Source organism: Citrus sinensis, chromosome 7 (genome assembly GCF_022201045.2).
Source record: "Citrus sinensis cultivar Valencia sweet orange chromosome 7, DVS_A1.0, whole genome shotgun sequence".
Taxonomy (NCBI): domain Eukaryota; kingdom Viridiplantae; phylum Streptophyta; class Magnoliopsida; order Sapindales; family Rutaceae; genus Citrus; species Citrus sinensis.
In genome coordinates, this window is record NC_068562.1 from 6,270,663 (window position 1) to 6,327,344 (window position 56,682).

The 56,682-nt window shown below is 33.3% G+C and overlaps 6 protein-coding genes across 11 annotated transcripts; all 6 read right to left on the reverse strand.

Moving 5' to 3' along the window:
- Positions 1 to 517: 517 nt before the first annotated feature.
- LOC102626132 (oxysterol-binding protein-related protein 1C-like) lies at positions 518 to 7,518 on the reverse strand. Its single transcript, XM_006466119.4, has 10 exons — positions 6,624 to 7,518; positions 6,194 to 6,553; positions 5,501 to 5,600; positions 4,349 to 4,779; positions 3,535 to 3,690; positions 2,230 to 2,397; positions 2,018 to 2,158; positions 1,436 to 1,654; positions 1,137 to 1,250; positions 518 to 1,010 (listed from the first exon to the last, which is right to left on the reverse strand). Exons 1-10 carry the CDS (start codon positions 7,182 to 7,184, stop codon positions 843 to 845), a joined length of 2,418 nt encoding a protein of 805 aa, XP_006466182.2. The 5' UTR covers positions 7,185 to 7,518; the 3' UTR covers positions 518 to 842.
- A 3,496-nt stretch (positions 7,519 to 11,014) lies between these two features.
- On the reverse strand, positions 11,015 to 13,394 carry LOC102626432 (flavonol synthase/flavanone 3-hydroxylase). Its single transcript, XM_052445011.1, has 3 exons — positions 12,775 to 13,394; positions 12,347 to 12,674; positions 11,015 to 11,379 (listed from the first exon to the last, which is right to left on the reverse strand). Exons 1-3 carry the CDS (start codon positions 13,239 to 13,241, stop codon positions 11,167 to 11,169), a joined length of 1,008 nt encoding a protein of 335 aa, XP_052300971.1. The 5' UTR covers positions 13,242 to 13,394; the 3' UTR covers positions 11,015 to 11,166.
- A 5,786-nt stretch (positions 13,395 to 19,180) lies between these two features.
- Positions 19,181 to 22,008, reverse strand: LOC102626733 (G-type lectin S-receptor-like serine/threonine-protein kinase At5g35370). Its single transcript, XM_052431538.1, has one exon. It carries the CDS (start codon positions 21,908 to 21,910, stop codon positions 19,310 to 19,312), a length of 2,601 nt encoding a protein of 866 aa, XP_052287498.1. The 5' UTR covers positions 21,911 to 22,008; the 3' UTR covers positions 19,181 to 19,309.
- A 4,897-nt stretch (positions 22,009 to 26,905) lies between these two features.
- LOC127903745 (uncharacterized) lies at positions 26,906 to 28,284 on the reverse strand. Its single transcript, XM_052444436.1, has 3 exons — positions 28,116 to 28,284; positions 27,241 to 28,026; positions 26,906 to 27,093 (listed from the first exon to the last, which is right to left on the reverse strand). Exons 1-3 carry the CDS (start codon positions 28,282 to 28,284, stop codon positions 26,906 to 26,908), a joined length of 1,143 nt encoding a protein of 380 aa, XP_052300396.1.
- An 18,530-nt stretch (positions 28,285 to 46,814) lies between these two features.
- On the reverse strand, positions 46,815 to 48,640 carry LOC102623581 (aspartic proteinase nepenthesin-1). Its single transcript, XM_006466109.4, has one exon. It carries the CDS (start codon positions 48,389 to 48,391, stop codon positions 47,075 to 47,077), a length of 1,317 nt encoding a protein of 438 aa, XP_006466172.2. The 5' UTR covers positions 48,392 to 48,640; the 3' UTR covers positions 46,815 to 47,074.
- An 878-nt stretch (positions 48,641 to 49,518) lies between these two features.
- Positions 49,519 to 55,980, reverse strand: LOC102622700 (probable LRR receptor-like serine/threonine-protein kinase At5g63710). 6 transcript variants are annotated; one of them, XM_025092420.2, is made up of 12 exons: positions 55,678 to 55,979; positions 55,519 to 55,580; positions 55,070 to 55,266; positions 54,277 to 54,409; positions 53,958 to 54,029; positions 53,739 to 53,885; positions 53,442 to 53,507; positions 52,480 to 52,550; positions 51,949 to 52,092; positions 51,055 to 51,396; positions 50,202 to 50,596; positions 49,519 to 50,073 (listed from the first exon to the last, which is right to left on the reverse strand). In XM_025092420.2, exons 3-12 carry the CDS (start codon positions 55,176 to 55,178, stop codon positions 49,762 to 49,764), a joined length of 1,791 nt encoding a protein of 596 aa, XP_024948188.2. In that variant the 5' UTR covers positions 55,179 to 55,266; positions 55,519 to 55,580; positions 55,678 to 55,979; the 3' UTR covers positions 49,519 to 49,761. The 6 variants fall into 6 exon arrangements, with proteins under 6 accessions (XP_024948188.2, XP_015389172.2, XP_015389167.2 ...); XM_015533686.3 differs by lacking the exon at positions 55,519 to 55,580 and having other exon boundaries at positions 55,070 to 55,228; positions 55,678 to 55,980; XM_015533681.3 differs by lacking the exon at positions 55,519 to 55,580.
- Between the last annotated feature and the right edge of the window lie 702 nt (positions 55,981 to 56,682).

Sequence of the window (56,682 nt, forward strand, 5' to 3'; positions counted from 1 at the left end):
GGAGTTGATTTCCGAATTATACTCATATAAAATTTTGAATTGTACCATAAATACACGTACGTAGGTTCTCGGTAGAATATTGTACTATGCTTAGGTTGTATCAATTAGAAAAAAACATTTGTTTGGCTATCTGTGCTAAAGTTATTTATTGATTTTTTTTTCTCTCTCTCTCTCTTTCTGAGATTGAAACAAGGCAGTACGGACACGGGTATTTTGCTGTCCAAGTTTAAGAAGTAAAAACTCAAATCATACATAAGAATCAGCTATCATCAACAGACTCGTGCTCAGAATAAAAAGCTAGGAACAAAGTCCTCTCTTGACTTAATTAAAACTTGAAAATCAAGGATATTCAGATTAAAAAGAATAGCACACACAAGGTTTTCTCGAAATTAGAATAGAATGGAAAAACTGTGCACCATTGTTAGCTTTCAAGGCTATAAACATAACTTAACAGGGGAAAAAGGAAAAAAAGATACAAATATAAGAACCTAAAATGAAAGCGCCGTGGACACAGGAATTTCAACTACGAACAGAAAGTATATATTATTGTCATTTCCTACATTGTTTATGGACTTCAGGTCAGGTGGCTGCCTGGCCCTGGCAGAATCCAACTATAATGAATGAACAAATGGTATTGAGAGAACAGGGGGTCATTTCTTGTGCCTTTCAAGCTGCTAACACTATGGCAAGCATGGCAACCATTCTTTCTGGTATATAACTAAAATAAATTTCACGTTATAAACAAACAAAAAAAAAATACAAGAATAAAAATAGGACTCTTTTGAGACAAAGGTGAAAAAAGAATGGAGTAAAAAGAATAAAAAGAAATGGGACTTGATGGGTTAGTCAAAAGTTTGCTCAGTGGGGACTTTGCCAAAGATATCGGGACATGATTCCCAGCTTCCCTTTTCTCTGGCCTCCCAATACCCACCAGTATAGCGGTATGTGCCGCTACCTTTGTCCTTGGTGAACCACCTTGGTTTCCAACCCCTCTCTTGCATTGTCCGTGCCTGAATAATCACATCAAAACAATCACTACTACCCATTGCTTTTTTAACTGGAGTCATCATCTCATCTGTATTCAAAAAACAAACACAGGATGTATCAAGATCAATGGCAGATAAAAGAATATTTACCTGCCGCTGCCTCTGTTCTAGTCGCAACTTCTCTGCATTGGCCATATCATACTCTCCATTTTCTAAGCATCTCTGGTCAGGTCTCAGTCTAGAATCAGTAGGTGGCAATTTCTCCTGTTTACAATATCTAACATCAGCTTTAAGAAGTGGAACACTATATTCTGTACTAACAACAAATAGAAGATGGAGGTGCAAATCTTCTCAGGTTTGTGCGAGTAATTTAAAAAAAAAGTAAAAAATAATACTAAAAAAAAGAATATGACAACATAGGAAAATGATATTAATTTTCTGACCACAACCTTAAGTTCAGGAGAAAGTTCATTTAGTGTGATGGCAAAGCGTGAAAAATTATATCTGGTCTGATATTTAGGCGGTTTGCTCCTCTTCCAAAGCAATTGTAGCTCTGATCCTTTTCCTTTCCCAGAACCATCACCATTCATAAAATGCATGCTCTCATCCCATTTCCCAAATAAAGTCGCCACCGTTTTACCATTTTTATCTTGGACTACACCTTGCACCTGCAGCACAACGTAGATCAGAACGACAGTTTGTGGCAAAGCTCATATTATGTTCCATAAAATGGAACTATGCAATGGAGACCCTAAACATTTCTCTCAGATGCAATATCATGAAGTTAACAGCCATAAGACCATGTAAAGCATTTACATCATCTATCCAAAAAAAAATTAACTTAACACTAACATATCCAAAATAAATTAACCATTAAAGAACCAAGAACATTCGAATAGACAGAACTTGCAACAAATGACTTTAAAAAGTTAATTACACAGAAAAAAGTGCATTAAAAAACTAATACTGTTGGCCATACGCAAAATTATTTACATCCACATATTTTCGAGAAACGAAATAAAAAGGCAAACCTGGTGTGGATTTCTATCTATGATCGACTGCTCCTTGAATTTTAGCTTACATGAGTATTCTCGGTTTCCGTCTATACGCATTGTGCCATAGTGATCGCAGTAGAGTTTTCCTAGAATAAGGTTGTAAATGGACGTAGTTACCTGGCAGTAGAAGGCCAGCAAATTAGCATACGCATAGAGGAAAGATAAATTTATCAAATTCACAAACATACCTTGCTCCACTGAAAAATTTCTCCATCATCAAATTCCAATGTCAACGCACCAACAGGATCAAGCTGGATGGAACGACCCCAAAATTTGCTTTTCAGGTTGCTGTCAGCCCAAAATTTCCAGCCCCGACCCTCACAATGGCATGCAACAACCATTGGATGATGACTAACCTATCCCAAGAGAACAGTGTAAATATGATCAATATCAGAAAAGGGATAAAAAGAAATCAGTGGATTAAAACTCTACACACAAAAAATGAAAGACACCTAACATTATATATGAACTGTCAAACAAAAATGTTTTACTTATTTTACTGCCAAATAAGGTACAATATTATATGCAATATATTTTCCAAAAGCTCCTCCATACAAAATGCTAACTCAATTTCAAGATGCTTAAAATACATTCATAAATAGTCAAGAGATTAAAAACTGCACCTAGACAAAGTTTCAGTTAACAGGAATACCACATTACAAAGAAGAACAAAGAAATATCACACCGCGTTACACGTCCAAACACAGAAAACTATTCATCTACTACAAACTCAGAAATAACTGGATTGAGAAACTTTATCCCATCAACATTAAGAATTCTTCTTTTTCATCATCACCAGTTGCCACCGCTCAATATCTCATTTAGACCAAACTCCGTCCATTTGTTCAACATATTACCAAAGAGAAGACCATTTTTATACAGGTATGAATGTTACCATTTGTGTGGATGTTCTCTTTCTTTTTTCAATAAATAAGCAAAGTTTTGTTTCCACTTTCCTGAGCACTAAACAAAAAGTATAAATTTGATATTAGCTCTCTCTCTTTTCCTGTGAAAAGTGGTGCATCTCTAGTATAGTTCATCATGCAAACAGATTCTACTGAGATTTAGATTGATTCTACAATATCTTAAGAAAATCTTTTTACAGTTATTTAACAAAGCAGAACCATAATTGAGCGGTTGGAAATTGAAATTATATTTAGATTTTGAGAGCTTCAAACTTTGATTTACCAATACACAAATATGTGATCAAATATCACAATAATTGTAATAAATTTAGAATATATGATCCCCATGGCAACAATAATTGCTTCATAAACCATGGGAAACCAAGTGGAGGACTTCCAAAAGCTGTGAAATCTAATCCTAGAGTGAATATTATTTAATAGATGCACAACTTAAAACAAAACTGAACTCTGATGAGTCATAAAATCTCATCGACTATATGCATGAAGAAGTATAGTTTACTGTGCCAGAAATATGAAGCAGATTTGGCATCTTTCTTAAGATGCTTTTCTTGAAAAAAAAAAAAAAACCTTCTCAGAGAAGAAACGAAGGCCTTTATCTGGATAATCTGCCTCATATGTCTCACCCAACAATGGATTGAATGGCTTGCAGTGTCTTCCATCTGTAGAAGCATACCCCGATACTGCAAATGCTGCTATATTTAGTATCCTCATGAGACTATTCCCCTACAAATTTTAACCAAGAATGTCATTATACAGCTCAAGAAGTGAAAAAAACAAATGTAGAGCTTTAAAAACATTTATAGAAAGGTAGAAAACCAACTTCAAGCACTGGCACAATCTTCAAAAATTATGTGTGTCAACCATAACAATTTCTTCAAGCATAAAACAAATAGCAGGACGAACAAACTATGAAAGATGCAGCAACTGTTGATTGTTGATTTTTTTAAGTCCATTTCAAATAGAGTGCAACAGGAAATGGAGTTGACGACAGTGTGTCACAGAAGTTCTTCTATGATAGACACGAAGTTATCCTATGACGGGTATCAGATAAGTCCAGACCAAAAAGAAAAAAGTGAGCAAATGCGGCTTCAGCATTCAAAATGTGCAACCACTAGCACCAAGTCGTCAAGTTAAATTTAAGGATGATGATAGGAATACTAGATTTTTCCAATAATAATTGACCAGTTTAAATGCCTGCCATGCTTCAGTCACTGACAATGAACTCAATGTCCCATATGCACTGGGTGGGCAATGAATGAGTGCACTGAGCAGCTATCTATATCAGTGAATAAATTATAGAAATAAATGCATGGTTTGTTTGCAATTAACTACTTTTGCATGGGAGGAAGAGAACAACATGTCTGCTTGAATATGAGTTTACCTGTTTACCCCATTCATAGGCTCGATCTAGAAGGTAAGAATACTCCAGCTCTTCAAAACATTTCTGTAAGGAAGATATGGGCTCATTGAAATAAACTGGAAGACAAACTTTTGTAAGATCCTTCCCAATATTATCTTTGATCATTGACCAAAGACTGATTCCCTTTTCTTTTTCAACTGGATCAGGCAATTTCTTTCGCCGCCTAACATAAGGATGGTTAGATCCAACATGTCTAATTAAAGGATCAATGTCCTCTGAATCAACACTCTCTTCATCATCAGAATCTAATGGAGATTGATGATGATCAGATCCGTTACTTCTAAAAGAACTTGATGAAAGAAAATCTCGAGTATCAAAGAATGCATTATCATCTTCATCTGTCTCTGCAGCATCATATCTATCATGCTCATCAGAGTTACTTGCACTTCCTTCTGAAATGAAGTCAAAAAATGGAAAATTAGTGCTAAATGTACACCGTAGGATAGAAAATATAAAATATCTTGAGCAAAAACTTTAACTAATTGCAAAGCATACCATGCAAAGATGATTCTTGCACACAAATGGTTTATGTTACACTAACTGCGATTTTGAAAGACGTAGGAAGAAACCCAACTGAAAAGATTTTAACTAAAATAAGAGCTCTAGTCAGGGGCAGAGCTAGAAATTTTATTTAAAGGGAACGACTTAAATAATAATAATAATAATAATAATTCTAAAAACAAATAGCTGATTAAGAAAATTAACAAATACATAAACTTGAGCTAGATGGCTATTAATACACATGTACATAATTGTTTCAATGCAATTTTATGATTTAAAAAATGATGTATGACATCTTCAACTTCATCCATACAGGACCCTAATAAAATGTATAGCACATATGCTATCTATTTTATAGTGAAAGAGCAAATATCAAACTGCAGATACAGGCATCATGCAATCAAATTTAAGAAGATGCATCATGTCAAGCAATAGTTCTGTATATTAAGTACAACTGAATCAACATAATGGAGACGTAAAAATGGATGCAATGCATGCATTTTCCAAGCACCCCACACATCTTTGTAAAATGAAAATTCTGGGGTCCTAGTTAGACAACCAAACAAGCTTTCATCATAGAAAAATAGAGAGCTAAGTTTTAGCACATCATACCACTGCACTTGTCTTGTCTTAACCTAGGAGAAGCTCCTTGCTCTTTCCATTGTCTTTGGCTTTCATTAACAACCGTGTTCTCCAAGTCCACTTTTTCTGTCTGAAAGATGCGGTAAATAGAAGTAAAATAAGCACACCAGCCAGCTTAAAAATGTATCATAATTGAAAATTTTATTTTGAAAAAGGAAAAAAAAAGATATAATTTCTTAAGAGATATGGGGGTAAAACATGGAAAATAATGAAGCGTGGACTCATTTTTGTAGCAATTTCCAAAACTCCAGTTGAGACAGGACATTTGATTTCTTAGTTTCCATGTGATTCTTTGAACATAAACAAAATTGAGTTTTAGCAAATAAACAGAACAGCAGCTTATATGAAAATTCACAGATCCCTTCTTATTCGAATTTAAATCCCATGTTGATCCTCTCACATAAACTAGGATAAAAGGGAGGCCATTAACCATAATGAAGTAATAGGTAGTTGACATTTGTTACGAAAACAAACATAAAAGCCTCAGCTGGGTAAATGAACAATGAATGGTCCATGAGAATATCAACTACTCAACCTGAACTAGCCCAGTAAAAATCACCAAGAAAGCAAATTTAAGAATATAAAAAATATGAAAAGGAAAAGGAAAGTCGGTAGCAAAAACGGCTGTTTGTTTGTTTGTATGCCGTGGGATAAACATAATACCTCCAATTGACGCAAGGTGTCAATAAGCAACAGCTGCCTCTGCTTGAGGACCACAAGATGTTTATGAAGCGCCGAAAACTCATCCCTCATAATATCCTCACTCTCCTGAATTGCATCCTCACTCACCCCTTCGTCTAACAACCTCTGTCTCAATTTCTCAGTAGAAACAGCAACTTCATTGTCCATTGGAACGAAATAATCACTATTTGAAATTCTCGGAAACATCTCCTTCACAGCCTGCAATGCTTCCATCCATTTCACCCTATCCTCTCTAGTCTCCGCCCTCAAATGCACCCTTTTCGTCCCCGTGTATATCGAAAACTTCTTGTCGTCAGATTTACTCTCTCTTATCGACGCCACCTAATTATTCATAATTAATTGAAAATCTGATTCATAAACAAACACGAATTACAACGATTAAAACATTTACCTTGAGATGAATTTCTCCGACGGGAATGCGTTGACGCGACTGGCTATTGCCATTGCGAGACATTCGTCTCATGGAAACTTCACCGATCACCTTTGATCCTTTCTCGGTTTCTTCATTCACTATGATCTTATGAGGACCGTGGATCTTGTAATACGATAACACTCCCTCTTTCAATACGAACCATCTAGGACGCCATCCTCTTCCGTAATTAACCCATTTGAACAGTATCCCAGAGATCCCATGCTGATCGGCGAACAGCATTTGACTCTCTCTAAACGACGACAGTCCACACAACGACTCCAATGTAGCCGATCTCCTCATCGACCGCCGCCCGTTCTCCGCTGTCGCATTGTTACTGGGCGACGACGAAGAAGACAACGGTTGCGGAGGCGATCCACGGCTGCGATTGCACGACGTTGATGCGGAGAGGGATCGATACGGTGTCGTTGTTTTCGACGACGGCATGCTAAGGACTTCTCGTCGTGGTCCTGGATGAGGTTGAAGACGAGGATTCGTCGGGTTCTGATCCAGTACGGTGGAGGCACAGCAAAACGCACGCATGCGATCCAATGATCAATCGCTTTACGAAGGACTGTGGCCGCCGGTATAATCGCCAAATTATAACTTTTCTGTTTTTTTTTTTTAAATTTTCTAAAACAAAAATCTTATTATTTTTGTTTCAAATCAATGAATCAATGTGTCTTGTGAGTCAGCAAACGGTTCATTTCAAAGAATCGTATTGGTCAATTTTGTTGTTCAGATTTAATTATTTTATTAAAAAAAGAACGAATAAATGTTTAATTTTTCTTCTTGTTTAAAAAAAAAGATAATAAAAATAGAGAAATGAGTTGTCGGTGATTAGAATTTGGAAAATTCCTCCGCCAGGGGATGAGACTGACGAGTCAAAGGAGAGGCGAGCAAGTTTGACCGCCGATGAGACGAGCAAATCGGCGCCGCAATCAAGCGGAACGACAAAAGGATCAGAGATGCTTTAAATAGGAAGAAGCGGTTGGCGCTGTACATTCGGAAAATGTTACGATGCGAGCGTACTCAAAAATTTTGAATGCATCAACTGTTGATCTGGACGTACGTGCGCGACACGGTCGGTCAAACATACGACAACGAACGAGACCGAGTAGTTGTTTCCACGTCATTTGTGGTGGCCCGGTGGGGGAATTCGTGAGTTGACAAGTGGCTATAACGGTATTCTGTGATACGTGCGCGTCACTCTCACGTTTCACAAACTCTGTATCTGTATTTTCATTTTTCAATTTTATTTCTCGTGCTGTACTATAAACGTGGATGCAAGTCTTATTAACAACTTCATTTTTTTTCTTTTATGAAAATTTCATTTTTTTTTTCTTTTATGAAAAAATTCTCTCGCGCATCTTTTGAAATTTTTTTTTATTTTTTATTTTTAGGAAACTCTCGCACATATTTGACGGCCATTGGAAAGAAAAATTCAATATATGAGCTATATTCATTTTTTTATAAATAAAATTCTCCATTTATTTCGAAAATAAAGTCTCAATGTGGAAATTCCTTCATTCATTCATACATGGAGATCACTGCAACGAAGAGCAAGATGCCATAAAATATTTGTAGCTCGATTATAAATTCTCGAGACACGTTGAGTCTAAAAATCCTATTTTGGTGCAAATAAATATTAAACATTATAAATAATTTAAAATAACTAAGTACGAGTATTACGAGATTGCTCGACAATAACTCAACACGTAAAGAATCCGAATTAATAATTAACAAAGATAGATCAATCTCTCTATTAAGTTGGATAACAAAAAGCTGTTATAACGAAACAATATTGTTTTTATAATATTATCCTTTTATAATTAAATTATCAATTTAACCTAAAAAATAAAAAAAATTATATTAATTTTTTTGTAAGCACCATTTGCATACTTGATAGTTTGCATACAATTTTTGATAATTAAAAATTAATATAATTTTTTAGAGTTAAATTAGTAATTTAATTATTTTCTTTTTTATTAATGTCCAAACAAAAAATTATCATAAAATGTTAATATTATAAAAGTAAGCGAAAAGAAACAAAAAGTAACAGTAGGGGTATTAATATTTTAAGAGTAATGATACAACCGCAAACTCTTGTACAAACTGATGTGGCATGATAAGATTGGTTGAATTAAATATTACTTAGCCCACATGATTTGTTTTTATTAATTTATATTTTCATTCAACCAATGAATTAATGCCACATCAGTTTGTACAAAATAAGTTTGTACAAGAGTTTGTGGTTGTACCATTACTCATACTTTAATGGTAGGGATGTTTCAAGACATTTTTAAAAATATAAGGACTAAATAGATACTAATCTTAAAATACGTGGACTAAATGAGCTTTTACCCTTAAGAAAACTTTGGATTGTTAGTGTAATTTTAATTCGGGTGCTTATATTTGACCTCCTTAAATTTCTCAACAACCTCCATTGTTTAATTAATCCCATTTAAAATAAATTATTCTTAATATAAATTTAATTGAACAGTAAAAAAAAATCTACAAATTTGAGCTTACCCTTACCCCCATTATCATCACCTCAAGCTACCGTTCTTTATCATTCATTCCAATCTTAACCACTTTTATTACTAATCTATTTTTATTATTTATTATTCATTCAAATAAATTTATAATTTCTTAATTCTTATACTTGAATTACTCTTTGCCTCTTTTTTATTTGATATTATTTTGATTTTGATACTATCATATGAATATGCTAAAATCAATTTAAATAAAATGAAGGGTTTTGGCCAGTAGCTAGTGGAAAATTTATTAGTTGGGTCTATCGGCAACTAAGGCATAATGATATGGTCTTGAGGAGGTGATAGTGGTGGTAGAAGGTGACTAGAGCTTCTGAAATTGTATTTATTTTTTTATTATTTAACAAGGATGGTTACGAAAATAAGTGAGATTAATTAAAAAGTAGGAGTTGGTAAGAGAAATTGAAAGGGTCAAATATGACTGCTCTTTTAATTCTCATGACCTTGTCCGAGATTTAAAATTTTTCTTTGGAGAGCATTGACTAATATCCTTTCTTTCATCTATGGTTAATTTATTTTAAATAAGAATATCTGTGAACGTAAAGAGTGTGTAAGGCATCTGCCTCAACAATATCAATAGCATTAGATAACACCCCTTGGTCAATCCCGGCAGCCATTACCAACCAACCCATCATGATGAGAATGTGAGTTTAGTGATTGGCATATTATGTAAACCAATCCAATACCCTCCGGCATGAGCAAAAACACTAGAAGCAGACATAACATCTTTTGCATATAAAGAACATTCCAACAGTGATATTGAATAGCCTCAATAAATGGTGTTAAGAGCCAAACATATAAATTTGGGTAAAAGCTCATTTAGTTCATGTATTTTAAGATTAGTGTCCATTTAGTTTTTATATTTTTAAAAATGTCTTGAAACATTTATACCGTTAAAGTATTGATACCCCTACCGTTATTTTTTTTTTTTTGACTTACTTTTACAATATTACCCTTTATAATTTTTTTTGTTTGGACATTAATAAAAAAGAAAATAATTAAATTATCAATTTAACCCTAAAAAAATTATATTAATTTTTAATTGTCAAAAATTATATGCAAACTATCAAGTGTGCAAATGGTGTTTACAAAAAAATTAATATAATTTTTTTAATTTTCTAGGATTAAATTGGTAATTTAATTATTTTATTTTTATTAATGTCCAAACAAAAAAATTATTATAAAAGGGTAATATTGTAAAAGTAAGTCAAAAAAAATAAAGAGTAACGGTAGGAGTATCAATACTTTAACGGCAGGAATGTTTTGAGACATTTTTAAAAATATAAGAACTAAATGGATACTAATTTTAAAATACATGGACTAAATGAGCTTTTACTCTTTTTTTAATGCCGCAAGCAAGTGTCACTCAATTTTTGTTTCAGGCAACGAAGCAAAATTACACATCTAAATCTAAAAGGACGGAAACCAAAATTCTACCCCCACACATTTCTTGGCGTAAAATAACACAATTCTGTCTTAAAGAGAGATCCTCGTGACTGAAAATGCACAAGATGTAGGTTGGTTTTGGCGAGAGAAGAATGAGAGAAAAGGGTCTTAAGAAAATTATGCGGTAGACAGTTTCATCTTCTTTTCAATACTAATTTGTAATTAGTAAAATTTTATTTTTACCTTATTTTTGTTTATCACAAGCCAAATGAGCTCTGTGGATAAAATTTTGGTGCGCAATTTTTCATATTAAAAGATCATTAGTTTACCTCTCACAATATTTGTTGTCATTAAATAATATTTTCAACAATCCAACAATCATAGATGTATCATGCAGAATGTATCTTCTCCGTCTGCAGATTGCAAAATAAATAAAATGAAAGGATTATTTATTATTGCTAACACCCGCGATTACATTTCAGAAACAAGATCGCAACAACAAACAAGCATCGCTAACGTACAGTGACGAGATCAAACATGAGCGGCCAGCGGATACTGGTGTTATTTTTCTCATAATGAAAAATCTACTGAGGAAGTTTGTTAAGTTTACAGTAACTGTAATCCTTGAACTTCTTGGCCTTGTACTTTGGAGGATTTTCATCGTCAACCAGCTGAGGAAGGGGACCCACCACCGTATCCGCAGGTGGCTCCAAGAAAACTGGCCACGACATTCTCGTCTTGTCCTTGTTAACAGTGGTTCTATGCAGCACGGCTTTGTACTTGCCATTGCTCAGAATCTGCACATCAAACACCAATGGATCAATCATGTCCGTAGCGGACCCGATTGCCAAAAAAAAACAAAAAAAATGGATTAATAATACGGGGTCCTAATATTTGAGTTTCAACCTAAAATCTTAATAACCATATGTCACTTGTATATTCAATATTCAATGATAGATTTTATGATTTATAAAAATTACTTATTTTTTACTTGATAGATAAATATCAATATCGACTCATACTTAAATTAAAATTTAAATATTGAGATGCCTAATAAAATACTTATTCTTAGCTAAAATATGCCAACTTAAAATGACTTCTCCTCCGTGGTTGGACAAACAAACCATGACGTGATTGATTCGATCAATCGACGACACGTAGGGAAGGCTAGCTTCGGAAAATGTAATCACATGAAAAAACAAAAAAAAAAAAAAACAAAAATTGTTGAAAACGATTTCTAAATTGATAATGACTTACGGGCCACATACTAAAAGTGACGCATCTTCGAAATGGATTGATTTTACTAATTACGAGTGCGCACCACGAGGGTTCACCACTTTTATGTCTCCGACTACTGTTTAGTAACGTTGCATTGGCTAGTCAAATATTTACACTAATGTTCTTGGCACTTGATCCCTAAAATTTCAAAAAATAACACCTTATTTACCTCTCGCTTCGCCCCTTCATTCACTAGAATTTACCTATTAAAATGTTATTTTCTAAATCACTTCAAAAGTCAGACTTAGGAGAATGGTAATATTATCTAGAATCATGCAAAATCATGAGCTTCACTCTTCGTGTTCATTATATTTTCATTGAAATAAAATAATAGATCCCAAATATTAATCTTATTTTTTCGGTTTTAATTAAAATTCATACATGAATAAAAACAATGAGTTTATTTGTAGTTGAGCCATTCCGTTCCGTTAAGATCGATAGATAAAAATAAATGAAGATAAGTAGGAAACATTAAGTGGAAAGTACCTCGATCTGGTCCCCGATGTGGATGATGAGAGCGTTCGGGATGTACTTGGCATCGATCCAACGGTCGTCCTTAAAGACTTGCAGACCAGGAACTTCATTGGGCACAAGAACGGTGAGGGCGGAAAGATCAGTGTGGGCCACCACTCCAAGAGCAAGATCAGGACGTGGGCATGGCGGATAGTAATTAATCTTGAGCATGTACTCAATGTCGTCTCCTCCCGCTGCTTCTTTCAAAACACCTCCTTCGACACCCAGTCCCAACGAAAGATACGTAAACAACTTATCCACCACCTCCCTCATGTACTTTGCATACTCCTCATTCACCGCTCTGCAGCGCACGCACCGTTTTCAAGGAATCCTTTGAAAATTAATTATTGATACATTTTGTTTAAAAGAATTGAAAAAGATAAGAGATGCATAACATTCACCGGTAAGAAGGAGGGTTGTTGGGCCAAAAGCGGTAGTTGATAGAAGACGGAGGCCAAACCCTGTGGAAGAGATGATCAACCCAAGATTTCTTTCCTTCGACTTCTTTCTGTAACTTTGTGCCGTATCCTTGCACGTCTTTTGCATCAGCCGGACGAGAATACACTTCTTTCTCTTCCTGAGGGAGCTCAAAAAATTCTTTGCCGACGGCTTGCAGTTTACCGATGAGGTCACTAGGTATCCCGTGGTTTGTAACCTGGAAAATCCCCCACTCCCGGCTGGCTTCCGCGATGGAACGTACGAGTCTGTCTTGAACGGGGTCGTCGAGATCGATCGTGGGGATTTCAGGAGCGGGGCCGTGGTACGTTGCGCTTGCTGGCTGTTCTTTTTCGGGTCTTACGAACTCTGCTGGAATTGTGCCATTTGAATGGGATAAGGAAGCAATGGCTTGGACCCTCTCCACCTCCATTAATTTTATTTTCCAGCAAAACCCCACCACTTTTCTTTTCCTTCTCTCCCTCTCTCTTTCTTGGCTTGCGCCTTTCCTGCGACTGTGACGCAGTAACGCTACGCACTTGCAAAAGGTTTGAAATAATCTACTAAACAATTTATAATGAATACGAAACTGTTGTGAGAATAGATTAAAATTTTTAATAAAACCACTGAGCGGGCCAGAAATTACGTGGAGCTGTGGAGTTCACTTGTTAGTGCTACCAACCCCCACGCCAAAGGCACGACTTACGAGAAGTACTTTGGTGGCGTTTGATTTAAGGAAAAAAGACATTCAATCCCACGTTTAAAAAAAGGATACCTCTAAGTTACATGCATGTACCTTATAATCCTCTCACATGAATAGTGAGTGGACCCATATTATTCACTATTCATGTGAGAGGAGTGTAAGGTACATGCATGTAACTTAGCATTAGCCTTAAAAAAAAGACAAAAAACACCTTTAATTTTTTTAAAAAAGACGTATACTCTCCCTTTCATTAATAAACATAGTTTGTTTTAATAATAAATTTATTTTTAAGTTTTAATTATTATTATATTTTTATAATAAATATAAATTAATATATCGATTTGAGACATGTCACAATTAATAATTTTTTTAAAACTAAAAATTGAGATACAATTATATTTTTGTCCAAATTATTTACTATAAATTATACCTTTTCAAAAAAAATGATCAAACCTTTCATATGTGATTATTACTAATAAAACGAAATTTGATTAAACCATTTTTCTTTGAGGAATCAAAACCATATTATTATTGTTAAAAATGTATAATTTATAGTAAATAATTTAGGCAAAAAAATAATTGTATCTCAATTTTAAGCTTTTAAAAAATTATTAATTGTGATATATCTCAAATTAATATATTAATTTTTTTATTATAAGGGTATAATAGTAATTAAAAATTAAAAATAAATTTATCGTTAAAACAAACGGTGTTCGTTAACGAAAATGGGGTTATAAGTCCTTTTTAAAACGTTGAGGGATTTTTTGTCTATTTTCCTAAACGTTGGGGGGTTGAATGTCCTTTTCTCTTAATTTAATGACTTAAAGTGACTTAACTTAATTAATTAAGTTAATTAGAAGTGTTTGTTTTTATAACTTAATGAGACTTTTTAGATAATTTTAACTTAATAAAATAAGCTAATGTTTTTGGTTTTTTACTTAATGGAGAAATCTGAATTAAGTAAATTACTTACTAATGTCAAAAATATACATGCTTTATAATTTATTTTTCATGTCTATCCTAAAAATCACCCATAGACATTTACCCTACATAAAAAGATCCTTATTTTTTCTTTCTTATATTATATATGATAAAATTTAAAATTTATGGTATTTTATATATTAAAATTCTAAAATAATTATGTGTTCACTTGAATATAGTTTTACTTATAAATGTTAAAATATTGTGGTATTTAATATATTATTTATTCGACATTTAAATTTAATAAGGATAAAAATGTAAAAGTATATATTTTCAGCTTTTTAAGTTGAAAAAAACAAATAACTTAATACTTATTTTCTGAGATTCAGACAAAAAAACAAACATATTATTCAAATTCAGACATTCAGATATATTCAGAATTTAAATTAATTCAGATCTATTCAAATTTCTGATAAAAAAACAAACGCTACCTTAGTGGTTTCATTTTATTTTTTATTTTCTTTTAGTGCTTTATATTTTGTTGAAGCACACTAAACAACAAGTTGTTTTTTGCAGGGGTCGGGATTACAATGGATTCTATAGAAATAAATATTTAATTATTATAATGACTCGACCTTCTAGATCAAAGGTAGTCGTTAGACGGTATGTAATCAATGTTCAATTATTGCAATCTACTGAGCCAATGGGCAAAGTGGTTAGTCCATCCATGACCAACGCCCCAAAAAATTTTAAGGGCATGTTTGGTGGGTGTATTATTACTCCAAGTTGGAGTAAGATAGTTCGATGTCATTAATCCCAATCCCCCGTTATACCAATGCTTCATATCATATCCCCCCATCGGATAATAGGATAAGCTGCCTTAGGATAATTTTGTTAAACTATATTATTGATTATTCATTCATTACATTAATTAATAATTACTTTAATTATTAGATAAATAAGAGAAAATTAAATACTATGATCTATAAGATAAATAATCTAAAAAATTATTTTATAAGTGAAGATTTTTTTGTGATAAATAAATAAAATTATTTATGATTTGAAAATAAAATTATCAAAAATAAGTAGGATCACGAGGTAGCCATATCTCCCACTAATGTGGGGTGAGGCATATTTTTCTCAAATATTTGTAAAGATAAAAATATGAATTGTGTCATAATAGACTTATCCATTAAATTTTTAACAATAAATATCAATAGATTTTTTTACTATAATATACATATCAATGTTCGAAAAAAAAAAAAACTTGTGTACTAGGTGTTAAGCAAATAAAAGCACCAGGTCGGCCATGCTACTATTTCCACCCCGGCATGAATCACCTCAGCCAGATGGTACGAGCAGAACAGGGGGCAACATGAGCCGATCAGAGACGAATACTGACCAGAGGTATATACCGAGCCGATACCCTTCCCCCAAAAAGCGGAAACACGATCTCACAGAATCACGGTAGTTGCGCTTTCCCAAAACCGTTGCGGGAGACGCGATATCCCACGTTTGCCCATAATGCAGCAGTTAGAGTCCCATGAGGGGCTGCCACTACCCGAAAAATGTGGGATGAAGGGCAAATGGGAACGTGGGGGCAGCGGCTATAAAAGAAGAAGAAATCGATGAAGAGAGAGAGAGAAAAAGGGAGAGAGGGGAAACGCTGCCAAATTGCAACCATACTATTTTCTTACAAACTTTGAGTAAAACATAAACCATTCTCGAATCCAAATTGCATTGTTTTCTCGTAAACACCTTGTGCTAACTTAGGCATCGGAGGGTTTACGCCGGCAAAACTACCGGCGTCTCTGATCCGTTTTTGGTGAACGCAGGTCTAGTAAGGAAAGGGAAGGCGATTCCAAACCCCGCGGTTCGAGCAACAGTTGATAAACATAACGTTGGTGAAAGAATCTGGTCGGTCCAAAAGCGAGCAGATTTCAGCATCAACAATAGGTATATTGTATCCCTCAAATTGGGCACTATCAAATTATTAGAAAAAGTACAAAAAATAAACTAAATTTTAACCATTTAATGCTGGGTATCGTACATCCACAGCATCAATAATGTTAGTTATTGATATTAACTATTTTTTAAAATTATAATTTCGCACCTCCATTATAAATATTAATAAATAACTAACATAACAATTCCTCCAAAGGTGCCTAATTGTTTTCGAGCACTTTTATTTAGTTAACCACCTGCATTTGAATCTTAAGAGAGGTAAGAGACTAAAATATATATATATATATATATATATATATATATATATATATATATATATATATATATATACTATAACCAACCCTCACCTTTTAAAGGAAAAGAAAAAAAAATAATATACCAATTAAATACAGAATGCAATGCATTACTCAAATAATAGGTAGCGCTCAAATAAATATGAAAATAGGCAAATGCTATGTTACAATTAATGTAACATACACACTCAACAATAACCACACAAATTGTGTGGGCCCATTATTTGTGTGGTTGTTGTTGAGTGTGTATGTTACATTAATTGTAACATAGGGGCTCCCATGAAAATATTGTTATCCTGAAAGTGACTTGTTTTGTTTCTAGAAGTTAGCAGTTGAGCAAAGCGTCGCCTTAAAATTTAGTAGAAACAACGGACAAAGAAGCCTTACTCTGGACATGGGCTCGTGGCAACGCAAGTAACCGCGAAAGCATACCAAATTCCACGTTGTCTTTGACATGAAATTTTAGTTGTCTTAAAAGGTGGGAGGGAGCGTTACACGTCTTTGTGAATAATCGGGGGGGCGGGGGCGGGTGCGCCCTTCAACCTTTGGTATTTGTTTGTGGTTTTTCTCTTCACCATACACTCCCAATTCGTAATTACACCTCACTGAGCTTTTCAAAAGGGTAGAGTTATTTAAATCCAAAATTTTATTCACTGAACCTATATTTTATTTATGTGGCATTACATAATTAATTGAATAAAAATATAAAATAACAAAACTAAATTATACAACCAAGTGATATCTTCATTCAATTACTTATATGATGTCGTATTAGTTTGTATAAAAAAAAAATTATAACTATATTATTACTCTGAAATTAATGCAATTACATATCTGTTCAAGTAAAGAACACTACCGGAGTTTAAAAGCTACTAATGAAGTTACTTTAAAGGTTAAAACTGTAGTTATAAAAATATTTAATAAATTGGAGTAATCACACAAATAGTAAGCCCCTTTTTGTTTTTAATAGATGAGTGCCGCCTAATTACTTTAGATGAAAATATAGAGATGATTCTTAGACAATCTACTACTATATGTGTGTGTGTGTGTGAAAAATATATTTTGTGTAATTATAACATCATTTAAATGTACATTGGCTTTTTTGACCAGTTATAAAAGTTATGAATATATTTGTTTTTCATAGGGAGGGACTATTTTAACTTGAATCTAGATAATTAAAGCCTAATAATCTAAAGGCGGAGACAATTGCTTATGTGGCACTAAAACTTTGTGAAAAACAGAACTCCAAAAAAATTTAAAAATTAGGTGGCTTATTAATTTAAAATGAGAGAGGGAATAGGCGACACTTTCAGTATACTTCCTTCTTTGTGTCACCAACTTCTTTTCTTATGCAATTCTTAAAAATCTTAAAAAATTTAGACTATTTATTATTTTCATGAAAAAAAAAATTAAGAGAGTTTGACTCTCTTTCATTTGATGCGTAATTAAAAAGTACTTTTAAGATGCAATTTTTCTGTCACGCCTAAAATGCGTGCTCTATTAGTTTGTTATTATTTTTTGGACCCGCAAATTAGGTGTTAAAGCAACCCATTACAAATAGAAAATCCAGTAATTTTGGAATTTGATGTGTGTATGGATGTTATATTATTAGATTGAAACTGATTGCTCGAATGGCGGAGTGGTTGGATTGAGACTCTCTTTATATTTGCTTTGTTTAGAAGGTGTTTGACAAAATGTCTTCACGAAAATGGAACCAGGAAAATACATATTAAGTTTTTTTTTTTGAAAAAAAATGTTCTTCTAGTTTCTTTTAAGATTTTCAAGAATTGCAGAAAAAAAGTTGTTGCTAGCATAATCTCATTGAAGAAGAAGGACGTATACCAAGACTTAATTGTTCTTTCTCTCATTTTGTTTTTAAGATTTAATAACTTTCATTTTTTCAGCCTTGTTTTTAACAAACTTTTAATGCAACATCAGCAATTGTCTCGGCTCTTGGGTTGCGTTAAATAGATGGGCAGATTACAATGTGGATGCAATTAAGTATATCTCTACTTATTTAAAAAATTATGTATTTTGTCATGATATAATACATTCTAGAATTTTTTAATAATATAAAATACAAAAATTTAAATACCATATTAAATATAGAAACAACAAATAAAAATAAAAATGAAAATAAAATATATCTTATTTTTATAACAAGAATAATAATGTTTATGAATAATTAGATTACATTAGTCAACAAGTTTAAGTCTATATTTTTTTTTTCTTATGTTATCATGTTCTTTTGAAAAATAAAAGTACATTTTTCAAAGTTAAATGATTAATCCAATTTCATCCCAAGTCTGCACCTGTAAAGAAAGAGTCTCCATGGGCTCTAAGATTGATCGTTTAAGTTTGTAATTTTAATCATGCAAGGTCTGGGGTCATAAGTCACAAAAAAAAAAAAAAAAAAAACCTTACATTTAAGTTTGTTATGAGTTGCCTTTCGTGACAGCAATTTTTTTTTTTTTTTTTGGGGGGGGGGGGGGGGGCAACCCATTATTTTATCATCATTATCGTGAAATTGAAAAGGATCTATCAAAGCTATTACTAAATACAAGGCCATAAATGTTAATTTACCGAAAAAGAATACACTGAAGCAGGGATCCAAAAGATCTATCTGGGACCAGAAACCTGTTGTGATGAGATGTAAGACAAGGAATTGTACGAACCAGTTGTATTAGTTCCGTTAGTTTCTGATTGTAAGATAAACTGAAGATTCAGCTCATTAGACTCTTCAATTGTTGATGCCTCATTGAATCTCTGGCCATAGAACCGCAAAAACCGCAATGACTCAATCCTTGGTTCACCCAAAGGCATTCCACCTTCCAGCATACTAACAACATTAGCCATGCTTGGTCTCAGCATTGGCTCTTCCTGCACACAACACAGGGCTATCCGCACAAGCTTCTCAACATCCTCGTCTGACACTTGACCCTCTATCCTCGAATCTGCCAGCTCCAAGTACCTTCTTTGCTCGTGCAATTCCAGTGCAAGTAGAGGGAAATATACCCTCTGGGATTCTCTTGGTGAAGAAGACGAAGAAGGGCCATTCCCATCACCACTGCTATCTTTTTCTGTGCTTCGACTTTGAATCTTAAGTGAGCTATTCTTTCTTCCACTTATAATTTCAAGTAATACCATTCCATAACTGTACACATCAGTTTTGTCCGAAATCGCGGAGCTAGTTAGCCACTCAGGAGCAAGATATCCTCTAGTACCCCTCATTGTTGTAAATAGACTGGACTGCTCAGGGGTTAGCAGCTTTGACAGCCCAAAATCTGAGATTTTCACTTGCAACTTGTCGTGCAAGAGAATGTTCTCTGGCTTCACATCACAATGAATGATCTTGTGATCGCAGCCGGTGTGCAAGTAAGCAAGTCCTCTTGCAGTTCCAAGAGCAATTTCAAATCTCTCTCGCCATTCTAAAACAGAACCATTACCGAACAACGTTCTGTCCAAAGAACCTTTGTTCATGTATTCATAAACCAAAAACCTTTGCCTGCCTTGTGCGCAAAATCCTTTCAATCTAACAAGATTGACATGGTGAATGTTTCCAATGATTGTAATCTCGGTACAGAATTCCTTCTTCCCCTGTATCCCAAAACTATTAATCTTCTTCACCGCCACAACACTTTTGTCCTGTAAAATACCTTTATAGACAGTGCCGAAGCCACCACTGCCAATTGGGGTATTAAAATTATCAGTGGCGGCTGCAAGCTCCTCATAACTAAACCTCCTTGGTAAGCCTGCAATACTGGTTAACTCAAGCTCTTCGGAGGATGAATTCCTACTGCCTAGCTTTATTACTTTAGCTCTAGCACGCTTACTATTTATTCTCCACCACAGAAATCCCACAACAATAGCAATAGCCAACAGCGATGAGGGTATTAGTACCAAACCTGCAACGGGGAATTTGCTGCCGTTCTCATCTTCAGCCTTCTTGCTTCCGTCGGAAGACAAAACCATAGCCTTAATGTAGCCCAAACGAACTCGCTCGTTGTCAGAGCTGGACATGAGTGTACCTAGATGGTTTTCAATGAAATAACAAGATTCAGAAGAATCATCATGGAAAATTCCCAAGCAAGAACAATTCCACGAGCATAGATCTTGACAATCCGATAATCCAACACCACGTTTCACAGGTTGAATAAAATCATTAGCAAAATAGTCCACGCCATTGCCTAGTTTCAAATATGTGATTGAAGAATTCAATCCGCTGGCATTCGTAGCACTGCAACCATTCGGCAAAGAAAGCGAAGAATTAATTGGCACGCAATCGCCATTTAGCTCAGCATGAAAGCCAGATGGACAAGAACAACTACCCCCAGAGCACAATCCAATTTCTTTGCAAAAGAAAGGAATCCGACAGTTTTCAACTGGGATAGCCAATTCTTGCACCAAATTATCACCCACAAGTTTGCTAACAATAAGCCTTCCACTAGGCTCCAGTTTAGCAATCCTAAAACCTGCTGCATCCAAGCTCACCTTGAGCACAAACCTTGATCCATCGCTGGCCAACAAATACAAACCAGTCCTGTTCACAGACAAAAACGACACTGGAGCGTCGGAGTCCTTGAAAGCATAGCTATACATTGACAACTTCCAATAAGTCATTTGATTCCACTGCAAAACACCATCACCATCTGTCACAACAAAGCTATATTCACCAACAGACAAATCATTCTCAGATACAGAAGCCGCCAATGATTTACCGACGCGTAACGTCTGTCCTGTGACAATTGCATCCGTCGGGGAATCGAAACTCTGCCAAAGCGAAACGTTCCGAGCGTCAAGTAAAACAAGATTCCCAGATTCTTGAAGCTGCATGGAAGAAACAGGGGAATCCAACATGGGAGTTGACCAAACAAAGCGATCATCATCATCACTGATAGCGAGACCGTCAGCCGACAGAGACAGCTTAGAGGAATCTGAAACGGGTTTGTTTCGGTTAGCGGTCCAGATGATTGAGTTTGAAAGTGAGTGGAGGATTGACAGGTAATACTGAGAGTTGTTTGATGTGGGTTTTGTAAAAGAAACCTTGAAAGTTCCATTTGTGGATTGCAAGAAAGCACCTCCTTGGTCAATGAATTGGTAATGAGAAGCCGTGAAATTTGGATAGATTGAGCCCGTCCTCAGAGGGCCGGAAGAGGTGAGTGGAAACAGAATGAGTAAAAATAAGAAGAAGAATGAGGTGGTGATGGTGAGGAAGCCCATGTAATATAGAGTAAGAGAAGATGATGGCGATGAGAATTGTTTTCGTCTTGAGGAAATGATTTCTTGAAACTGTTTCCATATTTGGCAGAAAGACGCTTGTTTGTGTGTTTGTCTGTTTGAGAAAGACGCGTTGACTTGGAAATATTGTGTCGGAGCCGACATGGATAGTGGGAAAAGGGTTGTGCGTGGATGCTGATTGATGCATTTGATGGTTATGTTGTGCTTGGTCAACGTTTGGCTGCATTTAATGTTGTGTACAGACTTACATCATTTCCTCTGGCGGTGGTATTTGAGCTTATTAAAATTTTTTCTATATTTATTTTTTAAAAATAAATTTATTATTAAATATTAAAAATTTAAAAATCTGAAAATTATCCTTCATTAATTTTTTTTCTACCTTGCAATTCTATTCTCTCTCTATATTCTCATATTCTAAAAGTTAAATACTCAATTTCACATTTCTTTGAATTTATTTTTTTAAGCCTTTCTTATTAGTATGTTATGATTTATATTCCAGACTTTCTATGTATAAGATTTTTTATTTAATTTTCATTAACTTTTGTATATGGTCAAAATTAATTTTATATTGATTAACTTTCAGAACTAATAAAATTTTGTTGATGTTCATTTTTAAACCGTGAGTTTTGTTATTCTTAGTTAATGATATTAATTATTTGTTGCTAAAATAATGTATATGAATGAATTAATGAGAATTTGTGAAATTGAAAAAATGAAGTGAAGAAAAGATTAATTAATTAACTTTATTAAAAATTATTTATGTAATAAAAATTTTAATTAAAAAGAGAGTGTAGATAGTGAATTTGAACCACTCAATTTCCTTCCTCAAAAATGTAAATAAATAAGATAAAATGTGTTTTGATCCCTATCAGACAATATCTTTACCATTTAGTTCCCTAATATAATTTTAATGCTCCAGGTATGTTAGAACTGTTACACGGTAGAGCATTGACAATGATCATACAATCATAAAAATAAATATTAAATCTATATTTATTATTATAATCTAACGGCTATCATCAATGCTTTTCGATGGAATAACTCCACCATAACCGTTAATTTTAGTTACTCATAAATTATCTCATACAGTCCTTAGTGTTAGTGTGAACACTTCCATAACACATGTATACAACATTTCATCTTGCTAGCATAGTCAGAGCATCAAACTCCATTAATTGACTCAATTAAATATATGATTAAAGTACTATTTCTATTATATAATTAAGTAGCTCTTCAACTGTACATTCTTATATACATAGTTATATATATGTATTGTAATTTAATTTCCTAGTAGTCCAAATTTGAAAAAAAAGAAAATGGAGAGCATAAATAATTTTACATCTTTGATAATGTTTTGACTTCTAATATTTTGTTTTTGATCATCTATGAAGTTGGTTGGAGGAGAAGAAAATTGTGATATTCTAGAAGTTACTTGCGGTTGACCACCAAACCACATATCCCCAAATGGAGAAATTTTACAATGCATCTCAGGTTTCATGTATAATCTAATGTGCAAACACCAACTAATTAATAATTATATTTAGATACGTGGTGCGATATATGTTGAAAAAAAAATTTAGAACATGAATTTTAAATTTCCCTCTTCTCATTATCCTTTAATATTTTTGAATATTTTGAAATTTCGAAAAAGCAAGAGACAAAACATTAATGTTGCTCTATCTCTTCGTTACCTTATCTCAAATTTAGTTCTTTTTCTCTCTTCCCAATCTTCATCTTCGCTTGGGGCTGCCATTTTTGAAACCCAGTGAAGAAGAATAAGATATTTTTCAGGATGAAGAGAATTTATTGCTAAAACCAATAAAATGAACTCTATTGTTTCAATCCCCAGCTTTCTCACCGAACTGCACCAATTGCTTTGCCGTGTTGCCAATATTAAACCGATATAACAGTCCACGTTGATGTTCCATTAGTGAAAAAGAAGATTTTTATATTGGTTTAAATTTTAAAAATATTAAAAGATAATAAAGAATTCGTGTTCTAAAATCTTTTAACATAATTACCATGTGTCTAACTATAATTACTCGGTGATTCTACATTAATTATGATATGAAATTTCAGATATATTGCAAAATTTCTCTCTCAAATGGGTGTATAATTACTTTTAAGGTTAAGTCCTCATAGCTTTGGTGTCGATTTCAAAGGTCTTGCCTGTTTGGTGCAAGCGGAAGTGCATAAAATTTTTTATTTAAGAACATAGTATTTTGCTGGAAATTTTTGAAACTTTATTGCTTAATTCATTTTTTCGTTTCTCTCTTACTTTTCATACAACCAGAGTTCTATATTTATATGCATTATAGACAACTCTAGAGATTACATTAATCATGCTTTACATTTCCAAAGCCACATTGCAAACATCAATTCTACCCTTTACTTCACGTTGAAAAACAAACCAAATAACCCTTCAAACTTCTTGCTCAATTTACTAGATTACTAATTATATCTCAACACCCCCTCTTAATTAGTAATCTTCAATTGCTTCTTGAATTTTTCAAACTTCTCAATGATGATTGCTTTGGTCAGAAAATCTGCTGGCTGCTCATTAGTGCTGATAAACTCCATATTAACTTCTCCTTTGCTTACTAAGTCACGGATGTAGTGATAACACAGCTCAATGTGCTTAGATTTAGCATGAAATACGGGGTTCTTTGTTAGAGCAATGGCTGACATGTTGTCACAATAAATTGTTATTGCAGCATCTTGATTGAACTGCAAATCCTTGAGAATTCTTCTAAGCCAAACGGCTTCACAAGCTGATTCAGTTGCTGCAATGTACTTTGCCTCGGCTGAGGATAAAGTTACTGACTTCTGCTTCCTTGAGCTCCATGAAATCACATTTGTACCAAGACAAAATAAATAACCTGCTGTGCTTTTTCTATCATCAAGGGAACCAGCCCAGTCACTGTCAGTAAAACCAACAAGCTTGCAATTGTCTTCTTTTTCATACATGATCCCCTGCTTTTTTGTTCCTTGAAGATACCTTAAGATTCTATTTGCTGCAATATAATGGGACTTCCTTGGATCATTCATAAATCTAGAAAGAACACTAACTGAGTGCAAAATGTCAGGTCTTGAGTTGGTTAGATAAATCAACGAACCAACCAAGCTTCTATAGATTCTTGCGTCAGCCTTTTCTTCTTTTTCATCATGTTTCAATTTTTCATTCAAACCCATAGGAGTAGGTGCTGGTTTGCATTTGAACACGTGGAATTTCTTCAACAAATCTTCTACATATTTTTCTTGACAAAAGAAGATTTTTCCTCTGGCTTGCTTCACTTGAATGCCAAGAAAATACTTCATTAAGCCCAAGTCAGTCATCTCAAATTCATCTAGCATGCTTTTTTTAAACTCTTCCACCATTTTCAAATTAGTGCCACAATAAATTAGATCATCAACATAAAGGCAAACAATAAGGAAATCAGTACCTTCCTTTTTGACATAAAAAGAAGGTTCACTTGAGCTTCTGTCAAATCAATTTTTAACGAAATATCTATCAATTCTGCTATTCCATGCTCGAGGGGCTTGCTTCAAGCCATACAAGGCTTTTTGGAGTCGATAAACTTTGTTTTCTTCACCTTTCACTTCATATCCTTTAGGCTGCTCAACATAAACCTCTTCTTCAATTTCACCATTTAGAAATGCCGATTTTACATCTAGTTGAAACACATTTAATTCTATTTGGGCTGCCAAGGCAAGAACAGTTCGAATAGTCTCCATTCGAGCTACGGGAGCAAACGTTTCTGTAAAATCAACTCCACGCAGCTGAGAGTATCCTTTGGCAACGAGCCACGCCTTATATTTTTGAACTGAACCATCTTCATTGTACTTGATTTTGAAGATCCATTTCAGCCCAATTGTTTCTTTTCCATTTGGCAAATTAACCATCTCCCAAGTTTTATTTTTCACAATGGTGGCCATTTCCTCGTTCATTGCTTTGATCCAATCTTCATTTCTTGAGGCCTCCTCAAAGTCTTGAGGCTCACAAGAAAATAAAGCAAGTTCACATGACTCATAAATTTCTCTCATTGACTTTATCTTCCTTGGAGGGCTTTCATCATCCGAAGAATTTTCTGCTGCTGAATTTGGAGAATTTGGTTCCAAATTATTTTGCTGTGAAGAATTTGGTGGAGATACAGGAGCTTCAAAAAAGCTAGATGCTTGAGATTGATCTTTTTCCCACTGCCAAGCTGATGCCTCATCAAATACAACATCTCTTGAGATAACAAGCTTATTTGTTGTAGGATTCAACAACCGATACCCATTAGACTCATCACTATAGCCAATAAACAAATATTTTTCACCTTTTTCATCAAACTTCTCCCTGTTTTGAGTTGGAATAAGAGCATAAGCAATACTCCCAAAAATCTTCAAGTGATCAACAGTTGGCTTTCGGTTGTGCCAAGCTTCAAATGGAGTTTTGTCTCTAACAGCTTTTGTAGGAGACCTGTTGAGAATGTACACAGCTGTATGACATGCTTCTACCCATAAGTTGTTAGGAATGCCTTTGCCTTTTAACATGCTTCTTGCCATCTCTATAATGGTACGGTTCTTCCGTTCTGCGACTCCGTTTTGTTGCGGACTTCAGCTGACAGTAAGTTGTCTTTGAATTCCATTATCCCTGCAATAATTCATGAATGGAGTGTAGATAAATTCACCACCACGATCAGTTCTCAAGGTTTTCATTTTGCATCCACTTTGCCTTTCTGCAAGAGCTTTAAACTAAAGAAAAGTTGAGAAAGCTTCTGATTTTTCATTCAAAAAATAAATCCACATCATCCTTGTATAGTCATCAACAAAAAAAATGAAATATCTCCTGTTATTGAGAGAGAGAGTCCTTGTAGGACCACAAATATCAGCATGCACCAACTCCAACGGAGCTTTGGCTCTCCATGAATTTTTAGGAAATGGAAGTCTATGCATTTTTCCATATATACAGCCCTCACAAACTTTTTCATATCTTCAAACATCAGGTAGGCCAATCACCATGTTCTTTTGCTTGAGCAAATTCAGCCCTTTATAGTTTAAATGGCCATATCTGAGATGCCATAAATTTGACAAATCTGAATTTTCTGTTTTGAGAGCAACATTCTCATCAAGTGGCATAACAAGAGGAAAAATTTTGTTCTTTGACATTTCAACAACGGCCACTGTGTGATTATTAGTTTTATCAATAATTTTGCATTTTTCATCATCAAAATAAATTGAAAAACCCTTTTGAATTAGCTGCCCCACACTCAAGAGGTTTTGAGTTAAATTTGGAACATAAAGAACGTCAGAAATGAGCTTTTTGTTACCTCTCTTTGTATGGACAGCAATAGTGCCTTTTCCCACAGCTTTCTGCATCTTTCCATCTCTAAGCTTCACTTGCGAATTAAAACTTTGGTCAAGGCTGATGAAAATGTCACGTTCTCCAGTCATGTGGTTGCTGCAGCCGCTATCCAAGTACCACAAATTATATGATTCACGTTCAGCACCTTTACTTGAATAAAACAAGTAATCTCCATCACCTTCTTTTGTAAAATTTGCCTCATTTTTTCCTTTCTTATTTTGATACCAGGAATCCCTTTGAGAATGGTTAGGAATGCGACACCTTGTGCATTTATAACGACAATCTTTTGATTCATGATTAGACCGATTACAAATGATGCACTGAGAATCTGAATTTTGTTGTGAATTCCCTCTGTCATTTTTCCACTTGTTGCGGTTGTCGTTCTGCTCTCTTTGCCCTTTGCCACGCTGTCCGTTTCTTTGAGACGAGCCTTCGTTCTTCTGGTCTTTCTTGCTGCTTTTATTTTGATCTGAATTATTAATCTTTGACTGAAAAGCTTGCTCTGTAGGCTGACTTGAAGGTCGATTGATTCTTTGTTCATGAGACGGTAATGATCCTGACAAATCTGAAAAAGTCATCTTGGACAAATCCCTTGATTCTTCAATGGCTGCTGCTAGATGATCAAACTTTGGAGGAAGACATCTCAGCACCTTTTCATTCACCTTCTCGTCTTCAATGGAGTCCCCGCAACCTTTAATCTGGTTCACAATCTCAGTAACTCTACTGCAAAAATCCTGAACTCCTTCACTGCCTTTTCGGAACCTTGAAATTCTTGTTTTAGGATTTCCCAAGCATTTTTGGCCTTTTTGACACCAAATATTTTGGGGAAAATTGACTTACTAACACCTTGCTGGATATATCGAAGTGCCGTGGCATTTCTCTGTATGTTTTCTTTGTACTGCTGTTGATGTGCTGGAGTCCAATCTGAAGAACTTGCTGATTCTGGTGGTTCAGCATATCCATCTTCAACAACATCCCATAAATTTTGAGAGAGGAAAAAGGTTTCCATTTGATTACTCCAATATTCATAATGTACCCCTTCAAATATTGGAACTTGACTGGGAGCATATGAAAATAATGTGGGTAGGGTATTTGATGTCATTTTGAGGGTGTTTTGGAAAAGCTCTGATACCAAATTTGTTGGGTGCAAGTGGAAGTGCAGAAAAATTTTTATTTAAGAACAGAGTATTTTGCTGGAAATTTCTGGAACTTTATTGCTTAATTCATTTTTTCGTTTCTCTCTTACTTTTCATACAACCAGAGTTCTATATTTATATGCATTATAGACAACTCTAGAGATTACATTAATCATGCTTTACATTTCCAAAGCCACATTGCAAACATCAATTCTACCCTTTACTTCACGTTGAAAAACAAACCAAATAACCCTTCAAACTTCTTGCTCAATTTACTAGATTACTAATTATATCTCAACATTGTCCACATCATCAACGTATAAATAGTAATGATGCGGATGATGAAATCAAGAAGCTTAATGAAACCGCTTAAAAATTAATGGGATGAATGAATATTTTGTTGTTGTTGTGTGTGTGTGTGTGTATTGAACTTTATGATATGATAATAGATGATCTCACCAGTCACCAAGGCCATAAAATTTTATTAACTTTTTATGCAACGTGTCTTCATAAATTTCTTCTTAGATTTTTCCTTACTTTTGCTAACACAACCAGATTCACTTATGTTCGAATTAAGTATGTCATTAAAAGGTTTTCCAATATATGAAATTTTCTTTCGAACAAGTTCTTTTAATTACCTTCTTATAAATAAGTTAATAAACTCAGCAATTTTAGTTAGTAATTTAATTTGATTTGATTACGATCCAAAACTTAGAAAAAAATAAAAATGGAGAACCTAAACATTGCATCAATGGTGGTGTTTTTGCTTCAAATATTATATTTTTCGTCAAACCAGCCTCGATTGGCGGTGGATAAAGAAGAAGAAAATGCTCTGATTGACGTTACTTCCCCCAGACTTCAAGGCCAAGTCGTGGTAGCTCTGGCCCCGATGCCAAAAGTCTAGCTCGCATCATACGTGCATTGGCATCAGCATACATCAAATAAAAGAAGATGCTTAAATATGAGACCTCAGATAAAACTATGAACAGCTGTCTTAAAATATTTGGTTCCAAGTTTATGAGTTGACTAGATATGGATGCAATCAATCCCCGATGCTTTAAAATATTTCGAGTCTGGAGTTTGCTGGTCTGCTGATCGCTCCGCCGAGGATGGCATGAATGATTGTGATACTTGTGAAAGTTCAATTGCTGACGGATAGAAATACTAGTTTGACGTCACAATGGTTAATTATTGTTGCTGAAGGTAGCGAAACCAAAGGAAGAGGTGCTCCTGCTGATGATGAGGCTAGGGCTAGCTATCTACTGCCTGCGATCACCAGTGAAAGTGCAAAGAATTAAGTTATAGCTTAATTAATACAATTACGTACGTAATTGTATTTATACTTGTTGCAAAGAAAATGTCTTATCCACGAAAAGGTTTTGAGGGAAAATGATCTTGCTGCTGATCAAAACACAACTCAAGCTTAATTAGGAAATTCACAATGAACAAACACATGCATATTGAAGTTACCTAATTACGAAACAGATTCTGAGGTCTAGAGGATTCCAGTCCAGCAAAGAAACCTCCAAGTATGGATTGCGGCTTACGGCTTTACAATTTGGGAAATATCCTTCAAAGTTTTTAAAAAATATAACTAATTACGTATGGTTTAAATCTATATTTAATCCATCACAACAAACAACTGCCAATATGTTTTTATAGATAAAATATTCATTTTTTAACCCAAAAAATCAGTTTTTTTTTTTTTTTTTTTTGTTGTGAATACTTTGTTTTCTAAGAGCATGAGAGTCGTTGTATGAGTCAAAGTAATATATTTTTAGGTGATGTCTGGTATGTAGATTGGATTATTGTGTTGAATTTAATTAGATACGAGGGAATAATCTTTTGTTTTGCACTGTCTTCCTATGTATTGTTTTTGTATATGACTAAACTTGATTAATTGAATTAACCTAGAAAAAAAAAATCAATTGCACCACCATTAATTTAATAATAATTGCTTATTTAAAATTATCTTATGTATTATTGTAAATTAATAAATAAAACTTATATTTATATTTGATGCATGACCTGTTAGTTACAATTTTATCAAAAGAGATGACATTTCATTACGTTAAATGGAATGTGTATGACATGTACCTTATATATTCATGATATTAATGACATGTCATAGATTGTTCACTCCGGGGTAAAATTTTTATCAGTCGTCAATTGTGAATTCATCCTAGAAATGACATTTTGAAAATTTACAGAAATTGTGTGATATATATTTGTATGGTGTTAGCTCCTAGGAGACTTTGTTATAAAACTTTGAAATAATTTTTTTATTTTATTTTATATTTCGTGTAGATGATATGTCAGACATCCTTAAATGATCTGTTTGTTATGTCGTTTATACTTGCAGCACATAGAGGACATGTCATGCTGGTAATTGACTAATTTTTTAAATAAAATTAATTTGTTCAATTAAGAAATAACTTAATATCTAAAATTTAATTCAAATTAATAATATCATATGAATAACATGCAGTCAATGCGACTAATAGGTAGCATTTGTTTTTTTTTTCCTTGAAAATCTAAATAAGTCTAAATTTGACTGAAGTTTGAATGTTTAAATATAAATGTTTGAATAACATATTTTTTTAAATATATAAATATAAGTGGTATCTTATTTGTTTTTAACATAAAACATATCTTATAATTGCTATTTGATATTTATGTCCTTATAAATCAAGACAAATAAAGGTATTAGATCTTATATAGTTTTAGAAAATAAGAATATTTAATAGAGATATTTTTTGAATTTAATATTTACTCCCCATTTAGAACTTTTTCTATTCGGATAAAAGTCATAAAAAATTATTTTTTCTATTTAAATGTAAATGTTTGAAATCTAGATATAAGTTACAAAAATACAAACAAGCGGGATTTAAAAAAAAAACTGAAATCAATAAAATTTCAGACTTTAACAATGTTCGTTTGAAGCATGCATAAATAACCATAAATCCAACATAATTGATTATACAATGACATTTAGCTTTTATGCACGTCTTTCTGATTTCTCTAAAAATTTCCTTGATTTTAGCTTAGCAAACAAAAATCCAGAGTTAAGTGTAAATTAATTAACTTACATTCGTAAGTGTAGGTGTGAACTTACACATATATTGATAGCATTCAACAATTGTATAGAAAGTAATAACTTTATTGGTAGACTATTTTATGCAATATTTGCTTCATAAATTCGTTTTGGATTTTCCTGAGTCTGCTTGAATGATGATGTTATGTCTTTCACCAAACCAACCCGGAATGGTGGCTGGATGAGGAGAACGTAATGATCTGATTGAGGTTTACTTGCAAAACAACGCGGGAAGACATTAATTAAGGTCAAGTCCTGGTAGCTCTGGTGCGGATATCAAAGGTCTTGCTCACATTATACTTGAATCGGCATCAGCATACAGTAATGATGCGTATGATCAAATAAAGAAAAAGATTCTTAATGCGACCACAAGTAAAGTTTTCAAAAGTTTTCTTAATGTTTGCTTTTAAGTATACTATGAGCAGAAGATCTTTGATGCTTTGGAGTTACTGCTCTTTCTCCATTGAATGTTTATCACAGTGGTAGGCGTATTATTATAATTAAATGAAGCATACATGTGGCTAAGAGCGGAGATAACATATTGATTGACTGGGGGTTTATTTAACGGTAATATAAAAAACTTTAAAAATAATAAAAATATAAATTTAAAAGATTTATAATACTTCAAAATATATTTACAATTATTCTTTACAAGTTTTCATATATTGATATATTGCATTATAACTTCATTATCAATATTATTAAAAAAAAAATTCAATGTAAACAACCAAAATAAAAGATCTTTAAGTATTTTTTATGGGTCTTAGACTAGTGGTGGAATTAGAAAAGGTAAGATTAATAAAAAAAATTATTAATGAGTTTGTGGGCCGTTTAAAAATTAAATTAATATTAATATTTATGGGCTTGATTTTAGTTTGCAAAGCTCATCTCTTTTTATTTGAATTTAAAAATGAGTTAGACTATTGGCATTCCTCTATAATTCTTTTAAAATCCCTTTTTTAATTATACTAAACCGAATGCCAAAATTACCCTTATTTCTAAATAAACACAATTAATTTGTGAATCTTTTAATTTTCTTTTTTTTTTATACTTCGCTCCTCACAAATAATTTTTATCGGTGATAAAAATCAATGAATCAAATAAATTATCTCTAAGATTATGATGTAAAAAGTTTTAGTATAAGCCTAAAAAAAAGTCAGATAATTTTATCATAATGTGTTTTATTTATTATTAATAGATTATCTTATTAATTGAAGAAAAATTTATAGAGAATTTGAGGAAAAAAAATTACATGTGTGAGTGTGATAGAAGAGAAAATACAAGATTTTTTTTTTTAAATAGAGAGTTTGAATTGAGATAAAATAGATGTGAGATATATTAGAATATTTGTCCTAAAATGTAATTATAATAAAAGAAAGGTTTTAAAAGAATTATGGAGGGGTGCCAATAGTCAAACTCTTTAAAAATTTAGAGCGTGAGAATTTAAATATAACTATGTATTGCGGGCTTGACTATAAATTTGTGGGGATTTGAGAAAATTTTATTGAGAATTTTACACAAACTAAATTAAGTCCCCACTAGTCCTATAGTAAATCCGCCCCCGGATGTGGCAAGCCCTGAATGAGAAAGAAGCAGTGCTCCAAGAGCACCCAACATAACTAAACACGCATTTTAACTATTCCAATTTATTTACTCCTGTTAGTGTTAATATAATTTCTCAGCAGTGAGGACATATACGAATAGTGACAGAGCCGCCCGGTGTTAAGACGAGCATTTTTAAAGCAAAATGCAGGCAAGGCCTTTGACGTCTGCGCAAGGGCTACGGGGAGATGGCTCGTAAATGTGCTTTACATATAGATATAGATTTTTGGTGTGATCACAAATAATTTCCAACAATTTCTTTTAATTGGGCATTGGTGTGATAAAAAAATATAATACTATAAAAAGAATCAATAACGTCAAACATCTCAAAATTTTATGACGAGGGAAATTTTAAATTTACTAAATTGAAATTATATAGTATTTAAATGGCAAAAAAAATCTCATCGAGTGGGACTTATAGGTTATAGCTAAGCTAAATGAGGAAACAAAATACAAAAAGAATCGATTAAGTTAAAGTCGTATGATATTTCTTTCGACTGCCAAATTTCTTTCTTGCAATTTGCAAAGTCAACAACCAATCATGCTGCATCGGGCTACTGAAGGCCCAAAATTTTTGGCCTCATGCCTTTTCTTTTTTTTCACGTTGATATTATAATTAGATTATATCTCATATTATATAAAACTACTATTAATATTTATAAATTAAATTATTATTGAGACTGATTTACATTAAATCTTATGAAATATTATCTAAATTTTTTACTCTTTCTAATATTTAAAGAATGTCTACTCCACTTATATTTAATAAAGGAGAAGATCATGTTTACTCAATTATTTAATAATTAAGAAAAGATTAAAATTCCCTATAATACTATTATGGAGATCGAATAGCTGCTCTCATAGTGATCTAACATTAAACTCAGCCAAGTGTAGTAGAGCTCTTACACTTGTAATATTGAGAGTAAATGTTCAAGCTTCTATAAAAATATTATAGAGGTTAGTTTCAGTCATTTCTCAATTATCAAAAATTGAATAGAGACAGTTTCTCACTCACAAAACGTTATGAGAAAGTTTCAATTGTATAATTTAATTATAAATATCAATTGTAATATTTGAAGTAATAATAGTAACGTCCTGTATAATAATATTAAAAGAAAAAAAGGTTAAACTCTGGCTCTAGGGTCCAGGCTATTTTTTGGAAGGGGTAATTTTGAAATTTTAGCAACAAAGTGGCCGGAGAACATTGTAATTAGCAGATATTATGAGGACTGAATGTAAATAGAGAATTTGTATCGGTTCTATATTAATTCGTTTTGCATCCCACAACGAGGGGACGAAAGAGAGAGGCGGGGAGAGAGAGAGAACGTGAGAACTTTCTACGTCGCAAGGGGAAAAAAAATAAAAATAAAAATCAACAAAGAACAGCTAGCTGTTTCTATTTTCGCCTCCACAAAACTCTCCATGCATTTCGCTTAACACACTTTGTTCTTCTTCTTCACTGTAAGATTTCTCTTTAATATGACCTTTACTTTGACTGCTTATTATTTCAATGCGGTTACAGGAAAAATATACATATGTTAATCGTGGCGGGAACCAATTTTTGGACACTAATGTCGGTAACTTTGATTTAATTTGTTGAATGCAATTGAAGGATCCTATAGCGTTCAATGTTCATTTCTTTGTTGTACGTATGTAGCATTGCTGGTGGACTGACTCGTCATTGATTGCTTGTTCATGTGACGATTTCAATTTCGTGGGTCCTGCGATCCCCAAAAACAGAACACTGTTGGGTTTCTTTTATTTTATTTCGAAGTATTCTGTTTGGTTAATCTGAAAGAAAGAAGTGAAATAGCTAAAGAGCTTTGATTCTTCTTTTTTTTTTTAATATTTTTTGTATTCTGAACCGACAGAAGTTCACTTCCTTCGCCGTCAGTAAGAATCTATTCGGAGCCGATTAGAGTTCTGTTCTGATCTGATCTTTTTAAAAATTTTAAAGATTTAATGTTAGTATATAATTAAAATTTAATTATTTTTATTTTTTAATTTATTAACCTCCATAAGAGTATCTTGATCCAGAGAATTCATATGAAAATTTACTTGTAGCTTTAATTTAAAGTTATTTTATATTACTCATCTTGACAAAATACGGTAAGCTTATTAATAATGCCATTTGCGTCAAAAAAATAGCACAAAATTTAGTATAGAAAGAAACAAGAGGCAATAAATAAATAAATAGTCTAGTAGTGAATTTTTTTTTTTAAATTTATAATTAATCTTTTTCCCCACTTTTAGTGATGGTGTATTGTTTTTTTTGTATATTACTTTTGTGTGAATAATGATGTATGTACTAAAATTAATATTAAATTTAGTAACAAAAGAAACAAATGTAAGATAAATTTCTCTTAATCCTATAATTAAGATGTTTTATTCTTTAAATTACTTTTTTTATTTATATCATTATTATTTTTGTCCACATATTAATCTTATGATCGGTAGAGAATTTTGAAATTGTCCAAACTACAGTGGTGATAAGAAGTTTCATACTATCGCTTTTATATTACAAGGCATTTAGCTTCACATCAAAGAGAGAATGATGTAAAATAGTTGTAGCTTGTCTTTATTCAAGAAAAGTTCATGTGTTTCCGATTCCATAAGTGAATGGTTGGTAATCATATATCATACTTGTTTTGTTTTTCCATAGCAGACTTTTATTTTTCCGTTTGTGGTGATAAGTGCTCTATTAATAATGGACTCAAGGTCGACTGAGGATAATAATTCAATAAATAAACAGATAAATAAATAAATAAATTCAGGTCTTGAGGTCAACTGTGCAAAAATTTAAGTCTTATCTATTACTTAATTACCTTGAATTTTCTTCCTGAGAAGTGATATAACTCTTCCTTTTACACCATTCCACCAGAAATGGGTTTCCAGTTTTCCTTGCCAGCACTGCCTTTAATTTCTCTTCTGTGTTTCCTATCAGTACTAGTTGTTGACAAGATTCAACCATCTTGAACTCGTTCTTTGACTTGAGCCCATTAGCTTTTTCCCAAAAAAAAAATTATTTTGTTTATTTATTTATTTATTTTTACAGATCCATGCTACTGTAGGTTGTGCGCTCTTGTAATTTTGTTTATGAGTACGTCTTTTGACACCCCTAAAAATTCTTCATGACACCTCTTTCAATATAAATTATCTAAATAATCGAAGATAATTTCTTAATGATAATTTAATTATACAATTTAATAAACTATTCATATTAACAAATTTTTTACACTCGTTTCGTTTCATAATTTGTATTTATATTTATATTTTTAATTGAAAAACATTTTTATATAAAAAAAATTATAAGAGTTTAGAGTTATTGAGATAGAAGCTATATAATGAGAAATATTAATTAAAGATTTTGGGAATTTACATATTTTATAAGATAAAAATTAACAAGAAATAATTTTTTAATTGTGAAATTTTATAAGAAGATGTTGAATTTTAATATAGTTTGTCTTTTATAAATTAAACTAGGAGTATTTGAACTTTTAAGAAATCAAATGTAAAAGGGGTGTTATAAGGAGTTTGGAGGGGTGTTAACATGTCCACTCTTTGTTTATAAAACTGAATGATATGGGCCAGCGAACCACAGCCACAGGCTGTGAGAGACTCAGAGTGTGACGTGCACGTTCAAATTAGCTCCATGCATAAGTCTGCGCATCAAACATTCTGCCGGACCTCCAGCTATCTTAGCATCCGAGATCTATGGCTTGATGCCTCGCACTGATCATGATTTACTCACCGTACTGTATCAGGACCAAGCTAGTTAATGGGGTATATAATGTTGGAAAATTAAGACGGAAAACAGCAGAAGTTTGGATGGAAAAATTGGACTGAAAAAAAAAAAAGAGTCAAAGCGTATGATAGCATTGTCTTTAAGAAGGACTAACGAAGGCAGTTTGATCCCCCCTCCGTGAGTTGTCAGTTAATAAATCCTCAGAACAGACTCCTCTCTTGGGCTTGACTTTGTGGGCGTGAGTCTTCTTTTTATGGGCTTGTTACCATACCATATTTGGTTTCTATATATAAACCAACTTATGTAATTAAGGGATTTATTGGTATTTTGAAATAACCAACTCAATCTCTAACGTATAATTTATACTTTAATTATGTATAACCATTAATGTAGTGAATGATATGAATGTAAAGTGGCATATTATGTGAAATACAAATTTTGTATATCAACTTTATAAATTTCGCATCACTCATCCCTCTAATGTCCTTCCTGAATGATTGCATTAAAAAAATAATTAATTAATTTATTTCAATTATTTTACAAGCTTTTTTTGTGTTGGGGGGGGGGGGGGGGCTGGGCTTTTTAAGGAAAGAACAACAAAAGCACAGAAATTGACTGAAAAATTAGTGTAAATGAGTTAATGAAAGCTATTGTGAAGGAAAGTAATAATTAGGGCATTAGGCCCTTTGATATCTTTCTCAAAAATGAAAAAAAATAATGGCCACACTTAAGATTTTATTTTTCTTATTGTGTGTGCTGGCTGGCGCACACACACTCATCTCCAGAAACACTTTTCAATTATTGCAGCTGCAGCTAGCAGCACTGAAGTTAATTCTTGCCTGATGATAGAAGCAATGCCAAACATGTTAAAACGAACACAACAAATTCATACCACTTAATTTGGCTTTGGGGAAAATGGAGAAATTTAATTAAATTACAAAGTAATTATAACCCTTGCAAGTCGGTCTTCTCGAGGAGCAATTGATCAGCAAGCGCTTAACTATACTTTTAGTTTAGATGGTCAAATTTTTTAACAGTAATGTATGAGATTTGAGGGTCTAAATCCGGCCAGTTCAAAGAGTAGCAAATTTAACATCCCGCTGCGTTCAGGGGGAAAAAAAGAGAAAAAAAGAAAGAAAGAAGCTATTTTTGCACGCTGTCGGGAAAATTAGGTTCCATATATTGTCATTCATCATACACAAAAAATAGATTGATGACAAATGGTATTGGTTTGTTTACATTTAACTAGCTAGTTTTTCACTTTCCTTACAATAAGTTCAAGCATATAATTCAGTACACAACAAATTAAGCTCCGGAAAGAGAAGTCATGACAGAGAAATAAGTTATAAGTTATATACCAAATTAACAAGAGTGAAACGACAAGATGATAGGAAGATGATGGTGGTGATGGCGGTGACTATTGGATTCTCTTTCAATCCGCCACTGAAGATGAAGAAAATCGTCAACACTACAAGGTAACCTCAAAGGACCATCCGTATTGTAACCGTAGACCTCTCGAGCTTTCTCCAACAGTTGCCCAAACAGGGGATGATAAAGATGAGATATCGGAATCACAAACTTTCGGGACCCGCCGTCTTCCTCTTCTAAGCCCACCTGAACTGCAAGCCACCCTTTCTTTACCTTCATCGTCTTCTTGTCTTCTTGCATCACGTTATTATTTAAAACCGAGAAGCGAAGAAAGAAACTAGAGAGACCTTGGAATTTATTTCTGTGAGTAGAAAAGAGCTTGGGGTGTTAATTATTTATATGTGGAGTGGGGGGGGAAGAGAGCGTGACAATTTTGGCTTTTAAATTGAGTAAGTAATTTTGGCACATCTCTTAGTTAAAGTTAATAGTTACGTTGACACAGTTCGTACTGTATACGGAATCCGTATCATATCTAGGCTCTTTTTGTGCCGTCCTTACAAGGTTACAAGGGATAAAATAAAAGAACTAACAATATTCGCTCTTGGTTTGTGCTAAAGGTCAATACGTACGATCACAAATTTCTTTGTTATCGCTTGTTATAAATGTTTTGTCACACTTGTAAATTTGACAAAACTTCATAGATGAAACAAATTACTAGCGTCCACTTAATTTATATTTATCAATTAAAAACGCTGAGAAGAATTTCTCACATTGCAAATAGTTCTTGAGCTAAAAATATTAGCTTGAGACATACAACTTAAAAATTGAGTCTAAATCTACACAATGTATATATATATAAAGTCGAGACTATAAGAGGTGATGTGGCATCACCATTTCTCATTTTTATATATTTTTTATTATTTAATAAATAGATAAATTTTCTTTTAAATTTGACTTTTTATCTTCTCATAATTAATTTGATTCTTATTACATAATAATAATTATGTAAAGATTTTAATGAGGCATATTCTTTGTAATGAACATCCAAGGGAAAGTGTTATAAATTTATTAAAATAAATGTGGATATTTATAATATATATCTTTTAATCTCCCCACTATCTCCCATTAGCAACCTTTAGTTTCCCTATAACTCCCACGATCTCACAATGAATTATGATCCATAATTTTTTATTAATTTCATGGAGTGATTATGTAATTATAAAAGCAGAGTTCATCTTTTTATTTTGTACACACACAATTGGAATGAATAAAATCACTCTATAATATATTCTCTCATTTTATTCTTTATCTTGCATTGCTTCTTTATTTGTGTTGTTGGGTAATAATTTTTTTTTTATTTAAGCCACCCGGTTTCCGACGACCGCATTGGATACTTCTACTGCATTCAACATTTCTAACTTTTATTGGTTGATATACATGTGAATGATAACACAATCCTTTGAGGTATTTTTTTAATTATTAATGTTTGTTAATCTTTAAGTGTATATTAGAAATTATTGATCCTTATGTTTTAACATGTTTATGTTATTTTTCCATAATATTACAGATGTTGTTGGAAGTTTATGTGGTGTGGGTGATATTGAAATAGTTGGAGCTGATTGGAAAAAAAGAGATATAAAAGTTTTAAAAGATTAGCAAGTTGAATATAATTTGGAACTTATCAACAACTATAAAAGGTATAAGGTTTGTACACTTAACTATACACATTAATATATATATATATATATTTAAAGTTAACAAACAAATAATTAACTTTCATAAATAACATTAATTTTATAAGGTTGCCTCATCTTAAAAAAAATTAATTCATATTTTTTTATTAGTTTCATCAAGTGCAAAGTAAAAAAAAATGATAATACTAAATTATTTTTTTAAACCCGCGTGAAGCGCGGTTCTATTTCCTAGTTATAAAATAATTTAAAGGACTATTCATTATGGCTAAGAAATTCCACTAATATAGGTGAGATCTCACACTTATAAATTTTTTTTAAAGAATATGATAATAAATAAACTTATTGTATAATAGAGATGGTAATTTTTCCTATTGGAATGAGATCTTATGAAATCTTGTTCCGTTTGGGATGGGATTGAGACATTTTTACATCCCAAGTAGGATGGGATAAGGACAAAAAATAACTCATGTTTTTTTTTTGTGAGATGGGAGGATGACTAATTATAAAATATCGTCATGTAGTGTATATCTCATTAATAATATAATTTTAAAACTATTCTAAATTTTTAATTATTTTATAATCTTGACTTAAGTAACATTTAAAGTTGAATCCCAAAGGTTAAAATTAAATAATAAAAGTAATAGATGATTAGAAAGTGAAGTGTCAGCCAAAAGCCAAAATTATAATTAATTCTATCTTTTTATGTTCAAAATATAAGTTGGTTACTTTCAAAATTTATAGCTTTCAAAGCCTAAATCTTAATTTTAATGTGTAATGGAAGCAAACAGATAACTAAAAAATGTTAGTATAAAATTCTATTCAAACATGTTTGGGATTAAGGTGCTGTAGCTTAAAGCTATAGCTGATGTGGAAAAAATGATGTAACTATAAAACAAAAGTTAATAATACATAGTAAATATAAATTTTAAATAATAATTTTGATAAAATTATTAAAAATATAATAGATTGTCTATCATACAAATGAAAATTATATCAACATAACTTCTAAATTACAGTAACTAGTATTTACCAAGCACTTTAGTGCTACAACTTTTAATCTATAACTGTCCAATCTCAATCTCAAACGCACCCGTAGTCAAAATAAAATTATTATTTAATTATTCTATTTTGTATTTATTCAAGATTTTTGTTATATTAAATTATGATGATCCTTAAAAAAAAGTCAAATTTATTTATTTACTTTCGGAATTGTTCTAGATAATGGGATGAGATGAGATATTTAATGCGATAGGATTAGGATAAATTTTTGTCCCAAAAAATAAAAGGATAAAAATAATTTTTTTTATCCCACTTATATATATGGGATAGAACTGAGATTAACAAATTTTGTCATATTCCGTCCTATTGCTAACCTATTGTATAATCTTTCAAAAGTGAAACGATATTTTATGAGATGGCTATAATTATTTAATACGATGGATTTAATGAATAAATTTAAAAAAATCAATCATATTACTTCTTAATTATAAATTACCTTCTAAAAAGAGTATTGTGATTGCGTGGGATGACGTATTATAGATATAGACTTATTTATATGCCAAAATAAAATAATAGAAGTGGACAGTGGGCATGTGGAGTGGTGTATTGGTTGGACGGACGGCAGCGTCCTTTGAATTTGCTTAAGAGTCGTTCCATTAACATTAATAACATTAACATTTGCAAATAGCAAATTAGATTAAACTAAATTAAGGTGTAATGTAATCTTTGTCATCGTCAGTACTACGGCTGTCCTTCACTACAGGTACATATGCTGCACAAATAATTGAAGGGATCTGTTGAATGTTGACGCTGCCAGTTCGCCACTTGCACACAAAGAAGGTAAAATTAATTTAAGGTATTGTCATTATAATAAAGGTCCAAAAATGCAATTGAAGCGTACAAGTGATTGGTCGTTACCTGAAACCAAAAAGTTAAAAGGGACAAAATTAAAAGAATGATCTTGAAGTTTATCACTACTCTTCTAGAAGGTTGGCAGGATTAGTTCAAATCGTGCCACTTTTGAAAGTGGGAGTGTGGTCTTCTGAGTCGTCGAGTCGTTTTCTAAAGATCCCATCGAAGCTTTGTAAAGTCTTGAGGAGATCGATATTCTTTGAGAGGGCGTACAAAAGCACAAATTCTATAGTCATCGTAAAGTGAAGACAAAATGAGTTCGTTGCAGAATAATCGAAAGCAGAAGTGGGATTTAAGTGGTTGTATTGAAGATGTAGAATATTGAAGAGTTGGGACCATACGTGTGTACTGATGAGTTGAGTGGTTATATGATTATTTGTATATAATGCGCTCCTTGGCCGGTGATCCCGCACTCTATTACTTGCCCACGCCAGTATACTAAATGGACACACAGCGTGTGGACGTTCCTACATATATAATCCCAACTATATATTTTGACTAATTATTTGGGTGTTCTCTAAAAGTAATACAGTTCAAGCTTTTGTTAACGCAAGTAATCTCATGATCTTACAACACAATCTATTAATTGATGACACGTTTGCATCGCTTGAAAAATAAGTATAGCCTCACTCTATTAATCTAATCATTATTATTTGAACAAATTAGCATTCTTATGACTTTTAGTGTGTCACAAATTGGGTATAGAGAGAGTTTTTTTTTTTTTTTTTTTGGGACTATTCCTAACTACTCCTATCTATTAATAGGAGGAGAATTAAAAATTTAACATCAATTTTTTTTTATTGATGACTGGACTTGAAGGGTGCATTTGATCTTGAGATTGGGTAGCTGTAACTTAAAAGTTACAGTACTAAAGTGTTTGGTAAAACACTAACTGCTATAATTTAGAAGTTATTTTAATATGATTTTTTACTTATACAATGAAAAATATATTATATCTTTAATAATTTTGTTAAAATTATTTTTTAAATTTATATCTACTAAATATTATTAACTTTTATTTTATAATTACATTTTTTTTCTACAGCAGCTGTAGTTTAAAAATTATAACACGTCAATCCCAAATAGAACCAAAGTTGTGTCCTTCAAATTTCAAGATGGTATTGAGTTAAATATAGATGGAGATTAGACAAGTGTATTGATTTTGATAATTAGAAAATTAATAATAACAAATTTATTAAGGAATAGGATCCTCTCTTGATCTGAGCTCTACTGAGTTTTTAAAGATTTTGTACCATGTGTCTTTTAGTAGTAGTGTATGGGTAAGATTTAATTTCTTTTATTTTTTTATTTATTAACAACCAATCAACAATTGAATTATTTATTTAGAACATGATCGATTAAGAGAGAATTCTGATACATTTATTAATTAAGTTAAACAAGGTGTTTACAAACATGCCTAAATGGTTAGGTCTCAACGATTGAATCATAACCATAATAATATAGGAAAAAGCTATTTACCTCAAATATGCGCCCCGAAATCAAAACGCACCGTTTACTTTTTTCTCTCGACACGTGTTGCTTCATTTTGCCTTCACTTTCCACTTCCTTTCTTTCACTTTCCACTTCTCTAGTTAGGCCCGTAAAGCAAGGTAAACATTTTGCTTTCACTTTCCATTTCTCTTTCCAGTTAGCAGCACTCTTTTTCTTCAGGCAGATTCGTCACTTTCCATTTCTCTTTCCAGTTAGCAGCACTCTTTTTCTTCAAGCAGATTCATTTGTTAAGTCAGGAGGATTTCGTTCCATTTTTTATGTCAAATCCACTCAACCACGCCACTTGCGTCTTAATTCAATCTCTTTTTCCCCCCCTTCCCTCAACTCTTGATCGATGGTTCGTTCTCTTGCTCTCGTTTAATTTTTGTTATTGTGTTTGATGCATGTATCATCATCTGATACAAAGAAGGAAATAGCAAAGAAGAAGAAAATAACAAAGAAGGAAGGAAATAGCAAAGCAAAGTAAAATAAGCGGACCACAGCTGGACACAATAAATTTTCTAGTTAGGCCCACACGTTGACTGAAGAAACAGCTTTACTTTTGCTTTTTCTTTCCCCAGCTTTTTCCTTTCCTTTATATAAAGTAAGAAAATGGACACGTGATTAACTCAGAACAAACGGTGCATTTTGATTTCGTGGTGCAAATTCGGGGTAAATAGCAGCACTCAATAATATATGTGTGTGTAGAGGGTAAGAGGTAGACCCACAATCCACTATCTAAAATGGGTAACGTCCAGAGCGCACCCTAAATTTTGACTAATTCGAGCGGTACAAAGACAGCACACAATCCGTTGGTCTTCTTTAAATCAAATCAGATACAATGCGGGCCGAGATGATTGTGAATCTTTCATCTTTGGTTTAGGCACAACACTTTCGGTAAAGAAAGAGGAGGCACTGCCAAGTGCCAACAAGTCAACAACGTGACGAATATGGCTGACGACGTGCATTGTATCTTTCATCATTTCGATTTATGCCTTCTTTGAATTGTATCTGCTATCTACATCCTTTTGCGAGAATCTTTCATGGTTAATTTTGGTGCGCACACCCCACAGCCACTGGAGCCACAAGCAGTGAGGCAGTGACCGACCAATCGACCGACGACAGATATTTATTTAATTAATTTTTTTTTTAAAAAAGAAGCTGCTTGCGTGTCTGAATTTGATTTGCTGGGGAGGGAGTTGATGTGTTGCTTTGCCTAGGATTTTCCCTTCGATGTTCGATCGCTTAGGTTTGGTTCATCAACTTGTCTCCGACGGCATTGTTTTGTAAGCCCAGCAAATGGAGTGTTGTGTGTTGTGGGTTTACTAGGCCCGCATGGTATGAGAATTTTCCAAAACAAACTTCCTTAAATTTATTCTCATGAACCACTAGGTTTTTAGCCAAGTGCCTAGAGCCATTTCCTCACAAGTGTGTGAGGGTAGTGGTTCGAGTCCTCACAAAAATATTATGGGAGATTTAATTTTTTTCCTTAAATTTGAGTAAATGTAGTATTCTCTCTTTTAAAATGTGATTGGAGTTGACGTCACTTGAATATTAGAGAGGGTAAAATCTGAACAATATTATTAAGATAAATTGTATATATTAGTTGTAGGCTCATGTAATTAAAAAAACTCTCATGCACTTTCCAGATAATGATCTTTGTTAAATAAATTGATGACCTTTTTCTATATATCTCATAACTTAAATTTAATCTTATTATATTTTTCTCAATAAACGTAACTTTTAAGTAAAAGTTACAATAAAGATAATATTTGAGGATATAGAAAATGTACGAGTTTATTTAGATTAAATTGATAATTTGTGATATTAAAAATATTAAATAAAATACGCGAACCAGTTTCATTTAGAGGACTTTGATCAGTATTGAGTTATATTTTTCCTTCTAATAGTGATATTTAACCCTCTCAACCCATCTTTTCAACCCCCACTTTTTCTATTTTAACTTGAAATGTCTAGCATACCTATTAGAACAACGTAAGTTTCTAAATTTTACAATATTCTCCCTCACTTTCCTTAATCTTCTTCGTTGCCAAACACCCATCACAAGTTCACAACAATACATTTTTATATTAAAGATTGACATACTTTGATTCACAACAATAGACTTTAAAAAAAAAAAAAAATTAAAGATGGGCATACTTTCCTTCATTTTCTCTTTTTCCAACTAAAAGATGAATCCATCACCAACAATCGACGACTCAACAATCCTCCTCCAAGATTTTTAATATATTTTGGGGGGTTTCTTCTTCTTCCTTTTTTTTTTAATTAATATTGATTTCATTTATTTTTCTGAATGAGTCAATGCTTTTAAATATCGTATGGACATGAACGATTCCAATACAAGAAAATAGCTTCAGCGTCCAAGTGGGCTATAGTTGCAAATGTCTGAGGATTAGCAGAACAAATTTTTAGAAGAATTCATAGGCATCATAACTACGTAAGGAGATGAGAAAGAACATGAGCTATTGAGTTAAGAAAAAAAAAAGAATAAGAATGCTTTTGAAATAAACAGAGATAATTGAGAAGTGGAAATTATTGAGACAAATTAAAGAGTTCGAGTACCTTTTTATTTTTTTGTCTTCCTTTCATTTTCCTTTTTTTAGCTATAATCTTAACAATGCTAGAATTTACATGTAATATTTCAAGATTTTGATCCAAGTCCCTTAGTTTTTATTAAAGTTTTATAATTAATGAATTAAGTGGTATGACGGCCAAATAATTTAGGATCCAACACTACTCATACAATCCATGACTTAGGAATTGGGATCTAAGAGTGATTTTACAATTAAAAAATCACTTATTTTAATATAGTAAGAGGATAAATTAAAAAATAAAATAACAAACAATTTAATACATTATATAACAAAATATACTGCATTAGAATGTATATTATTTTAATCTTTTAATGCATCTCGTACTTTGTTAAAATAAATCCAAAACTACTCATACGATCCGTATTATTTTGAATCCCTCACAACTCATACGATCGATAGCATCTCATATACCGCGGCTTCAAAAAGATTTGTGGAAGAGTGTAGTTGAAGATAGGTAGCATTTGAACATATAAAATATACTGAAAAGAAAGCCTTCATTTATTAATTGCATTTCCTCATTCACACTTCTTTTTGTTTTTGTTTTTTCAACACATAAACGATATATATTTAGGAGTATTTTGATTAATGGGTGTCAAGTCATCTAATTAAGCTGATATAATATCTTGTCCGTTTGGCCAAACCAGGCCTAAATAATAATAATAAAAAAAGTAGCTTTTTATTGACACGTTCCATTCCTATTTGTCTAAAACCAAAAATAAATAAGTAAAGTGTAACCTGTTTCCAATCAAGTCGCTGAGAAGCTGAGCGGACATTTGATCATTCCTGACATTGGAAGAATCCTCATGACATTTTTCAAAGCTAAGAAACCATCATTAATGCTTCATGATAGGTAATCATTAATCCATTTTTTATCACCATATCTTTTTCTCGCTTCATAGCCGTTATCATTAATGGCATGCGTTAATCCAATGATTAAGATGTTTTAGTATAATCTCTTACCTACTAAGTATTAACAAAGATTACACACTCTGAACTGTGAAACTCTAAAACGTTAGATTTATTGAAACAACTTTCATTCTCTCTCTCTCTTTTTTTTTTTTTTCAAGAATCCACACTACTGTATATATTCTCCACACAATCATGGACACACAGCAATACAGAATGGTAATAATTAAATAAAACTCACAATTTATCACATTGTGTTGGAAGGAAAGACAAGGTTTCTTTCGCAAGATCATAAAGCACCAACATGTTTTGCTGCTGTACATTCCCAAATATAGACATGCCACTTGAACTCCCCATGGCCAAACAAGCCAATCCCATACTTGAATCAGCAATCATATAATTTTCAGGTGGCAAATCCACGTCTGCCCCTTTGAAATGGAACACCAACTTGGGTACCTCTACATCTGTTGAACCCGACGGCAACTTGAAACAAACGTCAAGCCCCGTTTGATCGGCCGCATCGGTCACCGAGAGTTTTGTTTGAGAAATGAACTCCTTTTTAACAAGATCAAAAGCAGAGTCTATTAGATATGTTAAAGTTGTGCCCGAGTCTATAATTAGGCCACCGCTGCCATCCTCTTGCAGTGCAAAGTTTGATGCATCGATGGGCAAACGGGTGCCGCCCACTGAGATACCTTCAAGAGGAAGATAATAGAATGATGCCTGTAATGGGCTTTTGATTAAAGGTGTCGTAAGGATTTGGTCTGATGAGCTGCTGTTTGCACTTGCTAGTGACCCCATCAAAAGCGTGCTTGTTTTTGCAGCATCAATAGAAGTTAAGCAGTACGAGAATTTTGGTTCCTTGAGTTGTGAAACGAGAGACAATGGTCCCCGCCCAAGTCCCACTAGGCCCGCACCTTGTGAGAACCCATCTCCCTCGTTGTCTGAGCCACAACCGAACCCGATATTCGGAACCGAAACATCACCAAACGTGAGGGTCTCGGTCGCCAAGACCCCTTGCGAGGAAGAAGTATCACCGTACGAGTAAATGTACTCACAGGCATTGTTAGCATTGCATTCTTGTTGAGGCAGAGCTTTACATAGAGCACTGGAGCAAGGTATCTTAGAGTAAGAAGAAGATTCCTTGGGATCAAAAATTGGCGTAGCCTGATCGAAACACACTTGGCAAGGCTTGCACTGAGTCCAAATCAAATCACTGCCGGTATCCAAGATAGCAGAGAAACTCACCGCGGGTGAACCGATTGATAAATCCATTAGATATTCACCGGTACCAGCATGCACAGGCGATTTGAGGTCTGAAGCCGTATCTGAAGCCGCCAAACTCATAGCATTAAACCTTTGCAGTCTGTGTTGCCCGCGCTTCATTCCGTGTAAGACACGTTCAAAAGTGGACAAATTTTTTCCAAAATCAACTGATTTGAGCTTCACCTTGAACCCCGCGGACGCGGAGAACGCTGGAGAAACACATAATGCAAGTGTTGCTAATGCTAATAGAGATGTTATTGCTGAAGATGAAGAAAATGCGGAAGCCATCTTTATGTGTTATGTGTGGTGTAGTAGAGATATATATATGAAACTTAAAAGAATATATAGGGAATGCGAAGAGGAATTGGTCAGTTGAAGAATGTAACGCTCAGTCCAAAACGTAGGGAGGGAGAATATGAAGGGCAGAAGATCCTGCCCACTTAAAAATTGGCCAGATCTTGCGTGGTTGTTGAGAAAAATGATATCTAAATTCAGCATCAAAATTTTGTGAACTTATAAAGAGTTTAATTTCACAAGCATTGGTGTTACATGACTATTAATGTGGTCATGATTGTACTTGAGAACAATATTGCAAACATCACATAAGGTATATGGACAGGTTGAGTGTCCGTAAAGGCAAGGCCGATAATGGTGTCATTGGAGTACTTGAATTATGTGAGAGTGAGAGATAGAGGTTGGTGGGCTAACTGGCTAGTTTACTAATCAATGACGTTTAATTTTGGTCGAATAAAGTTGGTTTGATGTTTCTATTATAGTTAGGTGTGATCCATTGACAATTTGTAACTTTTTTTCATTATTTCTCTTTTTTCGGATTTTGTTAGATTAACTACATTATATGTGCCATTTTTTGTGTTGGGGTTGTTTTAGATGTTTAGGGTTTACTAATATGAATATTCACTTTCACATTAAAATTTTTAACTTTTTACTAGTTAATATTTATAGAAATTTATAGGGTGAACTCAAACTCAAAATAGTAACTCAGAGTATGAGTTAAGTCTATGGCCTTTTATATGGTATGGGAATCAAGCTGACCAATGCCTGAGCCTACTGTACCTTTTCACATGACAGAAACTTGCCTAAGTGACTGATTTACACACGACGAGAGTGGTAAAAAGAGAATTTCATATTGACTGAAAATAATTAATTGCTGAACTAATAACATAAAATTGAACAATCCTCACACTTAAACAAAATTTTTGGCTTTTTAAGGGGTCCGATGATAATGTATCTCTCTAAGGTAGAGAGAGTTTGGTTTTCTTAAAGATTGCTTAAAAAAAAAAAAGGTTTTGCTACACACCCCAATTGCTTTCTAGGTTTGTTGCAATGTTATGAAGCCGAAAACGACCAGATAACTTAAATTAGGGTATAGCAATTACCTTTTCTTAACAACAGACTTTGAAAAATGGAACTCCGAACCCATTTAATATATATATATATATATATCATCTCAATTTATACACACGTTTCTCTTGTTATATGGATCATATATTCCAAGTAGTATTGCCGTAACCAAACCATAGAATTTCTCTTGTTTTCCATTCTTATACAACATATGTACGCGCGACTATAATAATGTATGCTTCAGTCTGCCACTGTCATTTCCAAGTTGATTAACATGGAAATTCGAATTAACGCTCTCATCTTGCATTGGACAATTGTATGGCTTCTTGGTCAATGCTTGAATCTTCTCCCCAAGCAAATTGGTGAGGCAAAAGTGAAACTTCTTGTTGCCTTACTTCTTCAAGCTCCTCCCACTCTGCCCATCTCTCAGCTAAATCCTCTCCTTGCAGCATTTTAACCACCTGTGCCATCGGTGGACGGTCTTCCGGTGTGCTTTGAGTGCACAGCAATGCAACCTGAACCATTGTCTCAACTTCTTTCGAATCATAAGTATTCAAGTTTCTATCCACAATGTCATTGAGTCTATCTTCCCTCAGTAACTTTCTAATCTGTTGACAATGCAACATGACCCCCAACGCATATCAGATAAGCAGCAGTCACACTCACAGACAAAATCAGACCAAATATACGTATAATAAAAACGTTGTTTTCAAGTGGGAAAAGGGGATAAGCTTACATGATCAAGCAGAAGAACATCCTCTTCCTCTTCAAGGCGAGAAAAATCTATAGCACGTTGACCAGTTACTAGTTCTAGAAGTGTTATACCATATCCAAACACATCTGTCTTCTCTGAAGATTTCCCGGTTGATAAATATTCTGGAGCAATGTGGCCCATAGTACCACGGATTTGAGTGGTAACATGAGTCAATTTTGCATCAACTAATTTTGCTAGTCCGAAATCACAAAGAACAGCTTCAAAGTTGTCATCTAAAAGGATATTTGCAGCCTTTAAATCACGATGTATAATCTTGGGATTGCAGTGCTCGTGTAGGTACTCCAAACCATATGCTGTACCAAACGCCGCACGTTTCCTTGTCGGCCAGTCCAAGCCCTTCTCTCCAGGTTTTAAATCTACAACAAATTTCAAATGGAAAAAAAGAATTTGAGTACGTACTGACAATCAATCGCGTCAAAATGATCAATAACTATACCACTGTTCATCACAGAAATGTATTCAGCATTTACCTTAACAGAAACAATCAAAGAGAAAAGCAGTGTAGCGAGCTAAGAGAGATTATTTTGGTGTAAATCTTATGGGACACTGCATGCAGACATAAGCACAGTCCAAATGTCTGAAATAATCGAATCATGTGATTCGGTTTAATCTTCACAGTACAAAATTTCCAGCATTTGTTACTAGAATAAAAAATTAACAGTGATATCTTTATTCGCTTCAGCTGAATGTAATTGAGGTTTTTTAAAGCATGAGAAAGACATCAGACACGCCAAGCTAGTCTAGTTTACAACCTGAACTGCATGGTCTAACAGAATAACCAAAAGTAAAGCATGATTCTCATGAAAAGCAATACCTCTCAGCCGGTATGCAACACTAAGATTTTGCATGAAGGGATAAACAAGGATTCTCTCAGACGAGGTTGCACAATACCCAATCAACTGTAGTAGATTCTTATGAATAGCAACACTTATAAGATGAACTTCTCTCTGGAAAGCAGCCTCTCCACCAGGACTATAATAATCTTGGAGGCGTTTCACGGCAACCTTTGTGTTGTCTGAGAGGACACCTTTGTAAACTTTTCCAAAACCTCCTTGTCCAATTACGTTGCTTTCACTGAAATTGTCAGTTGCAAGTTGGAGTTCACGCCAAGAGAATCTTCTAAGCTGTGTTAAGGAGACTTTGCTGTCATCTTCCCCTGAAATCAGAGAAAAATTATATATATTACTTTCGGATAACTATCCAGGATATGCTACCCCAAAAATCAGTGCACCTGCTTAATAATCCACCAAAATGGAAACACAGAACTAAACTTATCACAATGTCTAAGTGATTGAAGAAATCATGCAAGAAAGAAAGATGAAGCGTAATCACGACTTCAAGCTAGATGTAAAAGAAACATGGCACCAAAACTGCTTCGAGAAATTATTATTTGTTTTTATAAGACATTCTCTGAAACTCAGAATTGATAAAGCTCACAAGCTGATGAAAGTATATAAAATTTTGAGTCTTGAATAAAGAAATAGGCCAAGTCATAGAAGAAAAAGAATAAATTTTGACTATATGTAAGGTTGTCAGGGACCATTGTCTAATCTTCATCAGAAGCAGAGCATGTTACATATGCTAACTGGAAGCAGATTGTTAGGTTATTGGTGCATGTTAATTAATATATAACTGCATAAAAACTGATGTGAATATATACAAATTTTTGACAAGTTGGATCCAGAAGCCAAAGAGAAAATGAAATTACCTGCAACATCAAAAAACACATCATGTTTGATTTTTCGCAATTTCTGATAACGGCATGCAAAGAGAGCCCCAAGTGACAGTAGTACAAAAGCACCACAACTTGCGGAAGCTACAACAATTCTGAGTTTTGTTCTGCTGGTTGAAACTGCCAAGAGCATCTAGCTTTAGTTTCCCTCAAGGTTTGGGACATAATTGGTATCGAACTAACAATATGCTAAAAGTCAAGTCCATAGGAAACTGCATAATAATAGTATTCAAGTCCAATTAAATAACTGCCATGGGAGATTGGAAGTAACTACCAGGCTTGTCGTGTAAATCCAAGCATGGACTTTCTTGCTTTGTGTTGTTATTTAACTGATAGAATATGATTTTGAGATTTAAAAAAAGAATTTCTTATCAAAATAAACCCCCATAGCATATTTGAATGCTACTGATCCCAATAGGTTAAGCTTACAAGAAATAACCCAACATTAATATTTGAGTTCTAGTCGGTGAAAAATCCAAAATCAGTGAGATAAGTTATAAAACAAACCTGGAGGAGAGGGCCTCGACATGCAAGGCTGCTCCAAGCTTGAGCCACAAATGAGATGTGTTCCAGTAAAGCTGACAATATAACACAAAGGACAAGCTCTTGAGTGGCAAATAAAGACAGGTGTTACAATGGAAGTTATCTAAACATAATATTAAAGCAACTAACATGAGCAGATAGACGTAAACATGAATAAAAGGTAAATTGCATTGCATCAAGTAAATAATACAAATAATAGTATGAACTAGACATATGGGACTTGGTTCAGTATTCTAATTGATTTAAAAATTGGAATTAGGATAGAAGAACATATTCAAGTGACAACTTGTTCAATATGTATAACTTTCGCTTGCTGGCTACAAATGTTATGAATGGAGTAAATTCTTTTCCTGCATCACTACCTCACTTTGCAGCAATTATATTCAGTGATTCATAAGTTCCTCTCTTTTTAGTTTGTTTTTTCAGTTTTCCCTACTCATGAAATCTCATTTTGGGCATGCATTCATATGTGAACAATGAACTCTGTATTTCTGCAACAGAATCTTAAAACTAGTTTCCTACATTTTATACTCTAGTAGTATGCATAACACTCACTTTTGTAGGCTAGATTAATGACAAATATCACACCCATTGTAATGAAAATATGCATATATAAGGATCCTTTTGTGACTAAAATATTGAAAGATACAGAGGAAAGGTTATAAACAAACATTGGGATAATTTCAGATCCCAGATATAGTATATAGTTACTAGAAACAGCATATATAATTTTTTGTTTGAAACTCATCACCAACACAAATCAATAACAAATTAACTAATTTCTTTCCATTGTTTTCACTAATTTTTTTTTCCCTATATGATCAAAAATCCAATGTGAAACTGAAGGTTACGTGTTTACTAGAAACAAAAAAAATATACAAAAACAATATCATGCAATATTTCATAGAAATTCTATTGGAGTTTACTTGAATGTCGCAACTGAAAAGAGTTGCATTGGAATTCTTCCAGTTAAATTGTTGGATGAAAGATCCCTGTCAAATAAAGAATGCATTAGCAATAATTAGAGCTCGATAGTATTATAGTTCACAGATTGCACAGATGATTAAACTTAATAATTAAAGACAACCAATAGAACCCTTAGATACAGGTTCCACATAGCTCACCTTCGATACGTCAAAAGCAAAATCACGCTTCTTGATACAGATTAGATTTACAAGAAACAAAAAAATTGAATGTTGAAGTAACTGGGAAACCATCCTTACAAATGCTTTAAATTGGATAGTTGACTCCAAGTAGCAGGTATGGAGCCACTGAATTTATTATTTGCAAGATTCAGACTCTGGAGATGAGTCATGCTGCCTAGAAAATCTGGTAACGTACCTGATAAATCATTGTCCTGTAATTCCCTGCTAAGAGAACAGTTCATCACAATGGGTAAAATTCAGGTATTGAAGTTATTGAGAATCAATAGGTATGCTTACAAGCTAGCCAAAAACTTCAATTTTGTAATTGATGGTGAAATTTTTCCTGAAAATCCATTTGAACGGAGGGTCCTGCAAATTAATGCAATCACAAACTCAACATAATGCAAAGATTAACAAATTTGACCATTAAAGTAATAACAAGAAATATTGGAATTGAGATCTTTAATCTTCTATTTTGAAATTTGTAAAAAGCTTGCCCTCAAATTTAAAACGAAAGTTCCTGCCAAGTTTATAAAGAAATATCCCTTAGATGTAAAAATGTACCGAAAATAAACGTTCCAGAATTCATATCTTTAACGGCCAATGATTGACTTACAGGGATATGACATTTCCATTTCTGCAAGTGACATGAGACCAACTAAAGCAGGGGCTCACGAAATGGTCATTCCAATCTGTGAATTGACCGTTGGTATCATTGAGAGCCTTTAAAACCTCAATCAAAGCTTCACCTGATCATTATCAAAGTGTAAAACCAAGTTGTTTGTCATTCAGAGTAACCTTTAAGACGGCTAGAAATCACTCCCAAAAGGAAACAATAATCCAAACAAGCTTTCACACAAATATCAATCTGACCTTCTATGCAGAGGCTTTCAGTATCTCTTGGTAAATAAACAATTCTTTGTCTCAGAAATTTATTTAAGATTTTCAAAAGTACTTAGTTTGAACTCAAAAGCATTGGTACTAGCCAAATTCCTCTGATTAGTATAGATTCTATTCCTGTACAAATTAGATTTCAATAACATAATCAATCCATTCTTTTAAGGCATCAACAAAATCACTCTTGATGGCTCACCAACCTGTGATCCAATGCTAAATTATAGGAAACGTAATAATTCAAAAGGCATATGTGAAGAAAGAGCAAATACATTAGATATCAGCAAAGAAGAAGCTAGGGCCTAGCCAGACAAGAGCTAGAATAATTATTTGCAGAGAAGGTACAGAAACAAAATCCAGAGGCTCCGAAATAAAGCCAGCCATAGCAAGTCTAATAAATTAGAACTAATTATATTTCTCAAAATACAGCATGCATGCAACGACATTCCAATTAATTACACTTAAAGAACCCCGTTTTTGCAAAAGGTTAGAACATAAATTTTAATTTATTCTACCTTCAACATCAGGCTCCCTGGATGAATGACCGAAATTTAGAAAGATGACGAGTATAAGCCATTTTGTCATTAGACTTGGAGGGCAACATTTGTGTAAAGCTCCAAACATGTTTCTGCCTCTAGTTTCCAATGAAGATTCAGCTGCTGACCTCTTGCCACCTTTTGAAGAATTCAAAATAGAACAAGAAAAGTAATACCTAGTTAAAGAAAAAAAAATGAATTTCAGATACAAATGTGCAAGATGAAGAATTTAACATCTCTATTCATTTAAAACGAGGTCGTAAAGGCATTTTTAATAGATTGTAACCTTATGCATGGTAAATGAAATTGAAACTCAAAAGACTTAGACATAAAACTAATCAGTAGATTGAAATAAAAATTCTTAGTCCAGTACAGCATTCAACATTATCAACATATACAATCTTCAAATTGAAAGCATATCATCCCACCTTTTTCATTACACAAAGCATCCACTTTTCCTTCATGTTTATGTGAATTTAATCAAATAGTACTGAGAAAAGCAAGCCAAGACTGATTGATTTTTCAACTTGAAATAATAGCAACTGCAGGTGATGCAAAAACAAACAAAAATGATGAATCAGAAATACCTGATTTAGCCATGAATGATGCAAATGCAACCCCAGCAGCAATAATAAAGAAGAAAAGGTGGTGGCAATGGCACCACAAGAAAGCAGTTTTGATTAGTCTGATCATGTCAAATGGAGTAATGGCTTTTGATGGGGTTAGTGTAAGGGACCCACAAAGCATTTGAGAGAGTGAAAGGCCAATCACCAATGGCTAAAGAATATGTGAATATGAGCAACAACTAAGTATACGAAACATTGTTTTGTTGAGTTGGTGGTGGAATGCGAATGAGAATGAGAATCCCACTAAGTTTAAACGTACGTAATAGCTTTGTGTTTCACTTTAAAAACATTATGCATTAAAGAAATAATTGTGATCACCTTTTTATCTCGATCTTTTTTAAATGTGCAGATGCTTAGTATCAATTGGCTCAAGTTCCCACTTCGCATTGAAGAATGACTGACGATATTTATCCTCAAAAATTATTTTGAAAATGAGGTTTGGATAAGTACGCCCTCAATGGTGTCTACCCTGTGTTTGGACTACTTTCATGATGGCATTGGCATGCAACATGCTTTCTTCCTCCCTTTTGCTTCAACAATTAGAGCTCAAAGATGGTGTTGTACTCAACAAGCTTTTTGGTGCATGGCCCATGAGGCACCCAAGCCATCACTGAGTAAAGTTTTAAACTGCATGAGGACCCACAGACCAAATCATTACATGCATTCAGGCTATGGTGTGCTATGAAATTTGACCGAGTCTGAATAAAGTATAAATTATACGAAAAATTTATGGTTAATTTTTCCTTGGGAGATCTTTGTCGTCAAGAAAGGATAGTCTAAATTATCATGTAATTTGAGCAAGGCCTAAAATAGGTTAAAAAACAAAGTCCATTTTGATATGGATGGCTGATCACTGCTCAAAATTCTTTGATATGACTTCTCCACCAACTTAGTTTTATTCATGTCAACAAACTCTTTTAATTTTTCCACCTGTGTGCTTGTAATTAAGTGGAGCTTATAAAAGTT

Coding starts and splice junctions, on each gene's coding strand:
- LOC102626132 (XM_006466119.4), bottom strand. CDS start 7,184: ATGCGTGCGTTTTGCTGTGCCTCCACCGTACTGGATCAGAACCCGACG. Junction 2,398..3,534: donor TTCGTTTCTTCTCTGAGAAG/GTTTTTTTTTTT, acceptor CTCTTGGGATAG/GTTAGTCATCATCCAATGGT. Junction 1,655..2,017: donor TAGATAGAAATCCACACCAG/GTTTGCCTTTTT, acceptor GTTGTGCTGCAG/GTGCAAGGTGTAGTCCAAGA.
- LOC102626432 (XM_052445011.1), bottom strand. CDS start 13,241: ATGGAGGTGGAGAGGGTCCAAGCCATTGCTTCCTTATCCCATTCAAAT. Junction 12,675..12,774: donor AACAACCCTCCTTCTTACCG/GTGAATGTTATG, acceptor CGTGCGCTGCAG/AGCGGTGAATGAGGAGTATG. Junction 11,380..12,346: donor ACATCGGGGACCAGATCGAG/GTACTTTCCACT, acceptor TTTGATGTGCAG/ATTCTGAGCAATGGCAAGTA.
- LOC102626733 (XM_052431538.1), bottom strand. CDS start 21,910: ATGGGCTTCCTCACCATCACCACCTCATTCTTCTTCTTATTTTTACTC.
- LOC127903745 (XM_052444436.1), bottom strand. CDS start 28,284: ATGGAAACCTTTTTCCTCTCTCAAAATTTATGGGATGTTGTTGAAGAT. Junction 28,027..28,115: donor ATATATCCAGCAAGGTGTTA/GTAAGTCAATTT, acceptor GGTTCCGAAAAG/GCAGTGAAGGAGTTCAGGAT. Junction 27,094..27,240: donor TGCTGTCCATACAAAGAGAG/GTAACAAAAAGC, acceptor ATAATCACACAG/TGGCCGTTGTTGAAATGTCA.
- LOC102623581 (XM_006466109.4), bottom strand. CDS start 48,391: ATGGCTTCCGCATTTTCTTCATCTTCAGCAATAACATCTCTATTAGCA.
- LOC102622700 (XM_015533686.3), bottom strand. CDS start 55,837: ATGCTTTGTGGGTCCCTTACACTAACCCCATCAAAAGCCATTACTCCA. Junction 54,410..55,069: donor CAGGGAGCCTGATGTTGAAG/GTAGAATAAATT, acceptor GATAATGATCAG/GTGAAGCTTTGATTGAGGTT. Junction 53,886..53,957: donor TTGAAGTTTTTGGCTAGCTT/GTAAGCATACCT, acceptor CTGTTCTCTTAG/CAGGGAATTACAGGACAATG.